Source organism: Notamacropus eugenii, chromosome 2 (assembly GCF_028372415.1).
Source record: "Notamacropus eugenii isolate mMacEug1 chromosome 2, mMacEug1.pri_v2, whole genome shotgun sequence".
Lineage (NCBI taxonomy): Eukaryota > Metazoa > Chordata > Mammalia > Diprotodontia > Macropodidae > Notamacropus > Notamacropus eugenii.
The window spans coordinates 426,955,570-427,027,658 of NC_092873.1; the positions used below are offsets into that span (position 1 = coordinate 426,955,570).

The following is a 72,089-nucleotide window of genomic DNA, read 5'->3' on the forward strand; positions in this document are numbered from 1 at the left end:
ATAACTAGTTTTTCTGAATTTTATTCCCTTGTTCTGCTTTCTTTTTTGAAATGCTATTTGTTATAAAGAATAGGTCTTTGTGAGGGTGAGGGAAAGGATATAAGGGAAAACCTACATGGTATAAAAACAAATTAAGAGGGAAGAGCCAAGATGATAGAATAACAGAAAGTTATTCTAGAGTGAGTTCCCCTTCCTCCTCCCAAAAATCTTTTAATCATAACTAGAAAGTTCACCAGATCTTATTCTAATGGGAAAATCCAAGAAAAAGTCATTTTTCTACCCTAGATCAGCATAGGGAGATAGCTATGTCTGTTCTGGCCAGTAGCCCTACATGAAGAGCACTCCAGCACAGGGAAGGGCAAGGTACCAGAGCAAGAGGAGGTCATTATCGTGATAGAGATGCTCAAGATACAAACACAGAAGAAGAAATTGACGCTAAAACATCTATGAGCAAAATCTCAAAGAACACAGCTGGAGCACATTCAAACAGAAATCCGGAAACAGAGAAAGCAAGTATTAAAATTTAAAAAAAAAAATAAATGAAATGAGAGTGCTAGAAGAAAAAAATTAGAAGAGAAATGATAGCTACAGAAGAGTGAAAAGGCAATTAATGGCTTGGCATAAGAGGCAAAACCAAAACCAAAAAGCCTTCCCTACACAACAAAACCCCTGAAAATTAGAAATGGACCAAATGGAAGTCAATGGTTCAAAGAGACAAGAGCAAATATTTAAAAAGAGACAAGAGAATGAAAAAAATGAAGAAAACAAAAGGTATTTCACCACTTGGAAAACAGATCTAAGAGAAAAAAATTAAGAATCAGTGGATTTGTTGAAAGCCAGAGCCTAAAAATTACGTTTCAAGAAATCTTCAAAGAAAACTGTCTAGATCTCTTAGGACTATAGGACAATGTAGAAATAGGAGGAATCCACTGTTTAGCTCCTGAAAGGAAACCCCCAAGTGAAAACTTTCAGGAACATTATAACCTAAGTCCGGAGCTTCTAAATCAAAGAAAAAATGCCACAAGCAACCAGAAAGAAGGAATTTGAGTACCAAGATCACACATGATTTAGCAGCTAGTTTTATATAGAGTCAGAGAGGTTGGAATACAATATTCCAGAAAGCAAAGGTTATAGACTTACTGCCAAGAATAATTTACTTAGCAAAAATATATGTAATAATACAAGGAAAAGAATGGATTTTTAATGAAATACAGCATTTCCATGCATTCCTGATGAAAAGACTAAAGCTACAAAGAAACTCTGAAGCTCAAACATAAGAATTAAGAGAAATATCAAAAAGATAAACAAACTACCATAAGGGAATAAACAGGGTAAACTATTTACATTCAGTTATGGGGGGATGACACACATGTTCCTTCTGAATCCTAACATCATCAGGGGTCACAGAAGGAGTCTAATTCTGGGAGTAATTCTGTTATAGCACAATAGTAATAATAGCTAACATTTAAATAGAGCCAAGTGCTTTACAAATACCAACTCATTTTATTCTCACAACAACCCAGTGAGGTAAGTGCTTTTATTAACTCCAGTTTGCAGTTGAGGAAATCAAAGAGAGAGGTTAAGTGATTTGCTCAGGGTCACATAGCTAGTACTTGTTTAAGGAAAGATTTGAACTTTGGTCTCCCTGACTCTAGACCCAGTGCTCTATCTACTGTGCCACGTAGCTTCTTTGAAGCTCTTAAAAGAAGAATAGAAAGAAAGGGGAAGAGGAATACACCGGCAGGGTTGTGGGGTGGTGGAGGGGGAGTGTTGGGGAAAATGATATTATATAACTAAGGTACACAAATAAAAATCTATATAAAGAAGAAGAGGGAGACAAAACATAGACTTCAGCCTCACTCTCATTCAAACTGGTCAAAGGAGAAAAGAAAACACACACAGTTGTATAGAGAAATATATTTCACTCAACTGAGAAATATGAGGAAAAGGGGAGAATAAGAGGAAATTAGAAGTAGAGTCAATTAAGGGAAGGATTAGTCCTAAACAAAGCAAACTCTAAGTAAGAATACAAAAAAATTTATAGTTTTTTTGAGGTGGCAAAGAACGAGAATCTGAGGGATATACTCATCAGTTGGGGAACAGCCAAACAAGTTATAGTATATAGATGTGATGTGTTGGGGGTGTAAGCTCAGTTTCATGTGGAAAGTCTCAGGCAGGTAAAAGTGAGGACTTCTAACCTCAGAGTTCTCATGAGGCCCCCCAGGGAACAGCTGGGAGGCTATCTTGTGCATCTCCACCTCTTCTCCGTGGGATACCTGCTGGGGAGAGCATCCCACCCTTGAGATTGGCCCGGGGTCTGAGCACACCTGTTGTTGACTAACAAAAGGCTGAGAGCACGCCCGGTATTCATGTGCAAACTATGCGACGGGAGAGCTTACATAGGGTCAGGAAAGCCTGAAGGTGCTCTTAGCGCTGAGGGGCCCTTAGAGGACAGAGGGCCCCTCTCCCCTCTTCCTTTTCCCCTCTCCCCTCTCCCACTCCCATTTCCAATCTCTTACTGTAAGATCTTTGCCTCCTTGGGAGGAGGACGATTCCTCTCTCCTGAGGAAGAATTCACCCTGCACATGTAACCAAGACCCTGAATAAAGCCTAACCCTTGTTCAACTCTGGAAAGTCTCTTCTCTCATACGTTTATCCGGTTTGGCCAGCCGAAGACCCGTGATAGGTAAGGTAAGACTCGGGTAGCCCTTAGGCCTCTAGGCCTGACAGTGATGGAATACTATTGTTCTATAACAAATAAGGCAATGTTTTCAAAGAACCCTTGGAAGACTTGTATGAACTGATGCAGAGTGAACACAACAGAACCAAAAGAGAATAATTTATACAATTTATACAATCATAAAGATTAAAAACTTGAAAACTTAGGATTTCTGATCAACACAAGAACCAACCAAAAATCCAAAGGTCTCATGATAAAGATGTAAAAAACTCACATACACACCACCCACCCCATTCTAGCTTGATCATTTCAATCTCTCCAGTTTTAAAGACACAGGCAACCAATCAAAGGAAGCTACCCTCACCCATGTGGTAGGAGACACAGAGACTTCCATGTTAGGTAAACTGAGTATGTCCAATCAAGCTGAGGTCTCACATATACACATGCATGTACAACACATGCATGGATAAATAGATTTGTGATGCATATATATACATATACAAATGTATGCCTACATACATATACACATGTGTATACACTCATATACATACATGTGTGTGTGTATTCCTTTTAGACATGGCCAATGCTGAAATTTGTTCTGTTTGACTATATGTTTGCAAGAGGGGTTTTATTTTTCCTTCATTCTCAACTGGGGCTGAGGGAGGAAGAAAAAGAAGATTTTTGCTGAGTGAAAAGAATAAAACTATTTTTTGAAAAAGCAAACACCCAACACCAAAGATATCAATAAAATATATTTGAAAAAATAAATCTCAGTCCCTGATATTCTTTCACATATTCCAACTCCTATTTGTATGTACAGGGAGCACTTTCAACACTAAAATAAGCCATAGATTCCATCAAATACACTTTTTTTTCTACCACTTTATACTTAACCTACTCATTAAGTTCAGAATAAAAAGAAAAAAAGGACTGAGGATCATCTCCCAATCATGACAAAGCATTAGAATATTCTGGTAAGTTAACAGTTAACAGCTAGCATTTACACAGCACTTCAAAGTTTACAAATCACTTTCTACATATTATCTCACTGGATCCTCACTAGGATCTGCTAATGTTCCCATGTCCAAACATGGAATTGTCTGCCTTGAGAGGCAGTAGATTTTACCTCATGCAAAGTCTTCAAACAGAGGCTGGGTGACCATTTGTTTATGTCATACTGGATGTTCTTTTCAGGTAAAGGTTGGATTAGATGACTAGAAGACCATTGTAACTTAAAAATTCTGTGATTCCACATATTTTAGCCATATCTAATTCCAAAAGACTTTTTATCCCTTATTCTTCTTTCTTCCTTAAATGCAAATAATGTCATATAAGTAAGTGCTTAGCCATAATGGAAATAACACGTGTATCCTAACAAAATGGCAAACATCTTTATGGTAGATGAGACTGAGTAAGGCAGCCTTTTTCCCCAAATGACTCTTGTTGAAATAGAATTAATTGAAGAACTTTAAAATTCTCCTCTTTCTATTGACTAAAAGAACCAGACTTTAAGTCTTGCATTGGTGATCCAGGGACTTTCTTTTAAATGAAGCTTTTGTTTGACTCGAGAGCCATTTTTTTACATTTTTCTATCACCTTATCTACTGATTTCTATATTACGATTTTGCTGGCCTGTATTTTAAAAGCATAAAATTAAAAATACATATTAAGCATTGACTTCAAAATGGAGAACTTTATAAAATGAACATGTAAAATAAAATACTAACATTTGTGTCAGTCAGATCACATCTTATTCTACAGAAATATAATATACACATGTTCAGTAATCAAAATAAGTATGTTGGAATACTTGTAAAATTAAAGCCTAAAACAGGAAGTTCATTTTCAGCATAAATCTATGATATGGTGGAACAAAAAGATCCCAAAGTCAGATCCAAATCCTAGCACTTTTTAATAAATGTCTCATTTGATCCTCACAACAACCTTGGGAAGTAAGTACTCTTATTATCTCTATTTAATAGTTGAGGAAACTGAGGGAAACAGAAGTGTGGTGACTTGCTCAGGGTCCCATAACTAGTAAGTATCTGAAGCAGTACTTGAACTCAGATCTTTCTGATTCTAGGTCCAAGCAGTCCATCCACTACACCACTAGCTACCATAGGCTCAATTGAACCCCTACACTACTTGGCAATCTTTTTTATTCCTTTTTTGTTGATTATTTGCCTAGTCCATTTCCCACAGCTGGATAGTTTGACCTTTACCATCCTCAATAAAGCTCCCAATTTCCTCTGCTCATTTCTTTGGTAAATGACCCTTATCTTATTCTACTGAATTCAAGACTATCTAGCATTAATTCCAGCATCCAATCACCCTTTCACCTTAACTATTTCTATCACATCCTCATCTCCACCATAAAAATATTTTCAAAAATCTCTTCATTCTCTGCTAGAATTTTTCCTCCTACTTTAGTTCTAACACTTTGATCCCACTTAGGTGCTTCTCTATCACCACATCTCAAAAAACAAACACAAAGCCTTTCCCTTAATCCTCCTCCCCCTTCAAAATACTGCCCTGTTTCTATCACCACAGTCTTGCAAATGTAGTCTATACTCACTGTTTCTACCGCTTCACTACCTACTCATTCCTTAACATAATACAACCTGGCTTTGCCCCTATTTACATTGCTTTTCAAGGTCACCAACCAAATTTAGTAATATCAGTTCATTTCTTATTCTCCTTGATCTTCCCTCAACATCTCATATGACTACCCTTTCCTTGAAATTATTTTCTCTTTCTACTTTCATGCTAACACCCTACACTGATTTTCTTGTTTGGGATTTTCCCATATACAACCTTCTCTTTCCTTTATCGGCCTCCTTTTATTCCTACAGTTTCCTAAATATGGTCTGCCCACAATGTTTCCTCACGTGATTTCAGTATTTACTCTTCCTTAATCGACATCTCCATCACTCATGTATTTTTTGGCTCCAGTCCTATGTTTCCAGTTGTCTGCTAAACGTTTGTTTGTGTGTCTTGTCATCTTCTTAAACTAACACTAAATTAATTATCTTTACTCCAAATTCAGCTCCAGATTTTATAGTTTCTATCAGTACTACCATCCTTTTCCCAGACAGCTATGTTCAATACCTTGGAATCATCTTTGACTTCTTACCTCAACATCCAGCCAATCCTGTCAGTTCTTCCAAAACAGAGTCAGTGTATCCTTTCCCGTTACCCTAACTTGAGCCCTCTTCACCTCAAACTTGTATTCTAAGTGCCTCTTACTGGTTTTGCTCCTTCCAGTCTCTTCTTACCCCAATTCTTCCTAAAGACAGATGCCAGATTAAAGATGTTGCTATGCTCATGCAAGTCTTTATTTCAAAACTCTTCACTTACTCCCCATTGCCAATAAGGTCCTGGCATTCAAAGGTCTTTTAAGAGCTGTTTCCAGCTTGTATCTCTAATTTTATTTTCCCATTCCTCCCCAACATGAGCCCTATGCTCTGGTCAAGTCAATCTATCCATTACTCTTGTTCCATACCACGTGCGTTTCCACCTTAGCAATTTTGCTTTATCCCTCAACCAGCTCCCTCCTCCCCTTAATTTTTCCTTGCTTTCTAGCATGGTTTCTTCCTTTGTGCTAATTTGTAAATCCAACCTATTCTTCCAAATGAAAAACAGATCTAAGTTTTTTGGTAAAGTCACCCCCAATTGCTCAGACCACAGAAATTTCTCTTTCCTCTGAACTGCAGAATCACATGCAATATAATGGTGTGTATTAATTTATATAACCTTTTTTTAATGTACGTGTCCCCAATTCCCTTCTATATTTTAAAATTCTTTGATGATAGGTACCATGCATTCAGTAGGCACTGGCACCTAACACATATATTGTAATTTGATATAATGATTCATTCATTGATTCACTCATTCAACCAATATTTATAACTACCTGTGTACAGAGCACTCTGAATGCCTACTGTCTAGACAATGATATGTCATTAGTGCAGAACCCACAGACCTAGCCCCACAAATACACCTGTCTTGTACAGACTCTTCAGATGGATAATGAGTTGGGCTCAATCCTGAACAAGAGGAACAAGAAGCTTTTGGTATGTTACACAGTACTTTTAATGACTCCAACTTTCTCCCTCCAATAAAGGTTCATAAGTGTTTTTAAAGTTGCAGGTCACCCAAAGGGTAATGGAGGGTCTGGGCATGAATGAAGAGACTACAAGATCTTCATTAATGATATGGATAAAAATCTACATGACCTGCTTATCAAATCTGAAGTTATCACAAAGCCAGGAGAGTTATTATCTAAGGCAGTGGATGACAGAGTCAGCATTAAAAATTATCTTGACAAACTGTAACATTGAACCAAATCTATGAAGAGGAAATTCAAGAGGGATTTTACACATGGATTTGAAAAACTGACCTCACAAGCTGGGGGGTTGGAATGGCTAAAAACCAGTTCATTTCAAAAAAGAGAGTTTTAGAAGATCTGACCAGGAATCAACAGTATGACATGGAAGCCAAGAAAGCTAATGTAATTTTAAGCTGCATTGAAGGGCATAAGTTTCAGTACTAGAGAAGAAATATTCAGCTGTACTTTGCCCTGGTCACACAACTTCTAGAGTGCTGGGCAACTTATTTTATCTGCAGTTCTAGGCAACTTGTTTCAAAAGCAATGAAAAACTAGAGAGCATTCCTAGGTGACCAATATAACAACCAGAATTTACATAGTACTTTGAGATTTGCAAGGCAACCTACAAATATTCTCATTTGATTTATACAACAACCTTGTCAAAGCTATGTACTATTATTATCCCAGTTTTATAGAGAAACAGACAGAGAGGTCAAGTGGCTTGCCTAGCTTCATACAATTACTAAGTTTCTGAGGTAGGATTCAAAATCAGATGGTGAAGGATTTGAAGTTTATGACACATAAAGCTCAGTTTAAGAAACTAGGAACGTTTAGCCTGGAGAAAAGATGCCTTTCAAATATTTGAAAGAATTCCACAGAGAAGAGTCAGCCTCGATTTGTTCTGTTTGTTGCCAAGAGACAACTCTGGGCTTGATATAAAGAAACTTTCTAACAGAGCTATCAAGTAGAAAGGGCTCCTTCAGGAGGGTTTGGGCTCACCCTCATTGATAATCATGAAGCAAAGCCTGGATAACCCCTTGCAAGGTATACTCTAAAATGGAGATAATAACCTCAAAGGGTTGTAAGGATCAAATAAAATAAACTAAACAAAGAGGATAAACTTAAGCTTTATACATGGGAACTATCATCCTTGGGGATTTGTCCAAGTGTCCACATATAGGTCACACTAGACAACTTCTGAGGGCCCTTCCCACCCACCATCTGTAACTATTCTAGGACCCATTTTCTTCATCTGTCAAATAAGAGGTGTAATGTGGGGGTGGAAGTGGGTGAGTAGGCTACATCTCTAAGATCCCTCAAAACTTGAAAATTCCAAGATCTGAGGATCAGGAGAGGAAGAGGAAGCCAAGGAAACTGGGGGAATAAGGGCAGAGGGGAATGCCCACAGATCACTAGAAGGAGCATGTATGTGCAGAAGGGCGGTAAGGCCGGCAAAGCTCCTTACATACATCATCTCCCACGAGCCTTGCGATTCCAGGCAGGGTAGAGGAGAGTGCAAAGGCACGTCTATAGGGGCGCTGTTACGGATCTCATCTCAAACCCGCAGGGACCCGTTCCGGGGGGTGACAGCGAGGTCACGCACAGCAGCCCTGCACCATTATCCGCATTTTACAGGGTCGCAGTTTTAAAGCTGTAAGGGCCGTCGGAGGCCTCGGAGCCCGATGCGGTCACCCCAGTCGCGTCCCTGAGCCTTGCGAAGCGCTTTACAAGGACCTGGTTTTACGCTCAGGACAACCCGGGGAGGCGGTGCAGACACCGAGGCCCGGGTTATCTGTGACTCGTCCAGTCACCCGGCATCCAGTTTCCACGGCGGATTCGCGCTCCTGTACGGGGTCCTAAAAAGGGACGAAGCATTTATTAGGCGCCCGCTGTGGCCAGGCCCTGGGCTAAGCGCTTTACAAGTTTCTTCTCGCTGGAGCGCATCAGCCTGGAAAGGCCAAGGGGAGGAGGGAGGGGGAAGCTTCCTGGAAGAAGGGCCCTCCGAAAGGATGGAGCGGGGGAAGGGCGGGGCGAGGCCCTGGATCCCAGGGAGGCTACAGAATGGCCGGAAGAGAAGAGGAACATGTAGGGGGAGGGGGTGCGACCCCGGGGATGAGCCGTAGCGCACACGAAGGGCATCTTTCTCCCTCTCCAGGCTGAACCAAAGTCAGACGAACCGGAAAGCGACGGTACGGAAACTAAGCGGCGCCGGAAGCTGGAGTGGGGCGGGGTGGGGGAGAGCGATAGCAGAAGCCGGCTACGGAGAGGGAGACGCGGGATCTTTCCCACGCGCCACCGTCCTCAAGACGAGGCTAACCGGAAGAACATGCCGTGTTCTCACCCCACCCCCGTTTACCACCGAGTCGGGGCCGGGGGAGAGGAGGGAAACCGCAGCGGAAACGGAAATCAAGACCGACCGTTTTCCGATCTCTTTCCGCCCCCTCCCTCCTTGGGGAGGCTGTTTGGCGCCTCCTGCGCCTGCTCCGAAGTGGGGGGTGAGGTGAGGTGGGAATGGCGGTCACGTGCGACGCCGCTCACCCAGGGCTCGGCGCTGCTGCTCCTGCGCCTGCGCGCGTGCGCCGCTCGGGGACGGGGGAGAGGGAGACAGATACGCCCAAGAGACGAAGGTGCTGTCACGCTCTGCCGAGCTCCATGCGAGCGCCTCCGTGTGCCGGGCGCTGTGCCCAGAATACAAAAAAGGGCGGAAGACCGTCCCAGGAGCTTCCCGTCCATCGGGGGAGACCACCCGCAAACGCAGTGCAGGATCAGAAATCCGAGGGGCTGAGGGAGCCGTCCCGTAGAACAGTTCTGGGAGCCCCTCCTGGGTAGAGATCTGTGCCAAGCTCGGCGGAAAGTGCTGAAGTTAGGGAGGACACAGACAGGACCCCTGGGGGGATTCCCAGGGCTCAGCTTCATGGAGAAGGGGGCATCTGAGTTAAGACTTTACGGTGTGGGAGTAACTGGAAGAACACCGCAGGTGTAGGGACCAAATCCTGAGGTGATTCTGGAAGTACAAGGTGTATCGGGAGGCAGAGTGGTTCTCAGTCTGACCAATGTAGAGATAGGTCAGAGAAGCGTGAGAGGAGCCTGAGGAACGAGGGTGGTACCAAGGGGTAGGGCGTGTGGAATACCGGGCAAATGATGCTGAACGTTATGTAGCGCAAAGTAGGGGATCACTGGAAGTTTTTGTGCAGAGACACGACCAGATGTTTGCATAAAGAAGGTTAGTTGGTAATGGTAGGAAGGACCAAATGGGATGTTAGGCTAGGACTGCAAATATCTGGCACATGTGATGAGTGACCAATGTTAGGGGGACTGCAGTGAGAAATAGATAAGTGGGTGGAAGAGATATCGCAGTGGTAGGACTGCCAGGACTTGGCAACTAGTTGGATACAAATTGAAATAGAGGGAAGGGTCAGAGATACAAGCCAAGCTTCAAACATGGGACGTTGGGTGGGCAATGTTGGTCTTATTGACAACGAAGTCAAAGAAGTGGTCCCCACCGTCCGCAATGTGCTCACCTGTACCCTATGGAATCCCTAGCTCCTTCTACAGAAGACCTTTCTTCATTTCCCCAGTTTGGGGGGTTCTCCCTCTTTAATGTTAATGGGATATAAGATCTTCCTGGTCTATCAGTAGGACTCACTTGGAACCCATTAAAGGAAGCTTGTTGGTATTTCTAATTAGGCACTGAGGCATGAGGGTTGTGCTGCTTTCTGGTTCTGAGAAGTGTATATATATATATATATATATATATATTCTGAGGTGAGGCTTTGCTTTGGGGGCTCCCTTATGAGGACCTTGTGATTCCCTGGGGGAATGTTCAAATCCGCCACCCCACTCCCCCACTACTCAGATGTAAAGGCTCTCTGGTTCCAGAGGTGTATGTAAAGTGTATAGAAATACTGCTTTGATTCAGTCAGTCAGGGCCCTGAATGTTGGTCTTTATGCTGATTTCTCTGCTTGTATTTTCTTTGAAGTTCAGGGTTCTGACTTTTCCCCTTAACTAGTGAATGTAATTTAAAAAAGACTGTTGACCCCTTAAACTGTTATCTTTCCTAGTAAATCAGATCTAAGAATCTGTGCTAGCAGCCATCCTGGGTATGCCAGTGTGACTGCCTTTACACTCTCTTGAAGTGAATATGCATTATTTTGCATATACTTTGTTGTATCCCAGCAGAATGTAGGATTCTTGAGAGCAAGAACTGTCTCCCTTGTGTCTTTGTATCCTCATCTAGCACAGGACCTTGCACATAGTAGGTTCTTTTTGTTTCTTTTCATTATGAACTTAATAAATATTAATAACTGTCAATACTTTTATTGATAAAAAAGAGAATTTATATGAAAATGTGAATCTATTATGTAGAACTCTGGTTCTTAAAAATATTTATTAAATTTAACATGATGGTACCAGAAGTGACATGCCAATCTGTACATTAATTTTGAACATCCTTCCGCTCGCTTCTTAAATTTCATTAATATTCTTTTTTTCTTTTTAAATTATCATTAACCCCCAGTCTCTTCCCCTAACTCTCTCCTCATAAATAAAACCACCTGCTCTTAACAAAATAAAATGACCAAACAAAAATATTTAACAGATTGGCTATGTCGTTGAAAATATATCTCATTTTGTACTAGTCCATCACCTCTCTGTCAAGAGGTTGGAAGCATGTTTCTTTGTTAGTTTTCTGGAGTCCCAATTGGTCCTGGAGTTGTCTTTCAGAATTATTTTCCTTTACAAGTTGCTTTTCTATATTCTGTTTCTGTAACCTTCACCCTGTATCAGTTCATACGTACCCAGGTTTCTCTGAAGCTGTCTTTTCATCCTTTTTGAGGGTACAGTAATATTCCACTTGAGTCATTTGTTCAGCTACTCCCCAAGCGATGGGCACCCCTTTGTTTGCAGATTTTTTTTTTGCTCTAACAAAAAAGTCCCATTCTGAATGTTTTTTTACATATGGCTCTTTTACCACTTTCTTTGGTCTCTGAATTAAATGTTTACCTTTCAACTGCTTTTTAGTCTTACTTTTGTTTATATTATTGTAGTTATCACATGCATTATTAGTTTTGCTCACTTCTTACAAGTGTTTGTTTCTCTGCGTTCTTCACATTCTCCATTTCTTATCAAATGTAGTAATGTTTCATTACATTCATGTACTGCATCTTCTTTAGCTATTCCCTGATGAGAATCCACATTATTTTCACTTTTTTTTTTGCTGCCACAAAAAGTACCACAACAGATATTTTGATGTTATTGTCTTCCACATATCTTGTGTTCTATCTAAACAGGATTAGTCACTCTGCCCTCTCAACAGTCAATAAATTTATTAATTACCATGCTTATTATGTGTCAGGGACCATGCTTAAGAGCTGGGGATAAAAAGAAAGCCAAACGGTATTTTGCCTTCATGGAGCTCACAATCTCCATGGACAAGCTCGTGGTCACACGTCCTGATCTTTCCTACCCCTATTCCTTTGTTCATTCCTATCTTATGTCTGTAATACCATTTGTTCCCTTTGGATTTCTACTCGTTCTTTAAAGTTCAGTGCAGATGCCACTTCTCTTGTGAAAAGTTCTCTGAACCCATTAGTCAGTAATCACCTTCCTTTCGTATTTCTCTTACATGCTTATGTATTATTTGGTGGTGTTTTTATTTGTATGTGGGTCAGCTCTCAATTCAATTTAATTCAGTAAACGTTAAGTGCCTATATGTGCCAGGCAATTTACCAAGCACTGGGAATGTAAAAAGGTAACAGATAGTCCCTGCCCTCAAGGAGTTTATAATCTAAATGGGCAAAACAATATGCAAACAAATATATACAAAGCATGCTATATGCAAGATAAGTAATAAGAGGGAGACCACTCGAAGTAAGAGGGGTTAGGGAAGGCTTCCTGTAGAAGGTGAGATTTTAATCAGGATTTGAAGGAAGCCAGGGAGCTCAGCAGTCAGAGCACAGGAAGGAGAGCATTCCAAGCATGGGGGACAGCCAGAGAAAATGCCTGGAACTCGAGATGGAGTGTCTTGTTTGCGCAACATCCAGGAGGCCTGTATCACTGGATCGAAGAGTGCCTGTTGGGGAGAAAGGTAGGAGGGGGCTAGGTTATAAAGGGGTTTGAATGCCAGAGTATTTTGCTCCCTCCTAGAGGCAACAGGAAGCCACTAGAGTTTGTTGAGTATTGGCTGTAAGCTCTATTACATGAGGGACTGTATCTTTTCTAAAATTTTCTATTTCCATCATAGTACTTTGCATATTAATAGGTGCTTAATAAATGTTTAATTGTTGTAGGTTTATAAAATTATTAGAAAGTTGTGAAATTCCTTACTGTATTAGGAAGGGGAGGGGAAGAAGAGAAAATTTGGAATTCAGAATGTCTCAGTTTCTTCATCTGTAAAATGAAGCTGTTGGATTAGATGATTTCTGAAATTCCTTTTAACCCTCTATCTTTAATTTCTATTAACTTTAGTGAAGCCAAACTGTAAATACATTTTTAAAAATACTGTTTAAAATTTTTCTGAACTAACTTAAAAAGCTTAAAAGTAACTTCATAACTTGGATGGATGGACAAGAAGAAATATCTGAATGGATTCAGCTTCTTAAAAAAAACCATCACTTTTATTTATATATTATTATATAAAGGTCACTTTATCAACAAAAATGATAATTTTTCTACTACAGTTCATTTTATATCTTAATCATTGATTAATGGCAGTTTGAACCAATAAACAAATCAGTTCAAAATCAGAACTTTTATACACAGTTTGATGAAAATAAGAGCTTTTTGTCAAACACTTAATTTTCTTACTTTATACCAAACCCAACATAAACGTATTTTCATGACCCTTCAGAACAGACAGTTGTGGTTTTAAAAAGTGATTAAAAAAATGAAAAATCATCATAAATAATTGTAGCCACCTGGGCTTAATATGAATTAAAAAATAATAAAATGCTTTTAGTCTGAGAGCATCTGTTCACATTATAAATCCACAAAACACAACAAAATTCACCAGACGTTACAGAGGTTCAGTGAAAGGATGTTGCTTCCATATGTTTGTAAATAGTTTAGCCCTTCTGAAAACTAACTGCTTTACAACTTTTTTCAGCATCTTAATGTTTTACAGGAAGTAACTATGGTTTCCGTAAGTCTCAGGAGATATTTTCACAGTTGATATTTTTTAAAGTTGATACTGCAGTTATTATTTAGTAGGCCATTATTACCTTTATACAACTGAGCTATTTACCTTCTAACATTAATAAACTGTCCTTTGCAAGTAATATTGTCCTTTGCATGCATTTGTGAAAACAAATCAGATTTTTAAATAATGTAAGAAAATAATGCATATGACAACAAGGTTACAGGGAACAACTGCAGTCAATCCAAAGTGTCATTCTTTGGCAGAAGGAATAAATACTCTTTCTATTATGTTCAGATTTGTATCCACCCTTAGAACTACACACGTGCATGAGAACTTTATCCTTTCCATTCTATACAAAGTTCCTTTCAGTAATATGTCTGAAATAATTAAACATGGTGCAGATAAGTTTTATGTGTTCATATTATGCCCATTTTCATATAATAACTGACCTCTGTATAGCATTTCAAAGTGTGCCAAACATTTCCACCTCTTAACAAGCCTATGAGGTAGGTACTACAGGTATCATCCCCACTTAGCAGATGAGGAAACTAAAGCTCATAAAAATTAAATGATTTGACCTTAGTCACATAGAAAACAAGTGTTAGAGTTGAGATTTGAACCCAGACTTTCCTGACCCCAAGTCCAATACAATATCCATTATACTACACTTTTAATTCCACAGTCCTCTCAAAAAAATATATCAGTTTTTGAAATCAGTATTTGATAGGTGTACTAGTTTTAAAATCAGTTTCAAAGCCCAAATGAAACTGATCATTCATTTTAAAGCCCTTTTGGAATCGCTTTATTCTATTTTCTTCAACAGTACTCAAATGGATCTATGATCTCATCTAATGAGGCACACAATCCATCCATGCCTTACCCTGCTATGATACTCCTATCTATGTCCACCCAAAAGTTCAGCACAAAGAATCCCACTCAATATGCTGGGGACCTCCTTGGCTTTCTCTTGGTACTGTGAGGATATCAGTGGAGCACATTGCTGCCCTCTGATTATGTCTGCTTTTGTCACATGACCAGACCGACTATCATTATCCTCATTCTTTTCTTCATCATACAAAAATTTCTCCATCTCCCAAGTAACTCAGTCGGGACCTTCCAAGTGTTTCTCATCCTACTAACCTATAAATTCTTAATCTCCAACTAGAGGTAATAAAATTCTTTTTCTTTTATAGAGGCTAAATATTAGCTGGACGCACCTCCCGATCCACCCTATTTTTGCGCTTTTCAGCATCGTTTTGCTCTACCCTGAGAAGGAAGGGCAAATGTTTAATCTATTTACCTTTCTTCCAGTAGCTTTAGAGTACTATGCTTATAGATTACAGAAGAGCTTCATAAAAATTTTAATTGAGCCCAAGTCATCACTTAGCACACTGTCCAAAAGAGTCTGGTCCTAGTTAGGTATCTTAGACCTGTAGTAAAATTACTCATTTGCAAAATAAGAAAAACTTCATGAAAGATATTTCTTCAGTTGCAGAGTCAGGCCTAGAGACATATTTTTGTCTTATCATCATCATCATCATCATTAGTAACACCAGCAACAAACATAATAAGACGCACCTTTGTGGGTGCTAAAGGTACAAAAGTTCCTGTCCTCAAGAAACCCACAATCTAATTTGATAGAAAAGTATATACGTCAAAAGATGTAGAGAGAATAGGGAGAGTGTTCTAACAATCAAAATATGGTATACATTCAGCCTATTGATAAGAAAAGACAAGCTAGAACTTTGGCATTTTTATGTAGCTTAAAAACATTAAGAGAAGAAATCTAAACACACCTTAGTAATGGGTTGAAATACAGTTCACTCTGGCAATTAAGTCCAACCTTCAGTATTGTGAACTTCTCATCATAGCAACAATGAATCTGGGTACTTCTTACAGGTCTTCAAGATCAGATAAATCTACTACCACTTTCATAAATAGGGTATCTTCTTTGATGTAGGTGTTCTTGGTGTTCTCCAGAGTGGAATGTGCCACAAAGCGAGGACAGCCAGATGCTATGTTCATCTCTCCATCAGGCCTTTTAAAGCTACTGCTATTGGGGTCAGCCTTGAAGATCTCTGTAATGTGGTTCTTTTTCCCACTCTGGTCCAAAAGCATCATGGTAACCCTTTGCTTGAAAGGCCATTGCAACAATGAGTCGAATTCCCCTTTCATCACCACAAAATACAGTGATAAATGTGTCCCTTTCCCTGACCCATCCCCATTCAAGTAAGCTCTTGCACAGAGTCGGTAACCGCAGCGGCTGGTGTAGAAAGGCTTGCTGAATATGGACACCACACGTCCTTCTGTGGCTTCCCTTTTTTTCATCTTGTAGTCTGTCACCTTCCATATCAATTTGCCATTATAACAAGTGCCCTCTAACATTTTAAATCGCTCTTCATTTTTATTCAGCTGGGCTTTGTGGACATTAATGTGGGCATCATGTCTGCTAGTTTGGCATTCCAAAGTGACTACAAGGAGAAAAGAGTGCCACATGTCCCTTTAGACAATACTGCCATTAGAATTCATCCAAAATGTTGTTATCTGATCCAGAAATCTAACAATCAACACAACCTCTACATATACGAAAACTACAAATGGATAATTTAAGCTTAGTTATTTTTCAGTGACTCTCTTGCCAAACTTGTTATTAAAAACACACTCAAAAACCAAAACCAAAACAAAACAAAAAGCCCTCTGCTTATCATCTGTGCTATAGAAAGCTGGGGATTAAGAGGACTGTCTTCAAGACACAATTGGCACAGCTTGAGTAAAGTGACTGCACAAAGTTTTGTATAAAGAACCTGAGGCAACTATTTTTTTTATCCTTTACACGGGCATCTGCCACCCACCATTCACTTTATCGCCTCATTTCTGACTCCCATTTTTTCATCCATTGGCCTTCCCTGGACCTGGATAGGTCTATATATAGGTCTATACCCCAACTGTATAGACCTTACTTTTTCGAATATTGCTCAGTTTCATGAATACCAGAGTAATACATCTTATATGTTTTGCTTCTACTCATTGCTGGGGACAGTAGTTCTCAATTTGTCTTGTCTGAGTTCTTATTTTTAATTGTTTCTAATAGTAGTTACCATTTATGTAGTGTTTTAAGGTTTGCAATGTGCTTTACGTACTTTATTATCTTATTGGGTCCTCACAGTTACCTTAGGAGACAGGTGCTATTATTATCTCCATTTTATAGTTAAGGAAACTGAGAGAAGGTATGCCCAGGGTTGCAAATGTGCATCTTCCCAGTTTCACATTTGGCACTCTTATCTATTCTGCCACCTAACTGCCTGTTTCATTAATTCACAGTTATTTGGGCCTAATTTCCCAAACAACCAAAAGCAATAAATAAAACATCAACCTACCCAATCTCTGGTCATAGGTTTCCAGCAAAGTGATCTTCTGCTTTATAGTATCAATTGTATTCATCAAAGGTCCTAGATCAAATTTGTTTTGCTGCTGGTTAGCCACCTCTAGTAACTCCCTTACTTGTGTTTCCAACCAAGCAGATTTATCAATGTGACTGGCAAGAACCTTCAAGTGTAATAAGGTACATAAAATTTGAGAGAGAGAGAGAGAGAAAGTAGAATTTCAGTTAATATTCCAAGTATATTGCACTTCCTTGGATAAGTTTACTGCCATCATCTATATCCCACAAAATTATCTCTTTATACAAAATAGTTCATATATATAGCACTATATATATGTATGTATGTATCTATCTATATACATATATAGTGTGTTCTTTACATCAATTCTGAAGATTAGAATAGAAATAATCCCATTTGTAGGAGAGGAAATTCAGGAGCAAAGGTTAAATTGCTTTCTCATGGCATAAAGGCTAGTAAATGTTTGGGCCTGAACTCAAATCTAGCACTATTTTCACTATACCATGTACCTTCTGTCTAGTAGATCAGCTAAATTTAGTTTCACACGTAAACTATTTTGTTTAATCTTCAAAAATACTCAATGTCTTATCATGATAAATGAAACATTCATAATTCATTGATACTTATGATGTCCAAAGTAACTCTCCTCCCTCCCTTCCTCACCCCATCAAGCCATTCCACCCATAACAGTGCTAAGAATAGATAGAAACTAAGATAAATTGATCACAGTATTTAGAGCTAAAAGATACCTTGGGGACAGGGGTGAGCAGGCTCCAGTATACCTCTGTCTCCATGGCAGCTTTCAGCTCTACGAATAAATCATGTCATGTTGATTTTCTAGATTTAAGAGAGTCTTAATAATGCAGATTAAATTTAAAAGTGCATGTTAATACTTCTTTAATATTTCTAGAAAGCCCTATTGTTAAACGTTTCTTGGCACATCTCTGTATCTCTCTATAAACTTGCTTGAGCTTTAGCAGGAGTGCAGTAGAAGACTCAGGGAATGAAGACATCACCAGATTGGGGTTTGAGGTCTTATTAACTAATAATAATAACATGCACTTTTACAATTTAAGGTTTCCTTCCCCTCTATTCACATCTCATTTAAGCCTCACAATATCACTGCTCTGAGATCATAGAGTCCAAATTCCTTATTTTATAGATGAAGAAACTAAAACCTAAACGTGCCCTTTCCTGCCTAGTCAGGTATACTATCATCCTCTATATCCCATGGAAGTAAGCCCCACAGTATTAACAGCTCTCAGATCTAGGATTGGGGAGAAGAAAGGGCAGCTAAGGGAAATGATTTAATGTTCAATGATAAATTTGAAATACTAAGCATGTCATTGAAAACTTAGAAACCTCAGAACTTTTCGCTGAAATCTTTAAGAAACAAGAGGTATCTTAGCCTGAGCTGAATGGGGGGGGTGAAAGTGGGGGGGTGGTACTGTCAAGCACCTCTGGGCAGGTAAAGGTTTCTGCCTAGTAGATGTACTACATTTAGACTTATATGTAAATCAACTTCTGGAATGTTTTCAAATATCATATATGATGAAGGAGTTCATTAATAATTTACTAACATTTGTAAATTTCAATGTCATTTTAGCTTTACGTTAGGGATTTTGGAAAGACTGCAGCATTTTCTTCCCAAAGGAATTAACTTTATTGACTACACAACATATAACTACATATCCTTGCAGCCACTCTGAGATCAAGAGACTGTTATTGACCCAATAGATCATAATAGTTATTACTAAACTCTGTAGGCAAAAGAGAGGAAAAAATTTATCTTGGATGATTAGTAGCTCACCTGGGTACTTGCCAGCAAGTTACCATTTTTGCCAAATAGCTGTACAAACTGCCTAAACTCCTTTTCAAATTTCTTCACAGTTTCACTTAACTGCTGAATTTTACTTTCTTTTAATTCTAAGTTCTTGTGCAAGTCAGAAATCTAATAAAAGAAATTAGAGTTAGAGGAAAAAAACTAGGTCATTTAAAAATATATAATTAAGTTAAAACAAGTAGTATACAGCATTAGGGGAAAAGGCAAATTTGCAGTAAATTTCCCTAAAATTCTTTTTTAAGATCTCAAGAAAAATATCAACTCTTTAAAAAAAATTAACCAATTATATCAGAGTATGTCTCATAGCAATGACCATTAACCTAAAGAATTTTAAGACTAGTATCAAGTTTATTCATCCATTCTATATGTGTTTATGGAACTATCAGGTGCTATGTGGAATACACAAGCATAAGACATAGTCCTAGTTCTTAAGAATGGTTGTATAATCTAGATAGGTAGATAAGGCATGCAATAATAATAATGCCTTATATTTGTATAGCTTTATATTTTACAAGCACATTCAAATAAATTTCATTTGCTCTTCCCAACCTTGTGAAGTAGGCAGAATATTATTTGTTACCTCCACCTTATTGATAGAAAAACTGAGGCTTAGAGAGGTTTAATTATTTGTCCAAATGCATACAGGTATCTGGGGATGAAGTTGGGTCTCAGAATCAGGAAAATAAAGTCCCATGGACCTGAACCAGAACTAAACCTTACTAATCAGGTCATGTATACACCCAGCTGTAGACTTTCCAAGGGAAGAGACTAAAACCTAACAAAAAAAAAAATCTGCGAATTTCATAGTTTCCTAGCTGTCCTTGCTGGAAGTGTTAGTATTGGCTACTTATTATTAGCATTTATATAGTGCCTTAAAGTTTGCAAAACACTGTATGTAGGTCACCTTAGTTGATTGTTACAACATGACTGTGAGATGTTCTATTTTTATTTCAGTTTTAGATGGAAACTGAGGCTGAGATAGGGAAAATGATGTGCTGTCGGAGTCAGGATTTGAAGTTAGATCTTCCTGACTTCTCCTATGCTCTTACCCACTGGGCTCCCCTGCTATTTGTGCTGGTTCCTAATACATAAGGATACCATGAAAATATTTGTCAAGAATCTTTTTTTAAAGTATGAATAATACTTCACAGAACAACATCTGCTTCCAGTTAGCTAATATTGATGTTAGGGATTTTAAAAAGGAGGTAAATCCTATCTAGCTTCTAACCATTACACTTTAAAGTTTACCTGTTCTTCTAATCTGGAATTCTTTTCTAAAACCAGGAGCATATGTTCTCTCAAGGCAAAATTCTCATGTTCCTTAAGATTTACCCTTTTGTCCTTAGGAGTAAAGATAAAGAAAAAGACAAGTAGTCAAAAAGCATGCCTCAGAAATGGGGGCACTTTTCATTAAGGATAGCCTTAATGTCTTTGCTCACTTCTAGAATTTGTATATTCGCTTGCTTTAAAGGCAGGGTTCCCTTCCAGTTTCAGGATTACATGACAATCTAAAAAACAAATTAGAAACTTTCTGAAGAATGGGGACCATCACAAGTCTTTTGGAATTGTCTCAGATCACTGTATTCCTGAAAGGAGCTAAAGTCTATCATAGCTGATCATCCCACAGTGCTGCTGTTGCTGTGTACAGTGTTCTCCTGGTTCTGCTCACTTCACTCAGCATCAGTTCATGTAAGTCTTTCCATGTGTTTCTGAAATCTGCCTGATCATCATTACAGTACTCCATTAAAACAGTACTCCATCAAAATTGTGTACCACGACTTGTCCCGTCATTCCTAATCACTTCAATTTCCAATTCTGTACCACCACAAAAAAGCTACTACAAGTATTTTTGTACATGTGGGTCCTTTTGCCTTAATGATCTCTTTGGGATACAGACCTAGTAGAGGTATTGCTGAAATCAAAGGACATGCACAGTTTTATAGTACTTTGGGGGATTATTTGATATTGTAATAGGAATTATTTCAGGAAAAATTATACTGTACACCTGGGAATCAATTTATTGTCAGAAACTAAAGAAATTCCAGAAACACTGGAAGAGTTAGAGTCCAAACTGTGAATGAATATCACTGATCTATTCCCAGAACTTTAGGAGATTATTCTGGACCTGAAATGGAAACTTCAGTTTTCAGACCGCATGCAAAAATACAGTCAAGGATTGTGAAATAAACTGCATGATTGTGGAGGGAGGCAGAGAGGGCCAAATTAAAAAAATATTAATTTCCATACCTTTACAGGACAGCCATAATGCTTATAGGGACATTCCTGTTCCACCTCAGGACACACAGTAATATGCTCATCAACCTGTGAATATGAAGAGTCCCAAGCTGATTCAACATTACTGATGCAACTATAATCATTCAGTCAGTCAACAAGCATTTATTAACTTACTATGTGTCAAGTTCCCTGCTAGGAATAAAAAGGAAAGCCAAACCTCAAGAAGCTTTCATTCTAATAGAGAAGACAACATGAAAATAAAATATGTACACAGTAGCACACCTTTCATGGGTAATCATTTCTATTCAACAAACAGAAAGAAAGATAACGGAAACACAGATAGGTAAATATGAATTGAATCAAGAGGGCCTAGACTACTAACAATTAGGGTGGCATCTAATTGTCACCAGGCCTGTACTAGCTGGTGGGACCTACATGAGCTATTGATACAACCTTTGAGAATTCAAGGTCTTCTCAGTGCCATTATGAATAGGGCTTTAGAGAGTGGCCATACCTATAACAAAATATAGTCCATGTTAAGTGCCCTTTGGGTGGCACAGATACTAAGTACTATAGTACTTCCAAGGAGATCACTGTGATGTGGAAGAGTTTAATGGTGCATGTAGGATTTGAATTAAGTCCTGAATGAGGGGTTGAATTTTGGTTAGCAATGGGGGAAGGAGGGTGAAATATGGTGATAGAGATAAAGGCACCAATCTATCAATTAAGCACTACGTGCCAGACCCCATGCTAGGTAGGGAAATCATTCCAGGAAATGTCATGAACAAATGTCCAGAAGTGAGAAAATTGAGGGAATGGACACAGTTGCAGGATACATTGAGTTGAAGCACTGGATTTCTGAGACCTATATTTTTAATATAAGTATTCTTCTAGCAATGTTTTATGGCCAAGAGTCACGGCATACCACAGCGTCAGCAGAATCAAGGTTGCTGGTTGCCCAAAGGCAATGGAGAAGTGCATGATGGGATGAGAAGTCTGCAAAATATGAAGAACGAACTGCAGGACAGTCAATACAGAGGATATCATCGGAGAGGTATAGGACAGGATAAGGAGGTGAGCCTGTTATGTAGTAACAGGCAAGGGATGACCAGACAGCCTGTCTGTGCACCTGACAGGCACTTCCACACAAGGTCAAGAGGTACTGAGGAAGGCTCTTGAACAAGGAGTCCACTACCATGAGATATTTATGGGAGTCCATAGACAAAAAGGTATAAATGGGTTACAACAATGGTGGAACTACCCACCACACTGATGAGATCACACATTCATAAAAGTAAGGAAGTAGGTGCCCTACAACATAAAAGTTAGGGAAGCAAAGACTGGGTTGGGTAGGGGAAAAGGAAGAGAAAGACCAGGAGGAAAAAAGTGATGTTTAGGCTTACAAGAGTAAGGTTATGATGAAAAAAAGAGAATATTTAGGACTGTAGAAGGAAGGAAAATCACAAAGAAGCAGGCAGACAGGTCCTAACAATAACCTTAGACCCTAGTATTATGAACTATGGTACTGAAAAGTGTTTAGTAATCTTACTTAAAGTGCTTATTTACAGTACCTTAGTTCTTGGAATAATCTGCAAACAGTTACTGGGACAAGATACAGGGTAGTCAGGGCAAAATTTTTCCTTGTGATTCTGAAAAACAGAATAGATGATGAAAGGAAAACAAATTATGTAAAGGCTATCTTTTCTTTTCAGTAGGGGTTAGAAAGGAAGGTCTCATTGTGTGTCTGTGTTTATAAATATCTATTTTTTTCTATAGTGAAACTCTTGAAAACTAGAGAGTATATATACTGTGGCCTCTTCTGAACAATGAAGGTTCTTAAATAAAAATTAATAACCAATATAATATTTTATACTTTTGCTAAATCTTAGACCAACATTGATCCAAAACAACCTGATGAAACAGGAAAAGCTATATTTCCAAATATTTTATCATTTGAAAATTAGAATTATTGTCTTAGTGATGGATGATACAATGCCACAAGGGCTATCTGACTTTAGGAGATGGTTAAATCAGGGTTTCCATTTTGGGGGGTAATACAGTTCTCAGACACATTAGTGGCTGACATAGTGACACAGAGAATGATGGCATTTTTGAAAGCAAATCTGAAAAAAAGATCCATATCTCTGGCTATTTGTTCGCTGAAACCTTATATAGAGCATTCAAAAATTTTAACAGTTCACTGATATTTATGTCACATTGCCCATAACCACAGACATATGCCTCTACTTCTTAAGTGAATCAGAGCTGAAATACATTTATCTAAAGAAGGAATATTCTTTTTCTAACAGGAACAAACTGAGGAGTTTATATTGGGTGCCTTTCTATATTTGAAATCTTTTGATTCTGCAAATCAGCTGTATAACCCAGAGAGCGGTAGATTTTTAAAGCTAAGTTTTGGGCTTAGTAATGTGTTCTTTGTACAGTATTTTTTCTATTACAGTCATTCAAAATACTCAAACTTACCTGTAAATTGATTACCACTATATCCTTTTTGCAATATGGACACATTTCCTCTCGAAACTGACAATGGAAGCCCAGGTGGTCTTTCAGGTCTTTTCGAAGGACTCTTTCCTGACAGCACTCATTAGAACATTGCACAGATTGAAACAAACACTGTAGAAGATGATCCTAAAACACACATTTATATAACTATATTCTCAATTGATTTGCGTCAGTATAGAAAGAAGACACACAGTGATCACCTTAATGGGGAAAGGGGAAAAGAGGGAAAAAGAATAGTAATATTTAAGCACCTGCAATGTGTTAGCCACTGTGCTAAGCACTTCACCAATATTATTTCATTTTATCATCGCAACAGCCCTGTGAAGAAGCTGCTATTTTTACTTCCATTTTACAGCTGAGGAAATTAAGACAGAGAGCTTAAGATCACACAGCTACTGTCTGAGTTTGGATTTGAACTCAGGTCTTTTATACTCCAGGTCCAGTCATGTATCCATTGTGCTAAATAGCTGCTTCCAATTCTACAGGAGGAAGTGCAGAAACATATGGGAAATATTAACAAATTGATGGATGCACTATGTGCTGCCACTGTATTTGGTCCTGCTGCCTTCTAGTTTTACTATTTTAAAGCCATAAACTGTTTCTGCTAAGAAGGTAGACTATGGGAAGAAGGAGAAAGAGGAGCTGCTTTGGCTGGGGAATGTGGAAACTGCTTTTGTTTCGAGAAATAGAGGATTGGGAAAGAAGAGGCAAGTAAAGATGTACAGTTTGTATTAAATCATATTTCAACTAAATTAAAGCATTTCTTGATCATCTTCTATGTGCTAGGGAAGGAGACATTTTTCACAATTAACTACAGAGGAAGAGTTCTTGACCAAATAACAGATAGAGACAATCACAGAAGATTAAAATGGACAATTTGTGTTATATCAGATTTGAAAAGTTTTTGTTGCTCAGTTGTTTCTAACTCTTTGTGACCCTATTTGGGATTTTCTTGGCAAAGATACTGAAGTGGTTTGCTGTTTCTCCAGCTCATTTTACAGATGAGGAAACTGAGGCAAAAGGATTAAGTGACTTGCCTAGAATCACACAGTTAGTATCTGATGCTAGATTTGAACTCAGGAAGATCAATCTACCTGACTCCTGGCCCAGCACTCTCTCTATTATGCCACCTGGAAAACAGGGAACTAATTCAAATATTTAAGAATAAGGGCCATTTTCCAGTAGGTAGATGAGCAAAGTATATGGACAGGTAGTTCTCAAAAGAAGAAAAGCAAGCTGTCACCAACTATATCACTAAAAAGGGAAATGCAAATTAAAACAACTCTTAAGCTTCCACCTGACATCCCTCAGATTGGCAAAGATAACAAAAAAAGGAAAAAAAATAACTGTGAGAGAACAAACTCAGTACTGCACTGTTAATGAAGCTGTGAAATAGCTATTCTGAAAAGTATTTTGGAACTATACTCAAAAGACATTAAAATACATACCCTTTAACCCTGTAATACCACTACTAGGCATATACCTCCTCCAAAGATATCAGAGAAAAAAGGAAAGGACCCATAGGGTAAAAATTGTAGAGGGATGAATTTAGAGAAACCTAGGAAGACTTGTAAGAAATAATAGTAAAATGAGCAAGCAGCACCTGGAGAACAATTTATACAGTGACTACCCACAATGTAAAGAAAAACAGTTTGAAAGATTAGTTACTAACTGATGCAATGACCAGCCATGACCATAGATGACCCAAGATAAAGCATACTTTCCTCCTTTTGACAAAGAAGTGGTAGACTGGAGGTGCAGAATGACGGAGATTTTTAGACATGGCCATTGTGTATACATATTCATTTTTTGTTAAAATTTATTACAATTATGCCCCCCCCCCCTTTTTTGGTGGGTAAGGAGAAATGGGAAGAAAATGAGAGTGATGCCAAAGAAAAGAACATCAATGAAACATTTTTTTAAAAGCAGAACAGAACAAAAGGAAATTCAGAGGGCGATACAAGCAAAGTAGCTTTGGAAACAATGTGTTGAACTTTTTATATGCTTTAAAAAAATAAATGATATGTAACAGATATTTGCAGTTACATATAAAAATATTCCAAAGGGAAAAAAGTGAGGATGATGAACTAGGAAAGCTGGGAAGAGTGACAGGAGGCTGGGATGAGGACAAAGAATAGATTTAAGACTAATGAAATATAAAGACCGGACGTGGTGACCAGACAGGAAAATCTCAAGAGTTCTGTATCATGGAGATGGAAACATGTGGGTGAATATGAGATTAAGAATGGGACGTACCACCCCACATGTGCAGCTTGTTTTTATTCTATATTCCCTGCTCCCCTCCACCTCTAATAATAAACTAGGTCTTTTATTGATTTTTGTCCCACAGGCCACAGGCTAGTAGATCCTCAAAAAATGCAATCAGAAAGACAAGAAGGGGATAGAGAAAAGGAAAAGGCAAGCAGCTCATTATAATAAAGCCAATTAAATTGACAAACAACGTTTTATCATAGGCTCAGGACTACCTAGTTATGATCTTGTAAGTTAGATAAGGGCAGTGATAAGCATTATCTACTAAAACAATGACCCAGCTCTTACTTACCTTATAAGAACATAACTAGGTAATCCTCAGCCTGTGATAAAACTTTGTTTCTGTGTCAATACTATATTTCATTGTAGCAAATGACTTGCTTCTTCCTTTGTCTTTAAAAGATCTCACTGGGAGACGCATTCCTTGGGACAATAAGAACTTATGATTGCCATCATATTTAGATTAGTTCAGAAGTTTTTGAAAATTAGGAAAAGCTAATTTCATTAACTTATACTGTGGATAGTTCTCACTAATGAAGTGATAGGGCAGCTAGGTGGCATAGTGCATAGGGTGCCAGGCCCAGAGTGAGGAAGACTCATTTTCCTGAGTTCAAATCTGACCTTAGACATTTACTTGCTGTGTGACCCTGGACGAGTCATTTAACCCTGTTTGTCTCAGCTTTTTCATCTGTAAAACAAGCTGGAGAAGTGAATGGCAAACTATTCCAGTATGTCTTCAAGAAAACCTCAAATTGAGTCCCAAGAGTCAAACATGGCTTAAAACACCTGAATAATAACAAATACAACAGAATTAGGAATGCATATTGTGAATGAATGAAACATATAAAAGACATGTTTCTGAAGAATAGTTTTGACAACCCCCTAGCAGTTCAATGAATGTTAGAGATGTTAAAATCCTTACTTATTTACTCTGTGGATGTACCTGACATAGGCCTGCCAAAATAAAACCATTACATCTTCAGCTTGAGGTTTCTATTCAACAGAATGTTTCTTCAGCTAAATGGAAAAGTGAAATTAAATGAAAGCTTGAAGTGAAACCTTTGAAGAGAAACTCACTGCGGCTCCCTCTTTACGTAAGCACCCTCCACCTCCACATCACCCACACAGAGAATGCACCGTTTCCTTCATTTGTACTTTGTGCAAATCCTTCCCTTGCAATGGCCTTTCTTTAATGAACATATTGACTCTCTCTGGCTAAATGAGTATTATCTCCAGCTGGAAGCTCATAGAACGAACAATGACTATTGTAGAACATCTGTTACAGTGCTGTGTACCCAAAACGGCTTTAAATTAATGATGGAACTTTAATGTGAGTTAAAGGCAGATTATCTCAGACCCACCTGGAATCTCCCCAGAATCATTTTGGCAGCACAATGGGGAGCATTTTTACAAAAAACCTGTAAGTTGAGGACTTCTCGTTTGCAGCAATTATCTTTAAACACCTGAAAGAAAAGCACTCTCGTCACACATACACACATATCAAGGCGTTTGGCCAGACACACTTAAAAGGAGGAGGGGTATCAGCTAAGCCTATAGATGGAATTCCAGACAGAGGCTTGAAAACTTCTTGAACAGGAAACATTTTTCTTTCCTTGAAAGGAAAAATCTGACTCATCACAAAACTGAAAAAAATCTGTCACAGACATATAGCTCAGATGGAGCATTTACAACAGAAGTTGGGTAACCCTATGCCCAGCGATCTGTTGCATGAGGAATCTAGTTGTGAACTTGACCTCAAACTCTCACAGGAGGTGGGGCTGTGGGTGAGGTGATATTTCCTGCCTTAGAGGAGACAATTTATCTTACTCACAGAGATGAGCATCTACTTGTGCTTAGTTACTGGCTTAGGGCAACATCAAGACATCAGAGAGCTGTTTTTTGTTGGGCAAAGTTAGCATGTCTTTTAACTCTTGTTTCTGCCAATCCAAATGCCAATGCCTCCATTCAGTGCAATGCTTTACTCAACTTCTTCAGGGATCAACATCCCCTCAGAACTCACGTACTTTAGCTTAAACCACAGGTGGGCAACCTGTGGCTCTCTAGGTGCTCAAGTGCAGCCCTTTGCTTGAATCCAAACTTTACAGAAGAGTCAAAAGGCAACACTTGAGGACCTAGAAGGCCACGTGTGGCACACTATAGTAATCTGACTATGTTGTCTTTCAGTATCCTTCCACGAGACTTAAACCACAGGGACATACTGATCATATTTCTTTGCTACAAAGAAATCGCACAAATTCCAGTACAAAGCTTCAGCCTCTCTACATATTTCTAGTCCTTTAATAAGTTTTTCTGATCAAAGAGTGAAATCCCTTTTAGCTCTGATGTTCCCATTTCCCCCAAACAACACATATATTCTACTAGGTGCTCTAACTCTTCTAAAGAGAGTTTAGTAGGGCCATTTTGCCTGTGGTTCCCTAGTAGCTGCTTTGGTACAACTGGAGAAAGTCTGGATATGGTTGAAGGCTTGGAAAGATCTCTAAAAAGAACTGAGAAACACTGACCTCAGCCAAATGCAGACCCAACAGAAGGCAAAATAAAATTTCAGAATTTATAAACCAAATTACACTGCGAAATTAGCTGAATTTGGAATAAAGTCAACTAAATCACTGTACACAGAAATGGCAACAAGGAGGAGAAAGAATGCCAACTGTTTGAAAATTTCACACTACAGAGGAATCTGGAAATCATTACTTGTTCACTTACTAATAAACATATTTACACAAACACATACATAAGCACACACACCCATGTCTGGCTTAGCATAGTGTAATGTAAGGGCTACAGAACAAGACTCAGAAAACTGGATTCTAGATCCAGTTCTACCATATTCAGTGGCTGGGTGTCTTTGGGCCAGTCACTTAGTCCCTAGGAGCTATAAAAATGAAATAGCTGGATGAAATTAGTCCTAAGATAACATCTAGCTCTAAAACTTGGTGGAGATTCCTTGATTCTACACTCTGTAAGTTGCCCCTAGATTGTGGTATCTGTATTCCTAAATGTTACTGTTATTCTACTGACCAGCAAAGAAAGTCATTTTCAATCTGATAGGAAAAGAGAAAAAGATCCTGGGACCTGGATGGGTGGTGCCAGTACTTATTGATGGATACAATCACAAATTATATTGTGTTAAGATGGTGAGAGTCATCTTAATTAACCACTAGAATTTATGGAAAGGGACACTGGGACCCAGGGAGATGAACAAGGAAGTAAACTGTTCTGCTCAAGATTACCCAGGCAATAAATGTCTGCCTCAAGCTCAAGCCTTTTGACTCCATGTAACATCACCAATACAATAAAACAGGGATAATTAGAGTGCCATGAATTTGCTGTATTGGAGTGGGGAGCATGAAGTGGGTAGGGGAGGCATTTTGATTGCATTCCTCTACCTAGCTTTGATAACAACAGCAGAATTTCCAACTCCAGGAAATAAAAGTAATGACATTGTATACATGTATCTGTGTCTGTGTGTGCATGTGGGGGCACAGCATGAGTGTATATATGACAGTTTGGTATATTCAACGAACTGCAATACATCTTGGTGCTCTGACCTGTTAAAAGCTGAGGGACCTGAGTCACTCAAAAGATTTTAAGAACAGAAATTCAAAAGAGTCTTGGGCACTGGGAAGGTCTTTGTCTCCCAATCTTCTGTCCCAAACTATAAACCACACATTATTGACCTTAGGAAAGACACTGGATAACTTTTGCATGACCCCAAATAAAACCAAGACTAACAGTCAATCAATAAACATTTATGAAATGCCTGCTATGTGCCAGGCATTGTGCCAAGAGCTGACCTGCTTACCTCCTGGGGTTTGATAATCTCCTTGTCTACAGGACAGATGGACACTGCATTTAATTCTCTAGAATAAAAAAAAAAAGAGCTAATAGTATTTACCTTCTTAACAGGTAAATGCTCATATCCCAAACATATAAGCAACATCTTGAACTGCCCCACTTCTAACCCTGAAGTGTACAACAGTTTGGTCCCCAGAGTCCAAAAAGAGAGACTATCTATCAAAATATTGTGATCCAGTCCAAGCAGAGAATTGGTAACCTGAAGCTAACAGCTTCTTTGCTTACAAAAACAAATTTAGGTTACAAGACATCTTTAGCATAGTTTTGTATTTTGAGTAGAGAAAGGAGAATTCTAGGGAGCAAGCACTTTTTGCCCCTTAATACACCCTGTCTGCGGCCAACCCTCCATATGAATTTGTGTTTGTATACTAAAGAAACATAAAATATATGCAAATCCACTCATAAATACAAAAAAAATACTTAGGTCGCCATAGAAGTGCCTCCAAGAGGTGTACTGGAAAACTCCCCCTTTTGTTTCAGAAAATTCTGAATGCTGGAGAATGTGTCTTTTTCACCATTATTAAAGTTTTACTGCAAACTCTTCTAACAACAAAGTTCCAGATGGCTGATGTTTGCATGCAAGAAACACCTTTCTGATTGTATCTGGTCCTTGACTAACTCAACTCAGGTCACAGATATTCTCCCTACCTCAAGGACAGGATACAGTTGTCACAGAATCGATGTCCACAGCCAGTTTGATGTGGGTTGTGAAGGACAGAATGGCATGATGCACACTTATAACGTTCTTCTAATGGTTCCACAAACTGGTATTCCATGTTGGGTTCAAAGTCCAAGGATATGTAGTTACTAGAATTCTGGGGGAGAAAGTTGCTGGAGGCATTTCCCTGTTCTTCAGAGGCTGAGGATGCCATGCTGGGAGAGGAAAAATGCCTACATATCAACACCAAAAGAAATCAAGTCATTTTTTCAATTTCTTTATAATGATTTATTTACCCTTTCTCATTAAGGTCTCTTTGTACATCAAACTCTTCAAAAATCTTGAGGCTAGGGAGTACTAACAGCCTTAATGAGGAAAGCACACATTATTTAAATAAATGAACCATGAGATAAAGACTAGAATTATCACCACCAGCAGCAGGAAATATGGTAGGTCACACATGGAGGAACACTGTCACTGGCCACGTGCAGGGCCCTTTTCCTCAGCTACTACATCTACAATGAACACCCCAACTTCAAAATATAGTCTGCAAGAACAGAGACAAAAATGTAAACTCACTAAAGAGAGAGCTGAGCTTTACAAGTTACCTAACTGTAAAGATGCTAATTCTGTTCAGTTCTTCCTTAAAGAAATAAGTGTGGTGAATATTAAAGTGAATATTAAAAAGGTGTGGTCCATCTGACCAATGCCTCTGCTCCCTGTGGATAGGCACAACAGTTATTACAAGTTTTTAAAAATACTTTTAGTATTTTATTTTTCCCCAGTTACATGTGAAAACAATTTGTAACATTCATTTTTAAAACTTTAAGTTCCAAATTCTCTTCCTTTCTCCTTCCCTACTCCTGCCCCCCATTAGAAGGCAAACAATCCAATATAGGCCATATATGTATAGTCTTGCTTCCATATTAGTCATGTTGGGAAAGAAAACACAGACCAAAAAAATAAAACCTCAAGAAAAATAAAGTGAAAAAGGTATGCTTCAATCTGTATTCAGACACCATCAATTCTTTCCCTGGGGATGCATAGCATTTTTCATCATATGATCTAGGATGATTGTATTGCTGAGACTAGCCAAATCATTCACAGCTGATTATCTTACAATATTTCTCTTACTCTGTACATAGTACATCTCACTTTGCATCAGTTCACACAAGTCTTTCCAGGTTTCTCTGAGAACATCCAGCTCATCATTTCTCACAGCACAAGAGTAGTCCATCATAATCATATACCAGTTTGTTCAGTCATTCCCCAATTGATGGGCATCCCCTCAGTTTCCAATTCTTTGCAACCAGAAGAGAGCTGCTGTTACTGTTTTTGTACATATATGTATCCTTTTCACCGTTATTAAAATTTTACAGCAAACTCTTCTAACAACAAAGTTCCAGATGCTTCTGACTAAGCTATCAACAAGTAGCCAGAGAATTGTTAAATCTGCAATTTAGTTGAAGAGGATGTGGAATGAGAAGCTTGTCAACATAATAAAATCTTAATAAAATTCTAAAAATATTCTTAGCTCTGAAGATGAATAGTAGTGGTGGGGATGGGAGGAGGGAGACACATACTAGTTATGGATTATTACACTAAAATCTGGCAAAGTTAATTTTTATTTTGTGTAGGATGGTTTGCCTAGCTTTTATTTATTTGTCCTAGTGAAAAAGTTATTTTAATTAAATTTTTTAGAATTTTTCAATAGGCTATATGAATTATTTCTAAATTTTATTTTATTTTGTTACTAAAATATGTGGTTGTAATTACACAGAACATGATACCATAATATTAAAATACCCAGTGTTCTTTTCAGAAAAACAAAAGCAACAAAATGAATTCTATGCATTATGTATGTGTGTGGGGTTTTTTTAAAGAAATGTCATCTGAGCTGGTTATTGGCTATCACCATAAATATATAATAATAATAATAATCAGTTACATAGGGCTTTGCATTTCATTTTATCTTTACAATAACCTTGTGATGTAGATGCTATTTTTGTTCCAAATTTACAGATGAGGAAACTGAGGCTGCAAGATGAAACAACTTGCCCAAAATCACACAGCTGGTAAATGACTGAGGTAAGATACGAACTCAGATCTTCCCCACTTCACATCCAGCATGTAAACAGGCAGATTTAAGGTAAAACATAGAACCTCATAAAATTCTATCAAAGAAATAAAAGTATTAAAAAGAGGTGATTTATAGAAATAGGTCCTATTTGTAGTTGGGTTTAATGCTTTTATTCCGTCATCTAGGATTCTAATCAGTTGTTCAATCATATCTGACTCTTTGTATGCCTGGCCCTTCTATCCTCTACTATCTTTCACAGTCTGTCCAAGTTCATGTTCATTGTTTCCATTATGCTATCTATACATCGCATCCTCTGCCATCCTTTTTCTTTTTCTTTCAATTTTTCCTAACATCAAGGTCTTTTCCAATGAATTCCATCTTCTCATCATGTGGCCAAAGTATTTAAGGTTCAGCTTCAGTATTTGACCTTCCAGTAAATAGTCTGAATTAATTTCTTTAAATATTGACTAATTTGACTTCCTTGCTGTCCTAGGGTACTCTCCAAAGTTCTCTAGTACAACAACGAAGTGTTGATTCTGCAGTGTGCAGCTTTCCTTATTGTCCAGCTGTCACAGTCATACATTGTTACTGGAAAAACCATAGCTTTCACAATATGAACTTTTGTTGACAAGGGGACATTTCTGCTTTTTAGGATGCTGTCCAGAGTTGCCATAGCTTTCCTTCCAAGGAGCAAGAATCTTTTAATTTCATAACTGCAGTGATCTTTGGGCCCAAGAATATGTAATCTGATATCGCTTCTCTTTCTTTTCCCTCTAACTGCCAGAAGTGACAGGACCAGTTGCTAAGATTTTAGTTTTTTGATATTAAGCTTCAAGACAGCTTTTACATTTCTCTTCTTTCACTCTCATCAAGATGCTTTTTAATTCCTCTTCATTTTCTGCCATCAGAGTGGTATTATCTGCATATCTGAGACTGTTGATATTTCTCCTGATGACCTTAATTCCAGCTTTTGATTCATCTAACCTGGCATCTTTCATGATATACTCTACATATAAGTTAAATCAATAAGGTGACAACATATAGCCTTGTTGGTACTCCTTTTCCTTTTTAAGCTAAAACCTATTAACTTATTATCCTAATAGCTGTCAACTTGACCATGTAACGCTTTAAAAAACTATTTACAACTCATTTGAACAAATGTTGGAGTATTCTCTTCCCCTGACCACAATGTAAAATGTGAATTGAGGTGACAGGAATCATGGGTTCCACCTCTGCCTTTTACTCACACTCGCAAATATATCCCCCTCACAAATACACTCCATTAACATTTATGCTCATTCAAAATACAAAGATATTTGCATATACAAGTATATATTTCCACTCTTGATTATTCTTTCTAACCAAGAGGAATGGACATGAATAAATTTGAAAATGTGAGTGAATGCGTGCATTATAGCTATCTATTTATATGTCTCATCCCTGTGTATATTATAAGCTCCATAAGTGTAGGGACCATATCTAAACAGTATCTGACGCAGTCCAGACCTCTTCTTCCAAAGGAATAAGAAAGGATATGTGTATACATATGTGTGTATATATACATGCATGTGTATATGTATAGGTATATATGTGTATGTTTATATACACTCATATACACAAGTAAATGTGCATATATACCCAGTAGAAAGAGTCCATTTATTAAGCACCTAATAAAGAAAGACAGAATACAGTCCCTTCAGTACATCCATCATGTCCCTTTAGTCTTCTCCAAGTAAGACACCTTTAATGCCTTCAGATAATTCTCATATGGGCTGCTCTGGAGGCCTTCCGTCATGCTGGTCACCAAACTCTGCATACTTTAACTTAGCAACGTCCTTCCTAAAATGTGGCACTCAAAGCAAAACACAATAATACAAGAGGGCTACAACTGGGCTAGGTTACAGAGGTACCATCACCTCCCTAGGTCCAAACACTATGTCTCTGTTAAGACTGTACTGGCATATTTGGCTGCTAAATCAGTGACCTAGAGAAAGGAGGCCCATTTCCGAGTCTCAGCTGTCACTTTCTAGTCATGGTATCCAAGCAAGAAAACTAGGTTCCTTCTGAAAAATGAATATAGAAACACATTCACTCCCCAACCTTACAGAACTGTTGTGAGAGGAACATTTCATAAATTTTCAAGTATTTTATAATAGCAAGTTATTATTATTACTTTAGATCAGGGGTTCTTATCCAGGGATCTGTGAACTTGTTTTTAAAAACTTTTTTGATAGCTGTATTTCAATATAATTCATTTCCTCTGCAATATCATATCTTTTATGCATTTAAAAATATTATTCTGAGAAAGGGGCTCCAGGCCTTACCAGACTGCCAGAGTAGTCCCTGACATACACAAAACATGTTAAAAACTCATAATCTAACTAGATAATCCACAATAAAGATAATTCTGAGAACAGATAGTTGAGTCTTACTGAATACAATGGGCATTATGGTGCAATGGAAAAAACAGTGGATTTGTATTCTGAGGAATTAGGTTGAAATCCAGCTTCTGAAATTTACTTTCTATGATCTGTCAAGTCCATTTACCTTACGGATTCTCATTACCATTTTTCATTAAAAGAGGGGATTGGTCTAAGTCCCTTCCTAAAGTTTAAGGTCCCTTCCAACTCTAAATCTGTGATCCTATTAAATTTATTATATCATGAGAGGACAGCTCCCCTCCTTTGCATAGATGGGAGTTTCCATGGGAGTGAAATACTGCATATGATGTGAGATTTTTTTTCATTGTAGTAAGTGGTTTTACCAAATTGTTTTTCTTGGCTTCCTCTTTTTCTTAAAAAAATGTTGTATAGGATAGCTCTCTGATAGAGGAGTAAGGAAAGATGTACAGAGAGAAATCTAAACAATGTAAAAACAAACATAACCATAATCTATTTCTTTAAAAAGGAAAAAATTTATGTTAGGTAATTGGGAGATACAAAGACAATATAACCCACTGCAAACTAATGTACTCAAAGCCTTGCCTTGGCATGTTTCATTGGTAATTTCAAGGAATTCTCTTGGAATTGTACTACCTATAAAAAACCTGCCCCTGGTTTAGTATTATCTTCTAAGAATCCACACCCCAAAAGAGCTGACGTGTGCTCGGGGTTTATATATTCAACAACATATTAGCACCTGAGAAATCTCCCTGGCTGGGGAACAGAGAGTTCCTGGTTAAGAATAGGACATTGTGGTTTTTCAAAAAGACAAACCTGGAAATCCCCTACAAACCAGCTTCATCAAGAACACTCCTACAAGTGTTCCCATGAAATGGAATGAGGAGGCTGCTTCACCTTGAGCCTCCCCTCAGCTGCTGAGGCAGATGGATCAATCACTCAACAAGCATCAAATGTCTAGTAAGTGCCTGGTTCTAGACTAGGTCCTGGGAAAACATCTAGCACCTGCCAGGTGGCTGCTGGCATGTATATAGTTACACTTTATTTATATATACCCACATGCAACCAATTATTCTAATATTTACCCAATACATAAATACCTGACCACATATACTTTTAAGACTTCAAGCACCTAATATGGTGTAGTGTACTGCTCTAGGCACTGGGGGAGATAGAAAATTATTAGGGAATGATTTCTTTTTAACCTCAAGGAGCTTACAATGATGGTATGGAGGAACATAGATCTATGTTCCCTCAATACAGCACTGAGAACACATGCAATATGAATTGCCATGAACAATTAGAAATTTACAACAGAGGGTGAAGGAAATGGAGAAGGTGGTTAGAACTATTCTTTCAGACAAAAAGAGGTAGGATCCCATGGATTCAAATTCTATAGTGGGAAACCAGCCCAGAAGGAAGAAGCTTTGAAGAATGAAATTCTGAAACACAAAGAGAAATAACCATTATGAGGAGGAAAAAGAAGGGATGGGGTGTGGACAGGATGTCTAAAAATCATGAATGCACAGAGAACTTATGGACCAACTTATATTTTTAAATATGGGAACAAAAAATGAAAAAAAGGTTAGATAAAAGAGAATGAATACAATAGCATGGTAATATTCTTCAAGATTATTATAAATACCTAAATTAATTCCAAAGGACATGTGAAAAAAGATGCTATCTGCAACAAGAGAAAGAGCTGATAAACAGAAGTATGTATAGAATTGTGTTTTATACACATACACACACACACACACGTAGGGCAGGGGGGAAGAAAAAAGAAAAAAGTTACATAACTTTATCATATATTTAAAAGGAATAGCATGTAGTACATAATAGATTTTCAGTTTCATGTACGATCTTTTTTTCTATTCTACCATGTTATGGAAATGTTTGTTTTATTTCTTAAGTTCAGAATAAAATAAACTTAAAAAATAAAGAAAATAGTCATGCTTAAAAAAACGGAGTAATGGCAAAAGCATAAAATCCAAAATGAGCTGTGGTTGGGGAAGAAAATTAATTACAAAAAAAAGAGACGTGTCCAAGACAAGACATGACCATTATTCATGATGGATGGGGTGATGCTCATCACCAGTGAAGAAGGAGCTACTCAACTTTTCTTTCACTTCCATTTTCTCCAGAAAAGAGAATAACTTTTGAATTTTAAAAATCAGAACAAAATAACTAATAAGCCGAAACCCAAGATAGGTAGGGGGAAACTAGCTACACTCCATGATTTTGAGGCATTTGGCTTAAATCTGAGGGTACTGTAAGGATTGGTGTATTATCCTTGCGAAACTACTGTCAGTGGTCTTTGAAAGATTACAGAGTAGGAGAGTTACATAAGACTGAAGAAAGGTAAATGTCTCAATTTTCAGAAAAGGGAAGAAAACAATCTAGAAACAACAGGCAAATGAGCTTATTTCTGTCCAAATTCCAGAATATATCATTAAAAGTATGGTTAACAAATACCTAGAAAAAGAAACAATGAATATAAGGAGTCAACATGGCTTTATGAAGAACTTTTATTATTATTATTAGTAGTAGTAGTAGCAGTACAGAATTACTAGGACTGTTGAAACAAATGAATGTTTTAGATAAGTTTCTCTAGATTTTGGCCTTTACAGAAAGGAAAAGATGGGTAGTTGTTGGCTAGATGATGGTACATTTAGGTGGAATCAGAAATGGTTATTACCCAAAGAGAAGCAAAGCCATTATTGTTTTGATCAATCTGGAAGGAGGTCTCTACTAGAGTCCTCCAGGGATCCACGTATGGCCCTGGGTTGCTTAACATTTTTATTTGGATTAAGGTGTAGGCGTATATATTAAATTTTCAAATGACACAAAAGTAGGAAAAATAGCAGCCCATCTTAAATAACAGAATGAGGATCTCCAAAGATCATGATGGTGGAAGGATGGTGGACCAAATCTACTAAGATGAGATCACATGAAAAGCCTTATACTTGGGCTCAAAAAAGTAACCTCAGAAGTACAAGATATGGGAGGACCTGGCTAGAGATGTGAAAAAAAAAAAAACAAACAGTTTTTAAGTGGACTGCAAAAGCTAACATGAGCTTGGGATGCATTAAAAGAGTTGTTGCATCTAAGACTAGGGCAGCAATAGTTCTGCTATATTTTCCCTTGTTACATCTCATCTGGGGTGCTGTGTTCAGCCTCAGGTGCTAAATTTTACCAAGGAACTGATAAGCTACTAAAACTAGGAGAAATGAATGGCAATCAGAGACATGAAGATTTATATTCAATGAAGCCTAAGTGTTTGGAATTTTCTGTACTTATTTACAAGAAAAAATGGATTGTATAGCGTTAGGTGTCAAGAAAAAGGGCCTGCTTTCTTCATAAGATATACTCTTCAGTCCAATGACACTGGTCTCCTGGCTTTTCCATTCTATCTCTTGGCCCTGGGAATTTTCTCTGGTCCTTCCTTGTGCCTAGAATGCTCTCCCTCCTCCCCTCAATTATTGATCTGCCTTGCTTCCTTTAAGTCTCAACTTAAAATCCCACCTTCTTTAGGAAGCTTTCTCCAACCCCTCTTAATTCCAGTACCTTCTCTTATTTCCTATTTACTCTGTGTATAGCTCACTTTGTATATATTTGTTTGCATGTTGTCTCCCCATTTATATTTTAAGCTCTGTGAGGGTAGGGAGTGTCTCTTACCTCTTTGTGTATCCCCAGCACAGTGCCCAACACATAATACTTAATAAATGTGACAGATTAATTGACTTATTTCCAGCTTTTTATTTTTGTCTGTCTTTTTCATAACCCTCTCACCATTTTCTCTATATCCCTTTTAAAACAACAAAAAAAACCCCCCAAAAAACCACACTCTGTTGGGTAAAAATAATAACAACTCATAGTACATGGAGAGCTTTAAGGCTAAAAAAAAAAAATAAATTTCTCTTATAAACATGTGATATCAGTTGTGTCAGTATTATCATTTATATAAATAATTATTATCATTATGATAATAAATATTATCACCACACTTTACAAATGAGATAATTGATACTTAGAAAGGTTAAATGACTTTTCTGGTGTCACATAGTGAATAACCAGTGAGGCTCAGAATCCGACTCATGTCTTTTGATTGTGAATTCAGTGTTCTTTCTATTATATCATGCTGTTTCTCATATGTCATACTTAGGATTATAGAGGAGGAAGAGGCCTTTGAAATCATCTGGTCTGGCCCAATTATTTTAGTAATGAGCAAATTGAGGCCCAGAAAGACTCAGTGACTTGCCCAATGTCACACAGAAAATAAGTACTTGAGTCAAAATTTGAACTCAATTCCTCTCACTCTAAATCTGTCAATTTTTCTACTATACCAGATATTTATAGATCTTAGTGTTATTATTTTTAAAAATTACATAAGCTGCAATGCTCACTCATGTTTAAGGTTATTTGGGTCTTCAACTCTCTCCCCTTACCAAACTTATGCTTAGTTGGTCCCAAATGACATCTATGACCATTTATTCATCTCTCTATTCATCATTCATTCATTCATACATACAGTGAGCATTTATTGTGTGCAGATACGAGCACTACATGCTATCCAGGAGGACTGAAGAAAAGCATGCCTCACTGCCTAGTTGTGGAACATATTCATACATCAAACAAATGGAGTAAAATTACAATTAAGCCCTAGTCTCATCAGCAAGAAGGGAAGATATATGATAAAAAGGACACAATTCCTCATTTCTACACTATCTGAAAACTTTCATTTCCCTTTGTCAGGTTACTTGAAATTTAACCAATCAGAGATTGCTTCTGAAATGCAAATACTAAATCCTAAGAGTGTTAGGGGAAGCTGTGAGTTATTCACAATTTACTCTGAATTTTACTACATGCCAGACACTGGTTTAGAGCGCTGAGAAGTCTGAGAAAGATGACGTGGTGGGATGCTTTCAGCAACTATCGTGGGGACCTCAGAGGTCATCTAATCTGACACATACCTGAACATTTGAAATCTCTTCTACAATATCTCCCAAAAATGGTCATTGCACATCTGCTTCAAGCCTGCTGGTGAAAAGGAACTCATTACTCCCTGAGGGAATCAGTCTCTCTGAAACTTTCACCCAATGCTTCCAAGCAGAATAGCAGGGTTCATTTATTACCTCTTTTATAGGACAGCTAGGTGGCATAGTGGCTAGTATCTAATATTTGATTTAAACTCAGGTCTTCAAGTGTTGTATTTAGAGTGAGAATGCCTGAATTCAGATTCTACTTCAGACACTAGTCGTTGTGTGACCCTAGGCAAGTCACTTAACCTCTGCTTGCCTCTGTTTCCTTCTCTGTAAAATGGGGATAATAAGAGCACCTACCTCTCAGGGTTGTGAAGAGATCTGCAAACCTCAAACTGTTATGTAAATGTTAGCAGTTACTGCTATTAGCAATAATCCTGATACTTGAATACAACTAGCAGGCCTCCTTAGCTCTCTTCTATTCTGATTCATTGGCAAAGAGCAGGGCAATATCTTTACCGTGGGCAGTATGACTGGTACCCAGTAAGCTGTCTCCACTGGGGCCCATGGAAGGAAATGGGTAGGCACCATAGGGATGAAGTTTCTCACAGAACTCCAGCCTCTCTTTTCTCTTCTCAAATAAAATCCAGCTGGCCATCTGTTTCAACCCATTAAACTAGAGCTCCCTTTCCATAATAGCCTCTGGTGGACTCCAGATCATCTAGCATCTTAACGGATATTTCTATGGGTTTATGAGCCATCCCACAATGACATTCATAACAGCCAAAATTATCAGTCTCTCCACATCAATCAGGCCTAATGACTTCTGATATTGGCTTGTTAAATGTTCCAAGTTGATAACACGTTGACTCTAGACCAGATCACTTCCTGCCTTTTCTTAGTGCTGATGAGAGTGCAAGGCTGTAATCATTACTTCGCTCATTTAACAAAGGCTTATTAAGTACTTACTCTTGTGCAATGAAATGTGCTGTGCTGGGAGAGGTATTGTAAGGATAAATAAGACTCAGTGCAACCTCCCTCTTTTACATTCACATGTTTAACCAGAATAGGATACCAAAAAATTAGTTTCAACTACTTTCTCGTACTGCACCCTAAATAGAAAGGGTACCCACCCAAGCAAATGCAGTAATGGGAGGAAATACAGTCTTTCCCTACCTCTGGGTTCAAATCCCAACTCTGTCACTTACTACCAGTATAATCTTTGGCAGCTTCTCTGGGCCTCAGTTTTTCTTATCTAAAAACAAAGGAGGTTGAGACCCAGAAAGGTTAAGTGTTTGTCTAAGGTCAAATAGGTAGTAAGGCTAGAGCTAAGATCTGAACCCAGGTCCTCTGACTCTAAATCCAGCCCTCTTTCTACCATACCACATTCTCTCCAGGTAAACTCTCTTCAGTTTAGCACAATCTTATGGTCTAGAAAAAGGAACTCCTCAAGACAAAGGAAGTCAGTCTAACATCTGTCATTACTATACAATCAGGCCACTGAAATCAGAAGCATCTCCAATAGTCCTGGAAACCAAGTCATGGCCAAACCAAACTGCCCCTTTTCTTTTCATCTGCCTTGATTTCAAATACTCTATGTCTAAGGGCAGAAGAACTTGTAGTCTTTTGATCTGTCATGAAAATGAGAATTTGGGGATTTCAAGTAGGGGAAGAGAAAATAATCCTGTGGCCAGAGAACTTCATGACAACTCAGCATACTGATGGCTAATTGCTCTAAGTCAGAATGAGTGTGGCTATCCATTATACTCTCTCTGATCCAACTATTTATCACAGTGAGGACAGGACAGCAGGACCTCTCCCATTTGTCTAATTGGTCAACCGTGGACTTCTAAGCCCCCTACCCTGATTCAGTTCATCCCTGTGTTCTTTTAGTCACTGCTCCATAAAATCCTTTTGGATACTAAATTCCAAGAGTCAGTTCATGGTTCAGAAAATGCTAGACTCCTGGTGATGAAACTGGAAGCTTTAATATTTAGAGGACTGGGAGAGATATGAATCCAAAAAGCATATGTATGAGGCTTTCTGGGGCATCAAAGGTGTATCCATTCATTCTATGAAGAAGAAAATGGCAAACTCCCACTTTGCCACAAGTACTGAATCCTTTACATGATACCATCTGAGATAAAGGCCCCTCCTACCGATTTGAAATCTGGTGTGGTGGGGAAGGCATGCCTTGGTTTTTACAAAAGTAAACCTAAAAAGATCATACAACATCTGGCCTGGGGACAAATGGAAAATAACATTTCAGACACAAGTTAGATAATTTAAATGATGTGTGCCATCATTTGAAATGTATAAGGCACCTATCATGTCTCAACAGTTAAAGAACACGCTTTACCATAACCTTCTAAAGCAAAGAGAAAAGTAATATAAACCTTGACAACATGCATATCTCTTGCATGGACCACATACCTAATACATATAGCTGATATGAGCTACTGTGTGTTTGTCCTTCGTTGCCAAAGAAGACCATGCCATCAGAGAAATGATAACATGACTTGCACTTGACTTTCTTTTGAGTGAGTGAGGGCTGTGCAGGTCACCAACCTCACTTCTCCTCCAGAGTCATCTGAATCCAGTGAGCAGATATTCATCAGGATGACTAGAGATGACCCTGGATGAGGCAACTGGGGTTAAGTGACTTGCCCAAGGTCACACAGTTAGTGAGTGCCAAGCATCTGAGGTAAGACCTGAACTCAGATCCTCCTGACTTCTGCACTGGTGTTCCATCCACTGCACCACCGAGCTGCCCCCCAGGGGAGAAATCAGTCATTTTCAAATGAGAAAACTGAGACACAGATAAGACTAAGGTTGCCCCAAATCCCACAGGTGAAGACAGTGACCTCTTATCCTTGAGTCCCACTAACAGAGTTAACTGTAGGTACTGTTGGGTGTCTCTGGAAGCCTGAGGCAGTGAGCCTATGGGGATATTTTTGTTTCTGTGTGCGCACACAAGAGTGGTGGCAAGCAGGGGGAGAGAAACTTAATGTCCCTAAATCTTTCAAGTTTCTATTCCATTAGAACCCTCAGCTGGTCTTTATTTTCCCTCTGCTCCACTGAACTTAAAAAGAAGGAAAAGAAGAACAAAGAATAAGGACCAATGAAAGGGCATCTCCTCTGGTTTCTTTACCCCAGTTATGATGCTCCAGCTTAGCTGAAATAGTGCTGGATTCCTGGACAGCCTGCCTGATAAATCATGGCATTACTCCATGAACACCATTTGCATGCCAAGCTTTAAAAAGGCCAGTTCAGTCAATAATAGTCAAACTAGAAGCATTTATTATATACCAGACACTGTGCTAAGCACCAGGGATACAAAGAAAGACAAAAAACACAAAAAAAGTTGAAGTTCTTGGCGCAGAGGATGGAACCTCTAAAGATGAATGTTTATGTCCTGACATAAACATATCCTCTGATTATCACAAACCTGCACCAGTTATTGGGAATGTGCTATTGCTGCATCATAGGATAGTGAGACTTACCATTGTCATCCTTCCCCCTACCATCTCCTATAGTGTCCTGAGAATTGACAATGGTCAAATATAAGTTCCAAGATTTTAAGGTACTTTACCCCAGCTACCCTCCTGACCTACTCTTTTCCATACCACCCTCAAGATACAGTAGTAATACTTACCTCCAACAATGGTACATAAATTGACTATACCTCATGATCTGTCATATTTTATCCCTGTGAATTCTTCTCCCACTGTCCACTGTGAAACAGAACTATATGGCCTGGGACTCACTTGTCATTAAGGTATGGTAACATAATTTCAAAAAAAATACAACATCCAGGAGTAGTCTAGGATGCCCTGTGCAATTTCAAGCACCCAAGTAAGTCCAAAAACCATTTGGTTTCTGGAAGTACTGTTTCTAGGCAACAGAACTCTTGGGCTAATTGATGCTTTATCATACGGACCTAAGTTTGGGGACTTGAATGGGGACCCAACTCTTTCATCAGGACAATCTTAAGATGTAAGAACTTTGCAGCTACCCTGACAGCCCCAAACAAAAGAGTTCATCCAGTGACTCTCTGCAGCAAGATACCAACACCCAGACTTGCTTTGTTGCTCTACGGGGGACCCAAACTCTCCCACTGAGTCAGAATCCACTAGTGACTCTATACGTGTTGCCCTGTTATGTGTTTCCTGGAAGGGATGAGCAGAAGTACCACATGACCTTTACATGAGGTGACAGTGGAATTAGGAGAAACCTTTCATCAAAAAGAATGTTAAAATTAACTGTACATGTAACTGGGGAGATTAAATTGTGAAAATAAAAAAAGAAAGCTAAATAAACCCCTTTCATCTAATCACCAAGGATTTTCAGTATCCTGGGGTCTGGTACAGAATATCTTATTTTGTTCAATCACGTAAGGTCTACATCTAGACCAAGGACACCAATTCAAAGCCCAAAGCTACTGCAGGAAAACTACAGCAAGAAATTCCTCTTCCTATTGAGCCTCATAATTTATTACTGACTTAACTCCTTCCAATAGTCAAGACATTAAGATGGTGTTGGTGATTAAGGTGTCCCATGTCCTCTTTCATGATGGACTTTTTAATATCAGAGGGGCGGCATACATAATTTTTTCCCTCTGGGAAACATTCCAACATTATTGTCTATCAATTCATTTTATCTTCCAATACAGACAATTCATGCCCTAGTGTTGATTCATACTTTCTTCCACATTACAAATCAAGATTCATTTTATACTACATTTACCTTTAAAGCAACAATTAGATGGAAACAACAAAATGTATAGTAAATTAGTACCCACACTGGTACATTGGGGCAGTTAGGTGGCACAGTGGATGGCACGCTTGACCCTGAGTCTGGAAAACCTGAGTTAAATTATGACCTCAGACATTTACTAGCTGTGTGACCCTGGGCAAATCACTTAACCCTGTTTGCTTCAGTTTCCTCATCTGGAAAATGAGCTAGAGAAGGAAATGGCAAACCACTACAGAATCTTTGTCAAGAAAACTTCAAATATGATCACAAAGTCAGACCCAACTGAAATGACTGAACGATAACTGGTATATTAATTACCATAAAGATAATGGGTTCTCTTATTTGTTACTACTGATTCTGACTTAGTTATTCCATTTATACCTAAACCAGAATGAACTACAGTCTTCAGATTTCACAGTCATTTCTTTCCCTCCCTCACAACTCACACAACATTTAAGAAGTCAACTCCTACTGAAGAGCTGAAAACCCCCAATCAGATTTACAAACTACCCTAGAGGCTGTCATAGTCGTATATAATTGTACCACTGCCAACAGATACCCAGAAAACCCCTTTAAGTTGGTAACCAAAATTCATTCTCAATACAAAACCTCAAGACCAGCAGACCAGAACAGGTCCTTTCCAAGTGCACAGGAATCAAGTCTAGTGGCTTTCCAACTTAAGTTCCTCAGAATGGCACAGATCCAAATGGCTTTTTAATTAGTCAGTCAGCAAGTATTTAGTAAATGTCTTTCACTGGTCACCATCCCAGAAGGCTCAAAAGGAACATATATTCATTCCTTCTTCCCATATTCTGTCTATTGGTGGCCATTATCAAATGAGCTTACGTAAGTAAAGTGTTTTATAAACTATGAAGTATTACACAAATGTGAGCTAATTAATATTAAGAGAAGTTCATGGTCAAGAAAATAAACACTAGACTTTTAAAGGCAGCTAAGGCAACTCCAATATGTCATAGATTAGAAAAGATTATTAAGCAACTTCCACCAAGATAGCTGCCCGAACTGTCAGTCTTCCCAGATCCATCACACCTACTCCAGAAGAAACCTGAAATTCACACCAGACAAAATGATGGCCAAGAAATCCAACGAGGAACTATAATAAATAACTTCTACCCCAGAACTGCACAAAAAGCCAGCAGCCCACAGACAATATGAAAGAGGGCTGCCCTCAAAGAAAATGCTAATGCAGGCAAATAAACTCTTAGCCTCACAGCAAGACTAGAGAAGGGCCAAAGACATGTAGACTGCAGGATTACTTGTCCAGAGGAAGCAAGGGCAGAAACTCTTCTACCCCATAAAGCCCCAGAGCACTTGTAAACTCACAGTAACAACCTGTATTGGTGTGGTAATGCAAAGATTTTAATAGTCTAAGTATTCAGGGCTGAGCCTTCTATCCTGAGATGCCATAAGGGACTCAAAACTCAAAGAGCCAGAGGAGACTAACCCTGAGAGGTGGAGGTCAGTGCAGGAACATAGGGGACTAAGACAAAACAAGGCAAGACTAAACAAACAATGTTGGGACAGCTAGGTGGTACAGCGGATGGTGTACCAGCCCTGGAGTCAGGAGGATCTGAGTTCAAAGGTGGCCTCAGACACTTATTAGCTGTGGGCAAGTCACTTAACCCCAACTGACTTTAAAAAAACAGACTAAACAGAGTCAAGGTCAAGCAAGGCGGAGACTGAACAGGCCTAACCTTCTTACACAAAATTATAGCAGAGCCTGGCATTAGAAAAAAAGCCCTAATTCAGGAAATAAAGCCGAGGAAATCAAAGAAAACACCAACCAGTACCCAAAATTATTACAAATCCAGAAATTCCCTCCTAAAAAGGAGAGAGTAACTCTGAAACAACTGCAAGCAATGATCCAAGAGAAAAAAACAGTATTTTCCACAAATGCTATATGGTTATGTGGAAAAAATAAAGTAAGAGCTTTGGAATAAAAGCTCCTGAGAAAAGATCAGAAAAGAAGGTGGTAAGCCTTGCCTAAGTAATCAACTCTCTGGAAACTAGAGAGGCAGTGAGAAATATTAGAACAAAATATAAAGACTGAAAAAATAGAAGAAAAGATAAGCTATCTGATATCAAAAAATTAAACGTAAACAGGTTAAGAGATAATTTAAAAATCGTTGAATTCCCTGAAAACCATGATAAGAAAAATCTTGGACTATATATTTCAATAAATCATAAAGGAATGGTTATAACAATAGGAGTAGGAAGCTGACTAGCAGCCTCAATACTCCCAAACTCTTTGTGATTTCCATTTTTAATATCCCCACAAATCCATAGTCTATAGCCCACAGAGGCCTTGAGGAGAGGAGAGGAGGTCCAGGACCCACCAGCTGCACAGGTAGTCAAGGGTCTGAATTACATATAAAAAAACTTCCCTGATGCCTAAATTATAGTCATACTCAATATGGGTGTGAGCAACAGTTCCTGTTGTAACTGTTTCCTTGGGGTCTGGATTCTTTGATTCTGGATCCTGTGTTAATTTTGTCTGGATCTCCCTTTGTGGATATATTGTTTCAGTGTCAGAATGTATCACTAGTCAGATTTGTACGGATACTATATCTTCTGGGAAAATCCTGGAAAGACTTCTTATCAAAGGAAGCTTTCTAAGCTATTCTGCTAGATGGTTCCTGCTCACACTATTACACAAAGCAAACAACTACATAGTACTTCACACGCACACACATACATACACGCACACACACACACACACAGAGCCTATTAGTCTTAGAAGACAGGAAGTTCAAAGACTGTTTAGCAATCAATACTTAGTAGCAGTAAAAGGGTGAAGAAAGGAAACCAGGATGGCACCAAAAACTAACAACTTTATCCGTAATTTTATCAGGGTCATATGATTAAGTACCAGATAAGAGAGCATGAACTAACTACATATGTCAATCTTGAGAGGACATATAATAAGGGATGGATTAATTGAAATATGATTAGTCACTGGAGGCCTCCCTCAGGAGGTGATGTTTGAACACGTTCTGAAAGAAGGGAAAGGCATGTGTTACTGCTGACATAGAAATGGAAGGAGAAGGATGAGCATGACATTTATAAAGGAGAGAAAATGAAAAATCTTGGCTGAAGTAGGGGCATCTATTTTGAGGAGTAATAAGAGATTAGGTTATAAGGAAAAGCAGGCAATGCGGAGAGAATGACCTGAAAATCGCCTTGAATTCTAAACAGAGTTTGGACATTGTCTTTAATTCCCAAGTATCTTTCCTTTAACTTACCCCTACTGATTTTCACTTTTTTTTTTTGCAGTAAACCATTTCTTTCTGTCTGAAAGTCAGTTTAATCCAAATGGAATATTAAGTTACAGAAATGGAATTCCTAGAATCAAGACAGTCTGTCTAGCCAAGAAACAGAACCGACTATACTCTCAGAATCCACCTGCCTACATACATACCTGGGAAAGGTCCCAATGCCAAGGCATCTTCATGAAATGTAGCTGAAATCAAGTGCTCATCTCCTGTTACTCCCCTTCTTTATCACCCCTGCCTCTGTCCAAATCTCTGTTGTAACCTGAGCTATCTATCTACTCCCTTTTCCCCAAACATGACCTTTTCATTCTTTTCTTTAGATCTTTAGAGATGACTTTACCACTTACTTGGAATGTCAACCTCTTCTGCATGACTAACTCATGTTTCCCTTTTGCAGTTCAACCCATATTTATTAGGACCCTAGTAACTGCAAGGCACTGTGGAAATAAAGACAAACATCTCCTTCAAAACTACACTTAATCCTATCCACTGATAACACAAAAGTTTTTGTCTCATTCTTTCAGAAATAACCAACCCCTCCTTAAATTCTACATCTTCTTAGCACTTAGAAATGTTGACTCACAGACTACCAGAGTTAGAAGAAACCTTAGGCCAGTCATCTCCAAGCTTTTTTGATTGTACCTATATAAGTAAATATATTGGGGACACCCCCAATATCTGTATATTTATTAATTATATTACATATATATTACAATATATTACATATTACAATGTATATATCTGAAATGCATATGATGCATTTCAATTTGTACATTTCATACAATATATAATTAGAAAACATACATAAAATGAAAATTTTGGAGAATGATTAAAAAGATGAACAAATTTTAAAAATCTATTTCCTATTTCATTTTGGCTGTCACTAAAGTAATAATGATTTACATCCCAAAAATATTATTAGTAACACCAACATGACTGAATTATTTCAGAAAATACTGACTTACTTCTGTGATAAAGCAATGCAAAGGTGAGATTCTAATTTGGTTCTTGGTTTTAATGGCTGTCCCAGCTGAAAGAGAGGCAATGTACTGTAATTGACAGAAAACTGGTTTCCAGCCAGGAAGACCTGAAGCATACTGGGTATGTGACCCTGGGCAAGTCATTCAAACTTTCAGTGCTAGGCAACTCCCAAGTAGACACCTGCATTAGTAAAGTTCCCTATCTCAATGATATCATGGGTCCAGTTGCTATCTATGCCCGAAAAAATAATTCACACAGATACATAAGTCCATATGGAAAGAGGGCATCATTGGCTGCTCTTACTAAATCATGGTGCTCATTTTCAATTCCATCTACCAGTAATGCTTAGGAGAAAGATAATGTTTTTGTTGAGATTCAGCTGGTAGGTTTCTCTTTCCCCTAATGTCCATCAGAAGGTAGGGGTTTTTAAGCATTTTTTAAAAATCAAATTGAGTCAAATGTCACTGAAATTCTTTGAAATTTTTTTGAGGGTTAAATTCTGTTTCTAACTTTTTTAAGGCTGCAAATATCAGTTACATCTAAATCACTTCTAGAAGCAAAAGCTTAGTTTTTAGGTATCTTGCTAATTGCAGTGGTTTCATCTTATCATTAATATCTCTCAAGACATAAGTCATATGCACTTAGGGTAAGGTTTTACAATCACAGCGGATGTTAAGTCCGTATTTCAAATAATCTTCTTGATAATTTCTAATTTTTTTGGCTGATATTTTGTCAGATTTGTTTATATTGGCATTGACTTTACCCTGCAACATGGCTGAAAGAGCACATGCTAAGAATCAAAGAACTTTCAGCTCTCCCATTTCTTGCTGTTCCCTTACGCTCACACAATGAACAATATTTTCAATCCATAGTTTCTTTGCAAAATTATTTTTTAAGCTACTAGGACATTTTGTGAAGGTTAGCTTATTTAAAAATAGGTAAGATAATCTGCAAACCCACTAACTTGGCATACATAAATTGAAATATTTCTCAATATGCTCAAAGCAAACAGACAAATGAGGGCACCACTGTCAAACTCTTCCCTAGGGAAAATTCAAATATTGTATATAATACATAACCACCTGGCACACAGACTGAGTGAATAAGCCAATGTCAATCCATATATTAAGTATGAAAAAAACAATTTCTTTAGTTGCAGCAGCAAGTCACCATGAGGGAGAAAAAGGAGACTATGTATCAGGCAAATCAAACAACTTACTACCATCTTGACCACCATTTCTCCACAGACCCTAATGGAGACAACCCAGGACCCTGATCCAAAAGTCTTGGGAATAGTAGTGCCCCTTAAACCATCAGACCTGTTTCAACCCCAGCCCCCACAGATATTATTGAAGTAAGAAATTATTTTATGAGATCAGATCCACTTTTCTCATCACCATCAGCAACTGCTAAGCAACGGCCATCAAGAGGCAGACAGGAACAAGACTCTGGCTAGACTTGTTTCCAACCCAGCCCTCACACCAATCATCCAGGAAAGCAACTCCTCTGGAAAAAGAGACAATTTCTGCACCAACCATCACACATAGGGCAAGCAGGTCAAGGCATCCTGAGGGTGAGACAGGAGGCACCAAGTGCCAAGCAAGTCAAGCCATCACCACCATTCTGACCACCATCTCCCTTCAATGCCTGGTAGACAGACTAAGATCCTGGCCCCAAGAGCCGTGGGAATAGCCCACCATCCTCATTCATCATCCTCTGAAACTACCCTTGTCAAGATGTAGTCTGGTAGCTGATCTTACAGAAGCTACAGTCACAATTACTGAAGACCCAGAAATAAAAGTTTTTATCACCAAAGTCTCACAGTTGTCAAATAACTTAGCATCAGGAAATGACATGATGCTATCAGAGGAAGTGACATTAAAAAAAGAAGCATTAACATCTGCTTTGCCCCTGTACCCTAAAGACTATGGGACTTTTTTATCTTCCTTGCTGATACCTTCTACGTTTGTGTTGTCTCTCTCATTAAAATGTGAGCTCTTGGAGAGAAGGCAGTCTTGATTTTCTGTTTATAGCCCCAGTATTTAACACAATACTTTGCACATACTAAACATTTAATACATGTTTCCCCCCTCTTTCCTCTATTAGCCAGTACCAGATTGCTTTCACTATTACTGCTGTATATACAATTGAAATCTAGTACTGCTAGGCTGTCTTCCTTCACATTTTTTTCATTAATTTGCTTAATATTCTTGACCATTTGTTTTTTCAGATGAATCTTGTCATTTTTCTAAGTTCCATAAAATAATTTTTGGTAGTTTGATTGATATGGTACTGAATAAGTAAATTAATTTGGGTAGAATTGTCATTTTTTAATATTGACTCAGCATAACCATAAGTAATGAACATTTTTCCAATTGTTTAGATATGCCTTTGTGTTCCTGGGTGCAACTGTGTTCATATAGTTCCTGGGTTTGTCTTAGCAGGAAGAATCCAAGTATTGTCTGCAGCTATTTTAAATGGAATTTCTCTATCTTTTCCTCCGAGAATTTGTTAGAAATACATAGAAATGCTGATGGTTATTTGAGTTTATTTTATATCCTGCAATTCTGCTAAAGTTACTGTTTAAACTAGTTTTTTACTTGATTCTTTAGGATTCTCTAAAAATACCACCATATTATCTGCAAAGAGTGTTAGTTTTTTTCCTCACTGCCTCTTCTAATTCTTCAATATGTTTTTCTTGTTTTATTACTATAACTAGTAACATCTTAGTTTTTTAAGACTGCATTTTCTCCTGACTTGCACTGTCAGAATCTTTTTTTTTCTGATGAATCATAAACTGATTAATTGCACTTGTCTCCCTCTCTGTTCTCTATCTCTTCCATTTAAATATATACTCCTTGAGGGCTAGGTCTGGGTTGGGTTTTTTTTTTTTTGTATCCCCAGTGCTTGGCACAGTGCCTGATATATAGTATGTACTTAATAAATGTTTGTTGTCTGACATGGGCCCTTTTCATGTCGGTACCTGTCACCCCAAATGTGAACCCTAGCAGAGTTCAAGGCCTACTGGTGACATTGAGTTCACTGAATAAGTATCATTCCTGTAGGAACTAACATATAATGACCTTAAATCACAAGCATTCCTACCGAAATATGTCCCAGATTCTTGGGAATTGTGCAAAATGAAGGCATAATTCCTAAGATGGGTTTCCTGCCAGGCAAAAAAGGGTGAAATAGGGTCAGAGATGTAGTGATAGAAAGCGTCTCAGAGGCCAGCTAGTCCTACTCATTTATTTTACAGTTGAAGAAACTGAGGCCCACTGAATTTAAATGTTTTGCTGAAGGTGACACAGGCAAAGACAAGATATGAACCTGTATCTTCTGACTCCCAAAGCCAGAGGCTTTTCCCACTGTACCAAGCTACTGATAAAGTAGAATCCAGCTTCTATGGAAACCAAGATTATAATCCAACTGTGTTTTCCAACTAAAACTACAGTTTAAACCAGTAAAATATCTCAGTTCCAAGCCTTGGGTCAGTCTCAGCACAAGTATTCTTTGAGATCAATGAATTAGGGACAAGGATCCAAGACAGAGAAAGTATGGAGACAAAAGAAGAAGCCAGAGGGATCATTGGGTGGTAGGCATGGAGTTAGAGGGGACCACAGAGGTCATTTAGTGCAACCCTTTATTTTACAGAAGACATAGACCTAGAGAAATTAAGTGGTTTAACAACTGACATTTATAGCCTACTTTAACATTTGCAAAGAACTTTACATTTTGGACCAGATCTAGGATTTCTTTGACATAGAGAACTCAATGAGAAAACTCCCTTTTTTACAACTGACAGCCTTAGCTTGGGGGCATTGACCTGTTAAATCTCACAATCAGTATGAACTCAGGATTTCCTGACTGAGAATTGTTCTTTTATCTACTACACTAATGTTAAACTCATTTAGAAACCTGGGCCACCAAACTATACCTAACATTCCCTGCCACTGCACACTGACTTAGAAAACCACATGTAAACATTATCTATGTCCTATTGTATTTTGCTAAGTGTTCCCCAATCATATTTTAATCTGATTCTGGTCATGATTGGGAGTGTTGTTGGCCAGAGGTCTCCCATGTTTGACATCTTTGTACTATAATTATAATATATGCTATCTCATTTGATATTGCCCCTCCCTCAAACCCCTCCCCCAAAGGGAGAACTAAAAGGATTCCTACCCCCATTAACCATTTGAACCTAGGGATCCCTGAGTCCAAGTCCAGGGCTCTATCCACTCACTCTAACTTGCCCAAGGAGACAAATATAATAGGTGGTAGAGGTATGGCTTAAACTGGGGTCCTCTGACTCCAGATCTAGTATGTTTTACACCATATTAATAATAATAGCCTCAGACACTTACTAGCTGTGAGACCTCAGGTAAATCACTTCACCTTGTTTGTTTCAGTTTTCTCATCTGGAAAATGAGTTAGAGAAGAAAATGACAAACCACTTCAGCATCTTTGACAAGAAAACCTCAAATGTGGTCATGAAGAGTCAGACACGAGTGAAACGAATGAATAACAAAATATAGCATTTACTATGTGCCAGGCACTGTGCATTATTTCATTTAATCCTCACAGTAATGCTGGGAGGTAAGTACTATTATTATCCCCATTTTACAGATGAGAGAATTGAGGCAAACAGTGGTGAAATGACTTGCCCAGGGTCAGACAGCCAGTGAGTATCTGAGGCTGGATTTGAACTCGGATCTTCTTGATGTCACACTCAGGGCTCTATCCACTAGTTTTTGAAGTTTGTATGTTTTAAGTAACTACCTTTTACAGTTTAAGCTTTTCTAGTCAGTAAAAATTTACTGGTTCCAGTTGGTGGATGCATGATTAGGAAACAGTGGCCTAATGTAGAAAGTCTGGCACTCGGAACTAAGGTTGGGTATTGGTTTTTACCTCTGGTTTACATGAGTTCTGCAATTAAATTACCCAAGTCACTTTAACTTCTAAGTGCTTCAGCTTTTCCCATCTGTAAAATCTGGGTGCAGTGAGAGGCAGACAAACCTGATGGAGGACTGGGTGTAGCTAACCCACCAGTGCCATAAAAAGATACTGTCTCTAGCTGGCCTTTACATGAGGCAATCTGTCAATCACTGAGGCTTTGCACTTCTCTGTCAAGGGTGTTTCCCAGTCCTTACTCCATGTAGAACTACTACTGGCTCCAGACCTATATAATTTACATCACATTCAGTTCACTTTCTACCTGGCCCACTGGACTGGTTGTTTGCCTTAGCATTTTGTCACTTGGATCTCCACTAAAACCATTCCCTTCCCTTGCCCTCCACTTCCAGTTCACCTCAACTCTGAGCCTGCTTCTGGGACATGGACTGGGTCAGACTAATCCCTGCTGGTCCTAATCCACAAGGGAGCTCAGGATAAAACTGGATTAGATTTAAAACATGGAAAGTATATTGAAAGGGGAAAGAAACATTTATCTAAAGCAAATAATTTTTCTAATTACTTCAAGTATGCCCTGCTATGTTTGAGATAACAACTAGCCCCCAAGGGGCTGCCTGGCCAAATTCCAACTTTGACTTTCCACCAATCCCCCAACTCAATGGCCATAGAGCTCAGGTTTGGCATACAGTTCCCTGATACTCAGCAAATTATTTCCCCTGCAATATTCTAGGACCCTTTACTCTCAATATCATGAAGTGAGACAGAAAGAGGCAGGGACCAAATCTCCTCCTTCTCTGAATTCCCACCACTAAGTACATGTCTCTGAACACAACCAATATTTTTTCAGAGATGGCCAGTGACTTCTATCTATTCTTCCTACCACAGTCAATTTTTAGACCCAAAAGAACTATATAAGAAGTCATAGTGTCTGACGTGGTTTCCATCTTGGGTGGTTTGTAAACCCAAGAAGATGAGAACAGGGAGGGCCCAAGTTATTTTGAGGGGGTTTGCAAATTCAGAAAGTATGTCCAGTATTAGAATTTTGATTAGATAGTTCTAAGAAAATATGTAGCTTGACTTCTGTAGCCTGAATAAATAATATATGTCTTGCAGAGAAATATACTAATATTTTTCATATATACAGACTTTCTTGTGATTAGTAAAAATACAAATTCATTTACTAAATTTATAGTATTTTTTATCATCACATACTTTCCTAACTGGGGGATGGTAATAGTATTACTATTATCACATGCAAGTCTGAGAAATTTCCTTAAGTTAAATTTTTTTCAAGTTCTATACTTCAAGTTTCCAAGGTATTAAAATTTTTTCCCCATTCATCTTATTCAGCTTCCCTTTTTTATTCTGACCCAATTTGTGGAACTTGATCTTGTTCAGTTGTTTGCATCAGAATCTGAGTTTCTTTTCTTTAGTAGTGCTAAGAAAACTGGGGCTGGGGTCTTGAATTTCTTCATATTGCTTGGTTCACGTTTTCAATAAAATCATAGTGACTGAGAATTTTCAACAGTGAATATCTGAATAACAAATATAAATTCTCTTTCTTTCTGAAGAAAGAGGTGAAGGAAGTACAGAAAGATTTATGGATATCCTTATTCTCCCAGCACCAAAACTGATAATGTTGCCGGTGTAATGGAAGGTGTACAAAAATTTGGTAGAATATGGTGGGATGAAAACTATCAGGAAAGGGAGGAAGAAAAAAAATAGAGGTGATGATTTCATGTGCAAGAAAATGTGAGAAAAGAAATGGGATCAATTTCCCCTAGAGAGAAGATATAGACAATTCTAACATCTAGACCTTCAAATATAAGTAGAAAAGGGAACAAAAACATAAAAAGCAAATTTTAAAGAAGGAGCAGGAGTCTGTGAAAGATTATCCATATGGTAGAAGTAAAGCTAAGGTTGAGTAAACATTGCAGCTTTAGGAAATGGAAGAAACTGCCATTGTGCAAATTGTATAAAAGTAACATCATAAAGTGTTGGCCTTATTACAGAAGTACACAGGACAAAAGCATACAGGTAAATATTTTATCTTCAAAGATCTAGCAACATTAGAGTTTTGAAGGCAACAAGGTGGGCTATTAGATAGAGTGTGGGTTCTGGAGTCAGGAAGCGCTGAGTTCAAATCCAACCTCAGACACAAGCTGCATGACCCTGGGCAAGTCACTTTACCTTAGTTTCCTCAACTGTCAAATTAAAATAATAAAAGCACCTACCTTGCAGAACTGATGTGAGGACCAAATGGGATCCTATTTGAAAGATGTCTGGCCCACATAGTAGGTGCTATAAAATTGCTTATTCCCTTTCCCTTCCCATCTGTAGTTTTCTCACAAAACTCTGCAAGGAACAGACAAACGAAGATGAAGGCATTCCATCCAAATAAATGACTTCACACGCTTCATTTTGTTCATGAGGACTTAGTACAATGGAGGCATCAAAGACCACAAGCTTTAGTTACACCTCATTTATTCTCCTAACTACTGAAGTCAAAACCTTCCACAACCTGGTCCCACCTCTACCTCTCCAGTCTTATTTCAAATGCTTTTCCCTCAAACACTTTCTATTCTAGTAAAAGCGGCCTATTTGCTAGTCCCCATACATGACATTGCATCTCTAGCCTCCATAGCTTTGTCCTATATCTGGAATGCGCTCCCTCCCTCATTTCTGTCTCCTAGAATTCCTAGCTTCTTTCATCATAGTTGAGGTGTCACCTCTCCTTTCAGGGTGTTTTTTCCTGGTTCCTCCGACTTCCCCTCTACTCCCTAGGTGTTCATTATCTCTATTTCCGTGAGTTACTTCGTATTTACTTAGCATACAATTTCTATCCCCCAACAGAATGTAACTGCTTTAGGTTAGGGGCTTTTTTGTTTGTGTCACAGGCCCTACAGGTGTTTAATAAATGTCTGTTGAGTTGAACTGAATTGAATTGAGAAGCATTTATGTAATGGTTGTAGTACTGGTCTCAGAGTCCAGAACACCTGGTTCTTAGTCCTGGGACTTATTGGTTGTGCTACCTTGAGAAATTCATTCAGAGCCTCAGTTTCCTCATTTGTAGAATGAAGATAGCATCGGGTCCTCCTGCCTCCTGGGGCTGTTGTAAAGATGAAATGTGGGAAGGCGGCTTTTCAAGTTGCCTTGAGCAGGATCCAGTCCTTTCACGGCAGGGCCCCATGGGCCCCAGACCCAAGGGCTCACCAGGGCGAACCTAAGCCTCTAATAACTCCACTTCGTTCAACACCTCTCTCAAGCAAGGTTTTGGGAACATTTCCCTCCGCTCTCCGCCCCCCGGAATCTGCACCCTAGTTAAGATCCTGGGAAACCATTCCTGTAAGACAACTGATTCCAATACTAATCTGCCGCCCCCTCTCCCGTCGTGTGCCCCGAGACCACGGCCCGACCCCAGGAATCCGAGCTCTCAGGTCTCCATAAAGGTTGGCGCCGCCCTTTCCCCCCAAGCCCATGCCACTGCGGTGTTGCCCTGGGGTTCTCTTTCCCCCTTTCCAGATCATTCTTGCCTTGCGTGGGAGACCTCCTCGCCCCTCTTTCCTGGTCTGCGAAGAGCCTCTCTTTCCCCCTCGTCTCCGAAGTGGAAGGAAGGTAAAATTTCCTGTCCCCCCGGAGCGCGGCTGCCCGTGGCGATCCCGGGCAGGCCCCGTTAGAACCGAGGAAGCCCAGGAGGCGCAGCAGCGGGGGTCCCCAGCCCAGGCCCGTCCTCGGGCCAGGAGGCCGCCCTACCGCCCCGTCTGGGCTCGGCAGGCGAGAGGAAGTGGCCCCCAACTCACAGCGCTTTCGGTTTCAGAGTGGAAGGGATGGACCGAGAGAGCCCTCCGCCTCCCCTCATCCCCTCCGGCCCCCGGCACTTCCCCGGCTGCGCCCTACCCTACCTTCGTCCAGGAATTGCCTCCGGGATGCACGTTAACTTCGGTGCCCGGTCGGAGTCCAGGACGTTACTGGGCACACAAGCTAGGGGCCAGCCATACGGCTAAGTCCGGGATGCAGCCCCGTCCGCCCAAAGGACACCGACAGAGCGGAGTGAATCAATGGGAGGCGACTCAGTTCCCCAAAGCGCTCTGGAGGGGCGGGCTGGGGTTGGGAGTTGGGGTGGGGGGCGGGCGGCGAGGAGGAGTAGGCGGAGGGAGTCACTAGGCTGAGAGAAGGGTGGGGAGGAGCAGCAGCCCGCTGCATACGCTCTCACCTCCCCCTTTCTCACCTCCTCCTCTCCCACCTTCTCGGAGGGGCTGCTGGTGGTGACCGAAGCCGGAGAAGACATGCTGGCCTGAGGAAATACCCTTCAGAGGCTGCTTAAGCACTTGAAAAAATACCTTCCACTAGAGCCATGTGTACCTTTCTCTGAAAACTAGACTATTTTAAAATTCGCGAATCAATCAACGAGAATACCAGGCTCCGTAATAGGGTATATATATCCCTTGGAACTCTAAATTTCGGTCAAACTGACTTACTTATCTCGTCCTTCATCCCTTTCTGGCCCCTGGTCCTGCCCTTTCCTACCTTAGGGTATTTGCCAATCTCTTTACCTATTCTACCTTCAGTTCTACGTTCAAGACCACTTCAATCGCCATATCGTGCTTAAGGCTTACCTGATTCCGCGCAGTAGAAGGTTTAGGGTTAGGGTTAGAATAGACGGCATTTAGGATTAGGGTTAGGGTTAGGGTTAGGGTAATCCTCGATTCCTGCTTCCTCTTACCACTGAAATTCTGAAAATTCATGCAATTTGTGTGGTAGTTTTTGGTGTTATTGTTGAGTAGTTTCAGGCATGCCAATTCTTTGTGACTCCATTTGGGGTTTTCTTGGCAAAGACACTGGAGTGGTTTGGCCATTTCCTCCAGTTCATTTTACAGATGAGGAACTGAGGTTAAAGGGTTAAGCAACTTGCCCAGGGTCACCCAGCTAGTAAGTATCTGAGGGTGGATTTGATGTAGTAATGTGGTTGTGCATCTGTCACCTCCCTCCAATAGAATCTAACAGTCCCATTAAGGTGGAGAAATTGAATAATTCTCATCCTTCTAGTACCTCCCAGAGGGTCATGCTTATAGAGTCTTCAGATGAGATATCTGAAAAGGTTTTAGCGCATTGTCTGGCACTACCCAAATACCTATTTCTATCTTCTTTCTCTTCCCTCTATTGATTATCTCCAGTTTATACTTGTGTGTAGCTTGTTTATCCATATTTGTTTGCATGCTGTGTGGACTAATAGACTGTGAGTTATCTGAGGGCTGAGATTGCCTTTGGCATTTCTTTGTTGTTTTCATGTTGTCTTCCTCCATAGATTATGAACTCTTTGAGAGCAGAGACTATTTTGCTTTTCTTTGAATCCCCAGCATAGAGCACAATGCCTGGTACATAGGATGCACTTAATATATTTGATGAATTTGAGGTAAGTAAGTTTTAATTTTACACATCTTTCATTTCATAGTAGGCACATACTGTTCTTTATCAAGGCTGGGATCTGGTTTAAACTAATCAGTGATCTGATTGTAGATTTTGCTTTAAAAAATAACCAGTGCTGAGATTTCAGATTATAATCCTTTTCATCCTGTGTGATTCTTATTCATGTTTCCAAAAATCCTCCTTGAGGAGCCACTCAAGATGGTGGAGAGCTTCCTCTGCTTCCTTCAGGATCTCTGGTACCAATAACTGAAGTCACATATTTCTAGCCTTAGATTTGCTCACAGGCTTTACAACTCTGGGAGAAAAGTAATATAAATAGTGCCAACTCTGTTTTACAGAGCAGGAAGCTGAATCTCTGAGACATTAAGTGACTTACCCTTGAAGATATAGTTAGTAAATGTCTGAGGGAGGATGTGAACTCAGATCAGCCTGACTCAAAGCTCAATGCTTTTTTAAAAATTAAATTTTTAAAAATTATTAAAAATCTATTTTCTCTCCTTATTTCTTTGCCTCTTCCTGCTAGACTCATGACAAGTTCACTTCCTTTTCCAGTTGTTTTTGTTCTTGAGATTTTGGGGTTTTTTCTGCCATTGCTTTCATGGAGGTTATCATTGGTTATATACTCCAACCTACTTACACCCACCATGGATCTTTCCATTTTCTTTTTCAGATACTTTGTAATTTTGATTCTTTGGAGGTTGTGATGCTCCTGATTTGAAATCATATTACTAATAATGTGAGAACTTCAAAAGATGCATAATTTCATCAGCATAGGTTATAACTTTTCTACATCTTAATAGATGTTTTTGTGAGTTGTTCTGATTTTTAAAAAAAGTCATTGCCCAATAAACTCCTGGTGATATACTTCCTAATCTTAGCTAAACTGATCCTTAAATAGTATCCCACAGGGTTTTGATCCTGGATCCTTTTCTCTTCTCCATCCATTTTACTTCTCTTGGTGATTTCATCAGCTCCCATGAATTCCATTGTTATTTCTATGCTGATGATTATCAGGTCTACTTAGTAACCCTAACCTCTCTGCTGACCTTCAGTCTCATATCTCCAACCCCTTGTTAGACATCTCAAACTGAATGATCTATAGACATTTTAAATCCAACACATCCAAAATGGAACTTATTTTCTCCCCTGGCTGTCAACCCTCTCCTCTTCCTAACTCCCATGTTACTGTGGGTGGTACCACCATCTTCCTAATTACCCAGACTCACGACCCCAATGTCCTCCTTGATTCCTCACTTTTTCTCATCTGTCGTATCCATTCTGTTGCCAAGGCTTGTCAACTTTGCCTTTGTAATGTCTTCCACATTTGCCCCCATTTCTCCTCTGATGCTACCATCTTGGTTCAGGCCCTCATCACCTCACACCTGGACTACTGAAATAACCTGCTAATTGGTCTTCCTGCTTCGTCTCTCCTCACTCCAGTCCAGTGTCTACTCAGTTATCAACATGATTTTTCTTTTTTTTTCAAGGCAATCAGGATTAAATGACTTGGCCAGGCTCACACAGCTAGCAAAGTGTCGTGTCTGAGGTCACATTTGAACTCAGGTCCTCCTGACTCCAGGGCCAGTGCTCTATCTATTGCACCACCTAGCTGCCCCTCAAAATGATTTTTCTAAAGCTCAGATCTAACCATGTTACTTCCTTACTCTGCTTACTCCCTATCACCCTCAGGATCAACATAAGTCTTCTGCATGGTGTCCAAGGCCCTTCATAACTCACCCCCATCCTGTCTTTCCAGTCTCCTTATATCTTATGCCCTTTCCTCTCATAAACCCTACCTCTCTTCCTTACTACCTTTGTGACCTTGGACAACTCATTTAATTTCCTTGGGTCTCTGGTTTCTCTCTATAAAATGAGGGAGTTGAAGTAGACAGCCTCTGAGAGCCCTTCCTGTTTTTTCTGTGTGGTGCTCTTTCATCTGCAGTCTACACAGCAAGAGCCAAAACTAGGATGGGGCAGCCTGGAGAGAGGGAACCAGTAAGCTCATCAAACCTGGGTGGGAAATTTGCCTTCCTGAAAGAATTTTAATGAGTGATAAAAGCACGTGTCATTTGGTGCAGATCCTGGTGGGAGTGCAAAGCTGAGACAAGATGGAGGAAAAATGGAAGTCAAAGGGAGTGACTTGGCTGTCACTCTTGGGCTTTATCTCTGCCTCTTGGATTTGGGGGAGAATAGTCAGGGGCCATGGCCAGCAAGACTTGAATCCTAGCCCTGCCTAGGGATTAGCATGCAAGTAAGGGTTCAGTCTAGGTTTCCAAGAGCCAGGATGAGAGAGAGAGAGACAGCCAAAGAGATTCCCAGACATTGTGCTAAGTATTGGTAATACAAAGTTAAACTATAAGAAAGACAGTTCTGGTCTTCAAAGAGCTTCTGTTTTAACTGAGGAAAATAAGACACAAAAGGGAGTTAAAAAGCAGGGAATCAGTACAAGCTGTTGAGGGGAAGTTTCCTATGTACATAGGGCAAGGTAAAGGGCTGAGTCAGGTTTGAAGTGAAAATCAGTCTGGCAAAAACCAGATGTAGACCTACATCTCATACTATATCAGATAAACTTCATATGGATACATGACTTAGACATAATGGAGGGTGTAACAAACAAATGAGAGGAACAAGGAAAAAAATACTTTTTAAATCTATGGATAGGGGAAGAGTTTATAACCAAACGGAATAGAGAAGATCATAAAAGAAAAAAATGGGCAATTTTGATTACATAAAATGAAAGAGGTTTTGTACAAACAAAACAAATGAATCTAAAACTAGAAAAAAAGCAGGTAACTAAGAAAAAATCTTTGCAACAAGATTATCTGATAAAAGTACCCTTTCGAAGATAGATAGAAAATTGGTTCAAATTTATAGGAATAAATCATTTTCCAATCAATAAACTGTCAAAGATATAAACAGGCAGTTTTCAGAGACAACCAACCTATCAATAGCCATATTTAAAAAAATGCTCCAAATCACTGATAATTAGAGAAAAACAAATGTCAGAGGTAGAGGGTAGAATGCGAAAGCTTGGTAAGAAGATAGTATAAATGAAGCATTTTGAAAGACAGGCAATTAGGATGTGGGAGGGAACTCAAAACCATGCCAGGTAAAGCTTGATTAGAGGAGGCAGGAAGATATTTAGCCTGGAAAAGAGACTTTGGGAGGACATGACAATTGTTTTCAAGACTTGTTTTTAGCTCTAGGGAACAATGGGTAGAGGATACAAAGATACAGATTTCAATTTTATCTTATAGATAAAACTTCCTAACAATTAAGTTGGTCCCAATGCAGAATGAGCCATGGTGGAGAAAGAGAGTGGAGGGAATTCCTGCTCAGTTTTAGATTGGACTAAATGACTTCTTTGGTTCATTCCAACCCTGAAGTTCCATAAGCCTATGATCCTGTAAGGTTAAGTGACTTGTCTAAGGTCACACAGCTAGGTAGTAAAGAAGCCAAGATTAGAATCCAGTGAATCAGAAGTCTTGCTCCTACAAACCTGTTGTATTCGAGAAACTGTACTAAGTGGGAGATGGGGAAGTGATGAAAAAATGAATAAAAAATAATCTCATTTGTCAAGCACCTTACAATCAAGGAAGGGATACAAAATAACATCCCTAAATACTACAGCACAAGGAAAAATGCTATAAGATGATTATTATTAGTACTCGTCATCAGGCAAGTTTTTCTGGGGCCATAACTTTTTAACTGGGTTTTATTAACATTTTAAAACACTGTGTAAGCTACAAAATTACACTGTGCTTTATTTATTATCTTGATTGCATTTGTCCAGCAAACTGAATTCATTTCCAGAAGAAACAGACAGAATTTAGGGCTGAACATCCCATTTTTCCCCCAAAGAGAAGGGTTAACCACAAAGATCATTAGAATTCAATAAACATTTGTTAAGTGCCTGCGATGGTCCAGGCACCATGCTAAGCACTGGGGATATAAAAAGAGGCAAAAGACAGCTCCTGCCCTCAAGGAGCTTATAATCTAACTGGGAAGACAAAGTGCAGATAGATATATAAAAACAAGCTATATTTAGGATAAATAGAATGTAATTAGCAGAGGAAGGACACTAGAATTGAGTTAGGGAAGGCTTCCTTGTAGAAAATAGAATTCTGGTTGAGACTTAAAGTAAGCCAGGAAGGTCAATAATTGGAGTTGAGGAGGGAGAGCATCCCAGGCCTGGGGACAGCCAGACAAAATGCCCAGAACTGAGAGATGGAGTGTCTCATTTGTGGAACGGCCAGGAGGCCAGAGTCATTGGACTAAGTAACCGAGGGACCGATTTGTAGAGTGACCTGAGTTACCATTGTTTGACTTGTAGGTGAAGTTAGTGGGGAGACTGTTTTGTTTTTTGATTTATTCATTTTTTTTAACTGATGCTGACCATGGCAATTTATCTTGGAACCTTGGTATTTGTTTAGAGGTTACAGTGCCACCTACTGAAGCCTTAGACTGCTCTGATATTTTCCTGGCCAGGGAGACCAAGTCAGGACTCAGTTAGCTAAAGAGGGATGTTCTGAATTCAAAGTCGTGAGCAATACCTTTTAGCTTAATGAAAGGCCACCCCTAAAGCAAGCCAAGCCAAAATATATGTCTTTGATCACAAGGGGACCAAATTAGAAAATGGTCATGGATTATTTTTCCTCCTAGGAAAAAAATTTAATAGAGTCTCTATTAATGGTTGACCTGGGACGACTGATTCATGGGACAATCACTCTTCCACTATCTGCATCAAGTCATCTTTGTCCCATTTCTCTGGAGCACATGTCCTGCCTCTAAGGAATCAGAGCTAAGGAGCTTTCTACCATGAGAAGCTGAATAGAAAAATGTAGATCTGTTAATAGGATATGACATTTTATGGTCAATTAAACTCTTTCTATACTTTGTGAGGTAAGTTGTATAATTACTAATTTCCTTCTATAAATGAGGAAACTGTGACCCACAGAGGAGAGAATTCAGTACAATTTAATGAGTATTTTTAAGTGCCAGGCACTATGTGTGTATATGTGTGTAAGGAAGGTAAGTTGTCCAGGAGGTAACTTTCTCTAGGTCACATGATGAGTGGTTGGTAGAGGATTAAACTAAGACCTAGGTCTTTTGGTTCCTGGTACAGTTTCACTATAGTACAATACCTCAGACTGAATGCTCTTTTCCTTCCCCCAGTTGTTAATGTCTTCCTCTACACTTTCTCTCCCCCTACTTCCATCCAATCACTTTGTGTGTGTGTGTACATATATACACACACATATATATATATAGATATACGTATATACACACACATATAGATATATATATATATATACATACACACACATATATAGATAAAAAGATATAGAAAGATACACATACATATATTATATATACACGTACATACACACACATATGTGTGTGTATCTCTCTTAATACAATGTAAGCTTTCAGAGAATAGGGACTATTTCACATTTGCTTTTATAACAGACACAGTAAATTGTTGACTGATTCTCCAGAACACAGATTTTTATTTCCTCTTGTTCTGGATTATCTCATTCCATTCCTTTCAATGATGCACATGACAAAACAAAGGAATTTTTATTTGATCCAAAGTACAATAGTGAGCCACAGTGGCTCTTTGGTAGGGTGAGTGATACCATCAGATCTGTGCTTTAAAAATATCACTTTTTTTTGCATGTGGTTTTGCTTGGTTTGATTTAATTTTTTTTTGTTCTGAGGTTCAGCACTAAAAAAAGAGATTATTTTGATATACAAAACAAAACACAAAAAAAGTTATACATAAAATGATACATTTTTGTTTCATACTGCTTGTCCTTTTCAAAAAGTATATAATAAACTCAACACATCACTTTCAAAACTGCCCTGCTTATCTGTACCTCACTCTGAATTTCCTTCTGTTCTGTTTTTGTGCATTAAGAGAAATTTCAGTTGCCCTCTATTTTTTTTTGGCATCACTATTACTAACATCCTTCTCCTCCACTCCTAAAAAGAAAAAAAAATACCCTTGTAGAAGTAAACAGGCAAAATGAATCCACAGAAAGTCTATGTATTAAAATGTATGTCTCCTTTATGCACCTTTAGTCTATTACCTCTCCTTTCAGAGACTGAGTAACATATTTCATCATAAGTCCTCTGCAGATATAGCTGCTCATTGCTTTGATCAGAGCTCTTAAGTCTTTCAAGTTGTTTTTCCTTACAATGTTATTCTTGTATAAATTATTCCTTTGGTTCTGCTCATTTCACTCTGTTTCAGCTCAGAGTACCCAGGATTCTTTGAAACTAACCTTTTTTGTTATCTCTTATGGTGCAATAATATTTCATTTCATATACTGCAATTTGTTCAGCTGTTCCCTAATACCCTGCTAGATTCTAGTTCTTTTTTTCCCTTAATTTTTCCTCTTTTGATTTCCCTTTCAGGATCAGGAAATTTGTTTTGCTTAGGGCTATTCTCTCCCCACTATCAAATGGCTCCTTTTCTCCCTCATCTCAGCTTGTTTCCCTGTGTTGGGTTTGATGTATTTCTATACCAAACTATTTATGTGTGTGATCAGATTTCCTTTGTCCATTTCATTTTTTAAATTCAATTTTATTTTATTTTAATTCCATTCATTTAAATTCAATTTTATTTTATTCTCAGTTCCAAATTCTCTCCCTCTCTCCTTCCTTCTGCCACTCTTTGAGAAGGCAAAAAGTATAATACCCATTACAGATATGAAGTCATACAAAATATATTTCTGCATTGGCCACATTAAATAAAAACACACAAGAAAAAGAAAAAAATGCTTCAGTCTCCACCTTGAATCCATCAGTTCTCTATTTGGAGATAGATAGCATTGTTCTACATAAGTTCTTTGGAATTGTGGTGGATCATTGTATTGATCAAAGTTACTAAGTACTTCACATTTGATTATCTTTCCAGTATTGCTGTTACCTTGTAAATTATTTTCCTATCTTTACTCACTTCACTTTGCCTGAGTTTATATGTCTTCCCAGTTCTTCTGAAACCATTCCCTTCATCATTTCTTATAGCACAATACTATTCCATCATATTCATATACCATAACTTGTTCAGCCAATTCCCCAATTAATGAGCACCCCTTGGTTTCTAATTCTTTGCCACCACAAAATAAGCTGCTATAAATATTTGTGTATGGATCCTTTTAACTTTTCTTTGATCTCTTCAGGGTATAGACCTAGTAGTGGTATTTCTGAATCAAAGAATATACACAGTTTTATAGCCCTTTTGGCATAGTTCCAAATTGTTCTCCATAATGGCTAGACTAGTTCACAGCTCCTATATCTATATTTTCAAATGTCTATATTCCCAAATCCCCTTCAGCATTAGTCAATCCTTTCTTTCCTTCCTTTCTTCTTTTCTCCCTCCCTCCCTTTCCTTCTTTCTCTTTCTTTGACAAAGAAACCAATTAATCCAAACTAATAGCAAAACAAATCCAAGAAAATATATGTATACACACTATATATACATACATACATACATATATATACCAGATAGCAAAGAAGCTCTCTCAGTGGGAGTGAGATAAGTCAACAGAGAGAGATAGTGACACAGACGGAGACACAAAGACAGAGTTCCAGATCTTACCTAGAGGAAACACTCCCAAAGTCTGTATTATAGCAAACTGGAAATAGGCACATGATGGATGGCTAGCTCTTCTCACATCGTCTTCTTCCTAGAGTCTTACTTTCCCTCCAGCAACCTGAAGTGGGGTTGGCATAGTCCATCTTCTCTCTTGAAGCTAGAAGACTGAAGTGACTGCCAAACCTGACAAGCTGAAGACACTTGAAGTGATAGCCAAGAGATGATCTTTCTTCTCTCATGCTTTTGCCAACTCAGACCTGCCTTTTTTTGCAGACAAGGGGAAATGATCTCCATCAATGAGGAGAAAGTCCATTACCAATGTCCTTTGGGACTTAGATTACATTTCTCTCCTTGGCCAAAACTCTTTGCAGTTCCTTACAAAGATCAACAGGGCAAGTCCAAAACCTGATTTCTTGACCATTTTCCTATCTGGTGAAAATTTCAAGTTGTTTTTTTTTTTCTGGAGTAGATGTGGGGGGACTGGGAGGTCTGTTTCCATTCAGGAATCTATCCTATCTAGACAGAAGTCCAAGAATATCTCTATGACTACTAAGTAGACAGGAGGCTATTGGAATTATCCACATGAGTGATGCTAAGGGCCTGCACTAGGGTAGTTATAATGGACAAAAGTGCCATTATAAAGGTAGAATCAACAAAAATCTCCTTTCAACTGATTGGATATGGGGAGTGAGTGAAATTGAAGTTTTTAATCTAAGTGACTCTAAGTATGATAGTACTCTCAACAGAAATTGTGAAGTTGGGAAGCGGTGGTGGCTTTGGGGGAAAAGATAATAAGTTTCTGATTAAAATATCTAAGAACAAGAACAATTCCTCAATAGAGTCAAAGATATTGACAAGCATTTCACAAAAGAAAAAATCCAAGCCATTATAAATATTTTAAAATGATACAAGTAATTAATAATCAGGTAAATGCAAATTAAAACAACTCATCAGATTGGCAAAGATGAGAGAAAAGGAAAATTCCAATTATTGTTCAGGTGGTCTCTTTAGAGTATGTGGGGTTTAGCTGTATCCTTACACATATAACTAAGTTTTGCCATATTTTCATAATTTAACTAATTCTTCCTGTTAAGTTGGTACTAAGGTCAGGTGTTTCTATATTGCTAAAGAAGTACAAGTACTTTCAGTGACTTCTACCTTTCATTCATCTGGGAGAAAACCACTATTGCCCAATACTAGTTATGGTTCAGGTTGTAGCTACTCTTTGGAAGAGAACATTTCCAAATAACTGTTGTTTATTCATTCTCAACTTCACCCCACTCTCAGGTAATTTACTCCTGGGTCCTTTATTGGCACCTAAAATAGGATCAAAGATTTAAAGCTAGAAAGTTAGGGTTAGGGTTAGGGTTAGATGGAGAAACTGTAAAATGAAGTCAAATGACTTGCCCAAGGCCACACAGATAGTACATGTAGAAGGTGGTAAGCAGTTTGTTAAGGTGGGGTTGGAGAGTGGCATGGAAGGTATTTGGCGTCCATATATGGCTTTTACAAAGTTAAGCCATATATGGATGCCAAATAAATTCCATGCCATTACAAAGTTAATCATGTGTACTCTCACCTCTCTAATGCTTTATTGTATAAGAGGAAAATTGCTCCAAATTTGTAGTTTAATACTTTTAACTTTATAAAGAAAGAAACAAGAATCATACTGGTCTGCATGTAGCACAGAGTAGTTCTGTGTTGCAGGAGACAGACAAGAACCTATTTGTGGCACAGTCTTTCCAAACTTGGAAATGGGAGGGAGTGAATCAGTTATCACCAGTTATCATGAACCTGGGAAAGAGTCTTTTTTAAGGAAGTCAAATCTTACCAGGTCGCAAATGCTATTCCTTTGAATGTGCAGTTTATCTGATGTTTCTGGTCAATGTAACTTATCATTCTGGAGTGGTGATTCAGCAAAATTATTAAGATCTTGGTTCTGTAAGTGCTTCTTTAAGCACAGAAAGTCAGTCCTATCTAGTAAGTGGCAGTATTCAATGACTTTATGATCTACAGGCATTAGAAAACTTTCCATATCATAATTTAAAGCAAAATAGTAAGGCGTCACCAAACCTCTGGGTTAGTCAATTCATTTTTAACAAGCCTTTAGGTGCTTGAATACAAAGGCAGAAAAAAGGAAAACCATAGTCACACCTGAAACTATGTCATTCTCAAAGAATAACATGTACGTAGATCGTTAAATACAAAAACTAAATAACAAATAGTTGAGGAGAAGATGAGTTTTGTTTTGGAGATAGTGATCTTGAGACATCTATGGGACACATATAGATGGAGTTATCTAGAAGAGAATTCTGAGGGACTAGAGTTCAGTGGAGAGATAAAAGCTGGATTATGCAACTGGGCATTGTTTGCATAGACACATAGTTGGCACAATGGATAGAGTGCTGGGACTGGAATCAGGACGACATTTTTCTGAGTTTAAATCTGGCCCCAGACACTTACTGGCTGTGTCACCCTCGGCAAGTCACATAACTGTTTGCCTCAGTTTCTTCATCCGTAAAATGAGCTGGAGAAGAAAATGGCAAACCATTTCAATATCTTTGCCAAGAAAACCCCCACATGGGGTCAAGAGAGTCAGTTATGACTGAACTGCCAAACAACAACATTGTTTTCATAGAAAAGATAATTGAACCTATGGGAGCTAATGAGATCAGAAAGAGGGTGTAAAGGAAGAAGAGAAGGGGGCCAAGTGCAAAGCCTTTATCAAATACTCAAACAAAGGTGGTGGTGATGAGGTTTATGGTGAGGGGAACCCCAAAATACCGACGGTCCGGGTCGTGCTCGAATGAATTCGACTCAAGCCTTCTTAAAGCCAAAGAAAACAAAGTTTATTAAGGATTCGCCTAATTGGGTTGCCTCTTAAGGAGCCTAAGCTTTTGTAACGCTTGTATTCACAAGCGGGCCAGACACAATCCCAGCTAGACAGAGTCTGAGCTGGATTGCATCTGAGCACCTTCATGGAGGCAAGATGGAACTTAAATACAGAAAAGAGTATAGGAGGGATCTGGGGGTGGGGGGTCTGGTAGTCCAGGGTGATGGGAGGAGGGGTTTAGGAAGGGTCTTGAGGAGAGTCAACAAATATCAGACTTGGGGGCTCCTAAGTGGGAAGCAGGTAGGGCAATCAAGGGATAACAGACAATGATCACAGATCTGTGTGTGAAAGGTCAGATTCTGTGAGGAGATACGGGAGAGCTCAATTTGAGTATGAAAAGCCAGGTTCAGTGAGGAAATTCCAGGGGAGCTCAAGGAAGTTCTCAGAGTCTGAACCTCATCAGTGGGATATGGATGATGATCCTGCAAAGGGGACTAAGAAGGATCCAATAGATAGGATGCCGAAGAGACAGCAGCACCATGAAAATTTAAGGGGAGAAGAGAATATCCAGAAGGTGAGTGATGAGGTTTAGGGGTGCTGGGGACCTCAAAATACCAACAGTCTGGGTCATGCTCAAATGAATTCGACTCAAGCCTTCTTAAAGCCAAAGAAGACAAAGTTTATTAAAGATTCGCCAAATTGGGTTGGCTCTTAAGGAGCCTAAGCACTTGTAACGCTTGTATTGCAAAACGGGCCAGATAGAATCTCAGCTAGACAGAGTCTGAGCTGGATTGCATCTGAATGCCTCCAGGGAGGTGGGATGGAACTAAATACAGAAAGGATTATAGGAGGGATCTGGGGGGGTAGTCTGGCAGTCCAGGGTGAAGGAACTCCTCCCGTGGGTCTAGGGAGGGTCCTGAGGAGAAGTCCTAGGAAGGAATCCTAGGAGGATCAAAGTCTGGAAATAGCTAGAGGCAATCAGGAGACATCAGACAATGGAGCACCTAGGTGGGAAGCAGGTGGGGCGATTAAGAGGTAACAGACAATGGCCACAGATTTGAGTATGAAAAGCCAGGTTATGGGGGGAGATTCAAGGATAATTCAATTTGAGTATGAAAAGCCAGGTTAAGTGGGAAGATTCAAGGAGAATTCAAGGAAGTTCCTTGAGTCTGAACTCCATCAGTGAGGATGATTAACACTGTCAAACACAGTTTAGAGGTTAAGATGAGCAATGGAAAAGGAAACTGGATTTAGTAATAAAGACATCTTTGATGATTTTGGATTGAGCAGTTTCAGTTAAGTGCTGGGGATACAAATCAGATTGCAAGGTGTTGAGAAGTGAGTGGTAAGTGAGAAAGTAGAGATATAGGGCAATAACCTGAGGAGGGGGTAGATTGAGGGTGGGCTTTTTAAAGGATGAGAAAGATTTGGTCATGTTTACAGGTAGGACTGAAGGAGGTAAAGGCTGAAAATTAGGCTCCTTAAAGGAGGTGGGAGAAGGGTACAAGTAGAACATGGTTGGCTTTTGAAAAGAAAGATCGTCCTATTCTCCAGACCTGAAATTTTTCATTCTTCTTAACTAGAAGAAGGGGAAACAGCATTGAGGTGGTTTTGAAGGGCAGAATTAGGGAGCAGCTCACAATGGATAACCGTAATGTTTTTTTTTTTTTTCCAGTTAAGTATGAAATTGAGTCCTCTGCTGAGAGGGAGGGAGAAGGAAGTGAAGGTAATTTGAGGAGAGGTTATTTTGGAACAGATGTTGTGCTCAGTTATCCCTACAATGATTGCTATAGATTTCCAAGGTAGTAAGGCTTGGTAGGGGGTGGAAGGAAGTGGGGTTTTTGTCCTTCGGCCACTCTTTTCCCCAAAAGAATAATCATACCAGTTCCCCATAAATTAAATGCTTTATTCCTGGCTCTGTCTTCCCCAACTCCATCTTCATCTATTGAAATCTTATTCATTTTTAAGGCCTAGATTAATAACAATTTAACAGAAGTAACCTCTTCCTTCAGTGAACTCTATTACGCATCATATGCACTTGTTTTATCCTGCATTTTAGTTATTTGAGAACATGCTTCACCTCCCCTACTA

The 72,089-nt window shown here is 38.8% G+C and overlaps 1 protein-coding gene across 9 annotated transcripts; it reads right to left on the minus strand.

The window, feature by feature from the left end:
• Positions 1–12,667: 12,667 nt before the first annotated feature.
• TRAF5 (TNF receptor associated factor 5) lies at positions 12,668–58,294 on the minus strand. Of its 9 annotated transcripts, none has more exons than XM_072647912.1 (13): positions 58,038–58,147; positions 56,370–56,490; positions 30,722–30,946; positions 30,021–30,078; positions 27,559–27,660; positions 23,888–24,052; positions 22,975–23,052; positions 21,416–21,490; positions 20,417–20,509; positions 19,136–19,276; positions 17,302–17,470; positions 15,721–16,395; positions 12,668–12,859 (listed from the first exon to the last, which is right to left on the minus strand). In XM_072647912.1, the coding sequence occupies exons 2-12, from the start codon at positions 56,426–56,428 to the stop codon at positions 15,818–15,820; spliced, it is 1,743 nt and encodes a 580-aa protein (XP_072504013.1). In that variant the 5' UTR covers positions 56,429–56,490; positions 58,038–58,147; the 3' UTR covers positions 12,668–12,859; positions 15,721–15,817. The 9 variants fall into 9 exon arrangements, with proteins under 9 accessions (XP_072504013.1, XP_072504010.1, XP_072504017.1 ...); XM_072647909.1 differs by having other exon boundaries at positions 30,722–30,964; XM_072647916.1 differs by lacking the exon at positions 58,038–58,147 and adding an exon at positions 53,589–53,642 and having other exon boundaries at positions 56,370–56,456.
• Positions 58,295–72,089: the final 13,795 nt, after the last annotated feature.

Coding starts and splice junctions, on each gene's coding strand:
- TRAF5 (XM_072647909.1), bottom strand. CDS start 56,428: ATGTGGGCCAGACATCTTTCAAATAGGATCCCATTTGGTCCTCACATC. Junction 30,965..56,369: donor CCTCACATCAGTTCTGCAAG/GTAGGTGCTTTT, acceptor GTTGATATGTAG/GCATTTTTCCTCTCCCAGCA. Junction 20,510..21,415: donor ATTATGGCTGTCCTGTAAAG/GTATGGAAATTA, acceptor TTTACTCCTAAG/GACAAAAGGGTAAATCTTAA.